Below are 59,478 nucleotides of genomic sequence, written 5' to 3' on the forward strand. Positions count from 1 at the left end.
CTCACATGTTAATAAACAAGAACATATAGGATTTTCATGTTAAAAATTACAATTATTCAACAATATTTGACTTCTCCTCCTGCTTCAATAACAACTTGTTTTTGGTATGTCAGCCATTTTGGATGAAAAGAAAGAGGAACTTCCCAGCATGCAATTTTAATCGGGATGCACCGAATATTCGGCCACCGAATGTCAGAGAACAGGGTTACGTTGATCTTACTCCGCATATTTGTCTGGGTGTTGTGATTTCAAGTGGTGGAGTAATCCTGAAGTGGTGAAAGTCTTTGCAGTTACACCCCCTCGAGAAATGTCAGCTGAACAAGTTTTACAAATCTCAATCTGCGCCTCTTTCTCTGATATTTTGAAATATCTCCAAGCGGCAGACATGTTGGCTGTGAACCAGCCGCGAGCATGGTCGCGCGCCGTGCTTGTCGCCGCGTTTTGATTACGTCATCACAACAACACGTTAGGTTACCAAAGTTATAGGTGCATTTGTTGTTGTTGAAGGCCTGGCTGTTACAGTCTTTATTTACACTACTTTGTTGTAGACCTACTGGCCTAGATGTTTATGCAGTTTTAAAGCACCTTGGCTTTGTTCTGAATGCACTTTGTTGTAGTTATCCTACAGAGAAAAGGAAATGCACTTGACTTGGATTTAATGTACTGTATGCATTCAAAAGTGCTGAATAAATGTTTTATGGACGCATAATAGTGATTATTATTTAAGTTAAGTGTTGCCATAATCAGGTAGCTGAACAACATTGGTAAAAAATGTATACATTATATATATATATATATATATATATTTCTATTAATCATTTTCGGCCTTTCGGCATTCGGCCAACTGTTTCCTATTTTTGGTATCGGTTTCGGCCAAGAATCTCCCATTCGGTGCACCCCTACATTTTAACCAATGACATATCACTGGAAAGACCAGGATGTCCTCTGTACAGTATATCAGGGATTGATAGAGAGTAAAAGGAGATGCATGTTAACAAAATGTCCACTACAGTGGGCATTTTCAATGGGCTGGGTCCCAGGAGGATATTATAATTATTATAATAAAGTACATTTGTCTGATAATACTTACATACTTGTACTTAAATAAGATATGAATGCAGTACTTTAACTTGTAATGGAGTATTTTCACAGTGTGGTGTTTGTACTTTTACTTCAGGATCTACTACCTGCAGCAAGTGCTAATAAAGGGTCTACACTGTTATTAATGCGATAATAAAATGTTACTGAAGAGTGTAAAGTGTTGATTAAGGGTAAAGGGAACTGACCTGCTCTGTGTATCCGAAGCTGAGGCTGTAAAAGCGCGTCCAGTAGTTTCTGGAGTCTCTTGTTCTCCTCTTTGGAAAGAGACAGCTCCTCCTCGAGCTCTGCTATCGTTTTTTCAAACAGAGCAAATATCTCTTCTTCAGCAGCAGCAGTGAGTCGCTGCTTCTTCAACGACAGCAGCATTTGGACTTTACTCATGTTTACTAGATCAAATTTCCTGCAAACTCCGTTAAACATACAGTTTCTCTCTTCATCAAACTCTCAATCTGACTAGTGTTGCTAACGTGTTTCCAGCTAGCATGCTAAGCTAGCTCCTATGTCCGAGGTAAACGCTCCAGAAAAAAGAGCACAGAGTCCATTCAGAGGTTTATCCAGACACACAGATGATGGATCAGTAGTGCTGGAGCTCACACACACTTTATCAGGAACACAGAGAGAAAGAACCTTAGCTACGAGACGCCACCTCGATCCAGATCCGAAAGAGCTGGGAACTTCACTTCTTCTTCTTCTCTTTTTTAATGGCGGATCGCAAACAGCTTTTAGTTGCATACCGCCACCAAGCCCCCGGGAAGTGCGCTGGACTCAGATGAAAATATTCGTGGTGGCCAAACGGCGGTACTACACTTCCGTTTGGTTGCCAGGCCCGGAAACACTTTTCCCCATTTACTTACATGGGGAAAGAGTGGTCTGTAAATCGTTGGATAATTTTTTTTAAACTAAATAAACTACCCAGTATGAACACTTGTATAGCCCTTATTAAAAACATTCGTTCCTCAAGTTGTAAAAATGTGCTAATAACGTTATTCTGAGAGTGATTTCCTTCTGCATTATGAACGCGCATCGAACCCACGGGACCGCGTCGCCCTGCACGTTCATGTTACGTGTTCAGCATGGTCCCGACCAATCAGAGCACACTGTGCCCACAGGGAGGGTGGGGCATAGGGGTGGGGGCTGGAGCTACAACGAGCCGTTAAAAGCAGAGAGTGAAATTCAGTGAATACAATACACGTACTTTACAGAGATGCTGTATGAGAAACCAATGTGAGTTGCGTTTATCTTTACCCATGGATGCACAATAAGAACGGAACCATATCGTCTGCCATCCCACTGCGCTGTAATAATGGATATATTGCACATGTTTGCTGTAATTCATTATTATAGTACTACATTGGCTGTATGATTAAATATTGTACCGTAAATGTTGTATTAAATAAAGTTAATATTACCGACGTTAGATTAACGTCCCTGTAGCTTCTTATTGCACTAAGAAGCTTATTGCACTGTATATATATATATGTATATATATAAAATTATTGCACTGTATATATATATATATATATATATATATATATATATACAGTGCAATAGTTATTTCATGCTAAATGAAGCTCTGTTGCTTGTATATCACTAGATCCTGTTACAGCGTAATATAAGTACATAACAATTTATGTGTACATTAGCATAATTACTAGCTAGCCGCTAGCTGCTAACTGCCGCCTCGTTAATATCAAATCCATCATAATAGAGAGGCGAAGTCCCTCCCCTTCCGGGAGCCTCCATGGGACCCCGGAAGCGGAAAATTATACATTGAAGCCAATGGAGAGAGAAAAGTTATCTTTTGATCCCGTTTGAATTGTGCCATGAATGACACATATGATGTTTGTCAATCTTAAACAATCATTTTCATGTAAAAAAAAGTCACAGTTTCTCGTAAAACTGTTGAAATATAAGACTATGAAAAATACGCAACTAGAAAGACTACAAATCCCAAATGCATTCTGGGTCGCGTAAGTGATGTCATAGGCGATAATGCTCCAAGACTGGTTGCGACTCGCAAAGCAAAGAAGAAGAAGATCTCGCAATTAAAGCAAAGAAGAAGAAGAAGACTGATTTATTCCCTCCAATAAATATAAGTGATTGCTCCAATAAATTCACTTTTACAAGATGCCTGTGTGCTTTGTACCAGGTTGTAATCACAAAAGTGATCATACCACTTGCTCGTTCTATCGCTTCCCGTCTGATGAAAGGACCAAGACCAAACATATCAGGTAATATACATGTTTTGCATGGAACATAGTAAAGTTAGCTACCTAGCTAGTAGCGAGCATGTTAGTTAGCATTACATTACATTACTTAGCCTTGTCATTTGCATTAGCCATAATTACGGTTGTGATTACAACACAGGGAGTTGTGTTCGAAAATTCTACACCCAGCATATTATGCTGGGTGTAGAATTTTTCCAGGAGGAGATTTCCATGCAATGCAGGGTCTTTGGGGATGGGGATGATGATCGCCTCCTCCGTGGTCCACAGTAGCAGAGACTCCGGTCTGTGATGTGCAGCTGTTATATAATATACAATACATTTTTGAAAAACATTTGATCAAAAAAAAGGATTTGGTCAGGATCTAGAGTCAGTGTGTAGTTTATTAATTAATCAATGCTCTCTACATTTGGAAAACACATACCAGTGTACCAGAGGGAGTCACACACAGCTGTGGCTAGATAACCAAACAAATTGACAAGATAACCAAAATCCTTGAATCTACACACAGCAAATAAAGTCAAATGACACAACGAGATGTAAAAAGGAGATCACACATATAGTCGATATAAAACTGGCCGCTTCAATCTGAAGAGCAACTAAAACAAAACACGGGAGTGTATCTTGTTCTTGTGAACACTAATGTTATCCACAGCATACACAGAGACCACGAAGTTCTTAAGGAGAAAACTAGTTGCTAAAACAAAACACGTTAGTGTACCTTGTTAGCTAATGTTAGCTAGCTGACATTAACGTTAAACATTGCACTAATATTACTCACTGAAACCTTGTAAAGCCGGTCCAGCATGCTGGCTAACTCCCCTTTCGTGTATGTACAGCTCTCAACATACCCAGACTTGAAATGATTTTCACCTCGTTTTATACTTTTTCGCCTCATTCTGAAAGAAACAGGTGAAATTTGCTAACGTGACGGCCATCTTTGTGATGGTGACGCGTATTGTGGGAGACCAGAGACCTGTAGTTCACTGAGCGGTTTCACACAAAAAAATGTGTAACTTCACAGTTTTACGACACATTTTAATTTTTTTGACTTGCAAAATGTTCTTTTAATTTGACAAACATCATATGTGTCATTCGTGGCACAATTCAAACGGGATCGAAAGATGACTTTTCTCTCTCCATTGACTTCAATGTATAATTTTCCGCTTCCGGGGTCCCATGGGTCGGAAGTAGATGGGCGGGACTTCGCCTCTCTATGGCATTCTCGTTTTCATCTTGTGTCCACCCATTGGTCGTCTCACTTAGTTCTAGTACTTTGATTGGATGACGTCTAATTCAGCGGGGAGTGTCTTCACTGTAAATTAGCAGCCATCATAACTGACCGGCATTTGAAAAGTTAACATAAACTCCGCTATTACACTTGACAAGACAGTCCGTTATAATTTAATACAACAGATACATGCCAATGTGTTGTCTTGTAACGTTCGTGCATATTAGCATTGGTAACAAGTTGCCGCTAAGCCAGAAAATCACCGGAGCTTTCCGGCCGGTTAAATCCGTAAATACTTGTCATTTAATGCCTATTGCTATGTGCTAACGAAGTTAACATGTATATGCACCATTCGTAATTAAAAGCTGCTGCTCCGCCATTTACAGTCTTAACAGTAGAACTACGGCAACAACATGCATTCCTCCTGCACTTTGCTCGCTGCAAAACACGTTATGCTTTTTTACTTTGCACTTGAACGTGAATGTTCATGAAGTTAATGCTCACAGATGTGGACGGATGGTTAACGGTCATAGACACTTGGCTATTTAATGAAGTACTGTAATAACTTTTTATGTAATTCGTATTTACTATGTGGTAGTGTACTAAAGTTAACATGTATATGAAGGCTACCATAGGGCGAATATTATTGTTATAATGTAATAAGTATCATTCATTTAAAGTCAGACCTCTGAGGTTAATGTTGAGAAAAATAAAAGACCCTTAATTAACATGAATATCAATACAAATAGTTACATAGTCAGTTACATTACTTATTACATTTTGAACAGGGTAATTTTACTAGTCATATGTGTTAGGCGGAGTGCGTAGCGGTGGAGATTTAATAGAACTCAGTAGTAGACAGCTTTCTTTAGCCTAGGCATATTTATTTATATCGTGGTAGGAGAGATGCGGTTGTGCTGCCGCTCTGTATTCGATCCAAACAACATCTGACGGATAAGGTAGAGGCCACGGGTAGTACAAGGACGCACTGCAGACAACATTGCCATTTGCTGGACACAATTAGCAAGGGCGCACATAATGGTACAACATTTAACACCGGCATGAGTAATTAGCAGTCTTGGGCAAGTTACTTTTAAAAAGTAACTAGTAATAGTTATAGTTACTGCTCTCAAAAAGTAACTAGTTACTTTATTAGTTACTGAATTGTAAAAGTAACTAGTAACACGTTACTTTACTTTAAAAATAATAACTCCCCATCATTGTAGCAATCAGTGGCGTGCACAGACATTTATAGGGGCAGGTGCTCAAGAGAAAAAAAAGGGCACCTTCTGAGCCGTCGTGGCGGCCGAAATTGTGCGCTCCAAAATTGTGCGCGAAAATTTGCCGGATAATGGCGGATTTTGTTAGTTTATTTTGTGTTTTTGGTTTCATCAGGCAAATCTGCATCCTCATCTTCCTTGCTGGTAGGCTCAGGCTGCTTTACCCAGGAGAGCAGAGAGCTGCTTCCCCGGGCTGCCTGCTGTAGCTCTCTTTGTTTTTCTTTTCTTATCCTGTCTCTTCTTGGCATTATTCTACAAGTGGTAAATTCAAATGAGCTAAATCAATGTACTGCTCTGCTGTGCATGATAATTAAGGGTTAATCTCCTCGAAACATTTAACAGCAGCATTAATGGAAACCTATAAGGTTACTACTACTTATATTGTACTTTTTGAGGCATTTTTACTTTACTTGAGTATTTCCTATTTTCAATACATTTACTTCTACTCCACTACATCTCAGATAGATCTGCTATTTAAAAAAATGCACAACGAGACTAAATGGATGGATGCAAGAAAATAAGTGAAGTTATAGTTTAGTTTGCAGCCAGGGCATGTACGGGAGTGCCGCGGCGGGGCACGTGTGGGGATGTCTGACAAAATTACAATGCGCATTTGAGGCATTGTTGTATATATTAGAAGCTTTTAATCCAGAATTGATCGATGTTACCATGAGCCACATACAGTACACTGTAAAAAAAAAAAAAAAAAAATGAACTTTCAAAAGGGCACATTGCTGTCCAGAGGGCAAAACGGGTAGGTGCTCAAGCACTACCTAGAGTCTATGTGTGCACGTCTCTGGTAGCAATTATCATTACGAAATGTAGTGGAACAATACAAAACAAAAGATATGTTTAGACATTGGTTGAGACGGTGGGGTCTTTGTGGCGACTAGTTTTATAGCCCCATGTACATTAGTTAGGTGCTTCAGGAGATTGGCATTTCTGTTATTCGATGTGGACAATGCTTTCTGTCCTGCACACAGTTTACATTTTACCGTAAGCTTTTTTGCGTCCTTTATCCCCACAAATTGAAAATAGTGGTTATATTTCCAAGTTGCAAATGCGCTGCTGCTCTCGCTGATACTTGCATCTGCCATTGTGTGTGCGTGTGCTGGTGGTGAGCGTTGCTGTGTGTGTGTGTGTGTGTGTGTGTGTGTGTGGGTGTGTGTGTGTGTGTGTGTGTGTGTGTGTGTGTGTGTGTGTGTGTGTGTGTGTGTGTGTGTTAGCATTAGCAAGTGTTCGTGTGTGTGTGTATTTTCCCCATAAGGCAAGACCCGCCCAACTCTGTCTCTGATTGGCTTACCCTGAAATGTTACCCCGCGTCAATCATCACTCCTCTCTGGTTACTAGCACTTTTCCATGGTACTGTGAGAGGACATCGCTGTATTCGCCTGTTACATCCGCAGGGAGATTCGGTTCAGTTCCATCACATAATGTAACGCAGTAACACACCCATTTAAATCACAGTAACTATAACGGCGTTACTTAACGGGAATAGGTAACTAGTAACGCCATTAGTTGCTGCAAAAAGTAGTTGCGTTACTTTAACGCGTTAGTCCCAACACTGGTAATTAGTCCTAATTTCCTTGGAGGGAGAGGTGCTCAATGACTGAGATGTCCTAATTTTAATTTGTAAAACGTGCAAATAAATAAAAAGGTATTTTTAAACTTGGATATCTCTGACTGCTTATTCCTTGCTTTTGACAAGTTCATAACATCTCTTTACCTGTCATTTCAAGCATGCAGCCAACAGGGGGTGTCACAGAGTATTTGGGGTGGGCGGATCTGGGCTGGCTTTAATTGATCTTAGGGGCTCTTATCTGATTGGATGACAGGCTCCGGTCCCCCAACTGAGACCTTCTCAACCCAGAAGATCCGAAGGGGTTAACCTAAAATGTTCTTCCTGCATGTTCCAAAATTCTGACCAATGGCTGTCCAGGGTTCTCCCTGCATTTTCCAAAATTCTGACCAATGCGAGGCCAGATAGGTTCCATTATAGAGAATCAGAGTTTTGGCGTCCAATGGGTGAGCCGGAGTTCATTCCGAATTCTCAGCAAACTCTCCTCCGGCTGCCATTGTTTTTCAAGGGTCTTTACACTGACTGACTTCCAACTAGCGACACCTTGAGTACAATGTGCATTAATTATTAGCAAATACGCGTGTAAAAACTGTTACAAACGCACTTCTATGTCCGACATTAGACATACTGAGTTCACCGTGGTGTTTGTACGGTACTTTGTGAACCGCTGAGTGTGTTTTCCTTTAGCTAGCGGCTAGTGGCTAGCGGGACGCTACGGAGCACAGTTATCCGCTCTCTGAAGCTTTTAGAGCCGACAGGGTGTGTGTGTGTGTGTGTGTGTGTGTGTGTGTGTGTGTGTGTGTGTGTGTGGGGGGGGGGGGGGGGTGATATTTTATTTTATTCTGTGTTCTTCATTCTATTGAATGTTAAACACCTGGCAAGGTCGGAGATCAGTGGGCGGAACCTCTGAAATGTGGTCGCTGTGTGCTCCGGAGTTTATTGTTGTGAGGACTATCCCCCCATTATGTCCCTCACGTTTCACGTGCCCTTTTCGTAAAATGTTCCACGTGAGAGGAGTCATTGTGAGGGAAATTGGTGTAAAACTGGTCGTTTTATCTGTTGTCAGTCATTAAACAGAGATCGTCTCAACTTTTCGCTAGCTCGGGTCTCGTCCGTTAACAACACAACGCAGAGACCGCTTAACCACACCGGTTACACTGGGACGCTACGGAGCTCAGGTATCCAGGTATCCGACCTGCTCTGATGCATTTAGGGCTGACAGGTGAGAAGGATGTCCCGCTCCGCTGTGTGTTTCCCTGCATGCTGCACAGCGGAGCGGGACATCCCCCTCACCCTGTCAGCCCTAAATGCATCAGAGGGCGGGGGACTCCTGAGCTCCGTAACGTCCCGCTAAAGTGGCACCTTAGACCCTGTGCAGCATCCAGATTTCTAAAGCTCTCAGGTCTATATTTACTGTGATCAGATGCTGCTCTGTTTACATGCACAGATGTCTCCTGTTGGATGAAATCCTGCTAATAACAGAAATGTGAGATGCAAACAGAAGAAGTCATGAAGGCACAGAGCTCAGAGGACGTGTCTCTCCTCCACAAGTTAAAAGCATAACCCACTACTCGAAGTGAAACTAGTGAACTAAATGTTGAAGTGTTGTAAAGAAAGGAAAAGGAGCAGAGTGAAGAGCAGGCTCTGCAGCCGCAGTACCACTGGGGGCCATGGGGGCCCTGTTTCACCCAAAATCATCCTAAATCATATCAAATCATATTAAATCATAGAAAAGAGCTACGATACAATAAGCTACAATAAGGAACGCTTCACGAATTTGCGTGTCATCCTTGCGCAGGGGCCATGCTAATCTTCTCTGTATCGTTCCAATTTTAGTATATGTGCTACCGAAGTAACACAATATAACCAAGAATCTGGGGAGTATTTATACCTCTCTGACCTGGGAGCAACCTCTGCTCTGGTGCCAGGACATGTAAAGGCTCAGAGGAGGAAAACCCTGCTTTCAAAGGCTCTATATTTGCAGAATTACATGTGTTAATGTGTGATTGTGACCCCTCAGGAACTCAAGTGACCCCCCAGGACTTAAAGTGACCCCCCAGGACCGGCAGACCCACTTCAGGTTCTGCTGGGAACCGCTAGGGCATGTGGGTAAAGCATGCAAAGATCTGATACGTCACACGGTGGTCGGCTGGAGACGAGAGGACAAAAGATCTGGCCGCTCCTCCCCCTCTGTGTTAAACTGTGTTTAGTGGCGTTTCCTTTTCCTTTTCAGATCCTGTAAACACACAGAACATGTCTGCGTTGTCTTACTCAGTTTACTACTTGTCAATGTTGCAAGGAACCACTTTGTGCACAGCGTGTTTCAGGGGGGGACACAGACAGTGTTGCACATGGTCCATTAGTACAGCTTTTAGTCGGGGAGGGTTATTATAACTTCCTGTCCCCAGTATTTGGTGCAGAGCGGCACTTCAAGTCACAAATTGAAGGGAAACCTTTACGCAAACACACAAAGGCATGGGACCCCTACCCGGTGTCCCTCTCTTTGTCTCCCCCCTCTTCCCTCTCCCTCTCTGGGTCCTGAGGGGGGGTCAAAGGGCGTCTGGGAGGAATGCCAGAGGGGGAGGAGCGGCCAGATCTTTTGTCCTCTCGTCTCCAGCCGACCACCGTGTGACGTGTCAGATCTTTGCATGCTTTACCCACATGCCCTAGCGGTTCCCAGCAGAACCTGAAGTGGGTCTGCCGGTCCTGGGGGGTCACTTTAAGTCCTGGGGGGTCACTTGAGTTCCTGAGGGGTCACAATCACACATTAACACATGTAATTCTGCAAATATAGAGCCTTTGAAAGCAGGGTTTTCCTCCTCTGAGCCTTTACATGTCCTGGCACCAGAGCAGAGGTTGCTCCCAGGTCAGAGAGGTATAAATACTCCCCAGATCCTTGGTTATATTGTGTTACTTCGGTAGCACATATACTAAAATTGGAACGATACAGAGAAGATTAGCATGGCCCCTGCGCAAGGATGACACGCAAATTCGTGAAGCGTTCCTTATTGTTTCCTTCCCGTAGCTCTTTTCTATGATTTAATATGATTTGATATGATTTAGGATGATTTGGGATGATTTTGGGTGAAACAGCGCCCCCATGGCCCCCAGTGGTACTGCGGCTGCAGAGCCTGCTCTTCACTCTGCTCCTCTTCCTTTCTTTATAACACTTCAACATTTAGTTCACTAGTTTCACTTCGAGTAGTGGGTTATGCTTTTAACTTGTGGAGGAGAGACACGTCCTCTGAGCTCTGTGCCTTCATGACTTCTTCTGTTTGCATCTCACATTTCTGTTATTAGCAGGATTTCATCCAACAGGAGACATCTGTGCATGTAAACAGAGCAGCATCTGATCACAGTAAATACAGATCTGAGAGGTTTAGAAATCTGGATGCTGCACAGGGTCTAAGGTGCCACTTTAGCGGGACGTTACGGAGCTCAGGAGTCCCCCGCCCTCTGATGCATTTAGGGCTGACAGGGTGAGGGGGATGTCCCGCTCCGCTGTGCAGCATGCAGGGAAACAGACAGCGGAGCGGGACATCCTTCTCACCTGTCAGCCCTAAATGCATCAGAGCAGGTCGGATACCTGGATACCTGAGCTCCGTAGCGTCCCATTGTCTAACTTGCTGCTGTTAAATACCGTCAAACTATGTGCAATATATACTTTATATACATCTTTAATAACTGTAATATATACCGGGCTGCTAAATCCTAAGAACTGCTACAGGATTTGATTTGTAGATTTGATTTGTTTTTGATCTGTATTTTATCTTTTTTTATCATATTGTTTATTATATTATAACTTATTACTTTTTTAGCATATTGTTTATTATATTTTAACTTAGTCCTTTTTTAGCATATTGTTGTCTTGTTTGTTTAATATATTTTAACTTAGTACTTTTTTTTGTAAGATATGTAACAGTAAGCTGTCTGTGGCTCTTTCCTGCTGTAACGCTGCAAACTTCCCCTCTGTGGGACTAATAAAGGTATTCTGATTCTGATTCTGAATCTGATTCATGTATTATGTGTATTTTCAATGCAGTGTTTTTATGTGTATTGTTCAAACTATTTAAAATAAAGTTTTCTAAAAAGGCAAAAGGAGATCTCCTTCATTGTCAAAAGCAAGGAATAAGCAGTCAGAGATATTGAAGTTTAAAAATACCTTTGTATTTTTTTTATTTACAAGTTTTACAAATTACAATTAAGAAGACTTTATGTTAAGGATTGCGGCCTTCTTCCTGTTGACCCTCTGTCGGTCACTCAGTATTTCCTTCTCCGTTTTCCCTCCCCTCAACTCAGTGAGCCGCTGCTCCACTGTGCGCTTCTGGGGGTCAGAAACCTGGCAGAAACTCTGCCTCGTCGGGCGGTGCATGCTATGCCCCGTCGCCCGGGTCGTTCTCTGGCTGCATAGCGTGCAGGTCCGGTCACGCCTGGTAGGGAACACACCGGCTGGAGCAGAGGCCATCTTTATCTGCAACCTCCACCCTGTGGTCTTCGGGACGTTGACCTTCAGCCACTGATCCAGGGTCATTCCTGAAGTGGCACGGCAGAAGGTCAAGACTTGGAGGGAGAGGTGCTCAATGACTGAGATGTCCTTTGAGCAGCCAGGACACACGCGTGGGGGATCTACAACACACACACACACACACACGTACACACACACGTACACACACACACACACACACACACAAACACACACACACACACACACACACACACACACACACACACACACACACACACACACACACACACACACACACACACACACACACACACACACACACGTTTAATGAAAGTGCAGTCAACATCAAACAATATAAAATATATAAAATAATGTAATCAGCATCTTCGTGCTCTGATTTTGAGATAGTTTCTTTAACAGAGTGTGTTCTGGTGATTTCTTAACCGTCTCTCTTGTTCCTGTTCTTCTTTTCTGAGCAGCCCGTTCTGCATGAGGAGCAAATAGGAAGACATGGTTTTAAGTTAACAGTACATTATCACCAACTTCATGCACTGAAAGTGAGATGTTTTTCTCAGAGAAATTAGGGACATTTTGTTTTGATCGTAAAAAAATAAATAAAGAAACATAATAACCGTGTTTACTTTTTGAAAGCACTGGGGGCCAGAACGGTTTTCAGAATTGAAACCTTTTGGGAATCCTGTAGGAGACAGGGAGGCCTTCCATTTAGAGATTGCCCTCTCCAAGTCCGTTTGGAGCTGCACATATCAACACCACAGAGATACAGGAGAGGACCAGAGGAGGACCGATGTACTCACCCATAGCTGTAGCCAGACTGTGAAGAAAAGGAGAGCTCCTGCATTTCTCTACCTCTTGCTCAAAGGTGTAAAAGCTTTCATCCAATCCGAGCAAAGACCTGTGGATCACCCCGCCCTCCTGACCCCGAGATGAGCCATCAGGTTTCTAAAGGAAATCATGGCTCCTCAGGAGGCTGTAACGAACGACTCTGACGCCAGCTTTGAGGACGTTTCCAGGACATCTCTAAGGAACGACTCTCACACCCACTGACTGTGGGAAAGCTTCAGTCTCTGGACTCTCACATACTGGGTTCTTCTGTATTCCTGTTACTAATCACTCATTTATGTACTATGTGTATTTTCAATGTAGTGTTTTTACATGTATTGTTCAAACTATTTAAAATAAAGTTTTCTAAAAAAGCAAAAGGACATTCCTGTTTGAAACCTGCTGAACTTCAATTGAAGTGCAACAACAGCAGAGGAAGAGAGTTGGAAACTACAGGAAGTAAATCCAAACAGATATTTAAGTTTGAACTCTTTATTTTCAAAAAGATATTTACATATTTACAGCATCTTATTGTGTCCAGTGTTATTGGATGGAGTCCAGCCACTCCTCGGGGCTCCTCCCTTTCGCCAAAACAGGGCATTAGCTCACTCTTTCCCCGCTTGGCTTCACCAGGAGTCTGTGACCCGTCTCCTTTATCTTTCTGAGCCCACAGGAGGAGCACTTGTTCTGAGGCGGGGCTCTGAGTCTCAGAGTCTCCCCCCTCCGAGCTGCCTCCGCCTGCTCCTTTTGCAGTCTGAGACGGTTGTAGTTTGTGGACTTGGGAGTGTAGGAGGAAGAGGAGGAGGAGGGGGAGGAGGAGGAGGAGGGGGAGGGGCCAGAGGGAGATGAGGAGGTGGCAGGAAAAGCCCAGGATGGTCCAGCAATGGCCTCTTCTGCTTGGGGCTCGTCTTCCTTCATTGGAGGAGGAGGAGGAGGAGGAGGAGGAGGAGGAGGAGGAGGAAGAGGAGGAGGAGGAGGAGGAAGAGGAGCAGATTCCTCGTTAAGCTCAGGAAAAGGGGGATTAAATAAATCCTCCTCCTCCTCGCTGTCATCGAGCTCATCAGGGTCCTCAGGGAGGGGCTGCAGAACCCTTCCCGTTTGGTTGTACAGGTAGCTGATCCCGATGAGCTCACCTGAGGAAGAGAAGAGTAGATCCATTGTTAATATCCCAGCTGTTCTTCACCTTGTGATGGTGTTCTCTGCAGAGGTGAAGCCCCAAACAGGAACCTTCCGGAAGCATCGGCTCTGAGTCTGAAGCATCACCTGTGTACTGCAGCGGCTTCACGTAGCTCTCCACCAGCGTGCTCTGGAAGAAGTGCTGCGTGAGCTGGTGGAGAGTGTGCTGCTCCTGGCCGCTGTAGCAGCTGGTGCCGGCCCCCTCGGCCCCCGCTGCCGCCTTTCCCCGGTCCTCGTTCCACCTCGTGAGCCCCTCCAACAGGAACATCTGGAAGAAGGTCCCCCTCGCAGAGGAGCCTGCAACGTGACACACAACCGTCAGGATTTTACACCCAGGGAGAGAAAGTGTAGAACTCTTAGAGCACGGTGCTTCACCCGGGATGAACCTGTGGAGGTGCAGGTGGAAGGAGTGCAGGGACGTGGAGCCGCGGGCACAGCGGTAGACGGGTAGAGACACGCCCCCCCGGGTCAGCTGTCCCGTCCTGGTGTACAGGGGGACACCAGCAGGATCCTGAAGGGGAGAGGCTCTGATTATTCACTGTTTGGTCTGAACATAAAACATGTTGAATAGTTTCCTGTAAGAGCTGTACCTGGATGCAGGGGATGTGATGCCTCTGTGTCTCCAGGATCTGCTCCATGCGGCTCCGCTCCAGCAGGGGCACGTTCATGGCATCAGTGGCCCCCTTGAACGCCTCCACCGCCTCTCCAAGGAGACGCTCGGTCAACTGCGCCCCACGCGTGCGGCGGCGGCAGTGCCGACCCATCTCCTTGCTGGACGGCTTCCTTCTGGACCCGTCCGCCTGCAGGGCCGTCTCCAGAAGGGACAGGTCCTCCGCGTCCCACTCAAAGATGCAGCTGGAGAGACGCCGCATGAACTCGGGGTAGAGGGGGTGGCTCTCGGAGGTCACACCTGCTGCCAGTCGGTGCATAAAGTGCCAGGTGTCCAGCCTGACAGCCAGGTGTGGCCAGGCGGGGAAGAGAGCAGCTGTCGCGCAGGTTTCTCCCTCCAGCAGCAGTCCCTGTCCACATACAGGACCTGTGGAGGCTCCTGCCCTGCCAGCTGGTACCGCTCCTGCAGGCCCCGCGCCATGTCTCTCAGGCCGTAGCCCTCAGCCTCCGTCAGCACGGACATCAGGACCTGACCCAGCTCGTTCCCCACGCTGCTCATACACAGAGCGGTAACAGCGCCTGCTCCCGCCAGCTTCTTGGTCACCTGCAGCGGAGAGGAGGGTCTCCTCCATCAGTCAGGGTGCAGCCATGAAACCTACAGTGTACACATTACTAAGTAACAATACAATCCTCACCTTCTTGGTGGAGCCCATTTTAAGAATGGAGCCAAAGGTTGAGGTCACCTTCGCCTTCAGCTCCTGGATCCCCGTGAAGGACTCCAGGACGTAGGTGGACAGAAGCCAGCTGCTGCTGGGGACAGGCACCATCTGTGGGGGGGGGGCTGAGGAGGAGGCATCTGCACACCTGCAACCTCCAGCCTCCTGCAGGTGTTTAGGTAGTGGATGCTCCTCCTCATCCACTCTGCCGTGTGCTGCTCCACCAGGAAGGAGCGCAGCCGGCTGGCGCTGTTGCCGAGCGTGCGCCCCTTCATCTGAGCCAGCACCTTCCGGTCACAAGAGAGCCTGCAGCGCACACACAGACGCAGAGGTGAACACCAAACCATCTCAATGCCCTTCAAACACCACTGTTTCCTGCAGCGTGATGTTTACCTGTAGGTCAGCACAGCAGGGAAGAGCAGCTGGTGCTCCAGGTCCAGCTGGCTCCTGATGCTCTCCGACCAGCTGGCACACTTCTTTGTGCAGGAGCTGGGACAGAAAGGTTTATTGGTGTGTCTGCTACTACTGCTACTGACACTTATAATCATAAATAATGTCTATTCAACCAAAGCATCAAGCACACACAGAGTGTTCTTGTAAATGTATCGGTACCTGCATCCCAGGTACTCCGTCCCCATGTAGTACCACCCGTCGTTGTCCAGAACTCTGCGCACGGTCTCGTACAGACCGCCACCTGTCAGCTTGTGTGCGCAGTCTGGACACTTCAGGTGATACTTCCACATTTTGTAAGGAGCCCAGAGGAAGAAGGGCCGCTGGAAGAAAGCATCTGGGGAGGAGGGCCGCTGGGAGTACACCAGCCGGGGGCCGGGGGGGGGTGGTGCAGCAGCTGGAGCTCCGGGGACAGGACGGGCCTCCCTGCCCTGTCAGCCACAAACAGAGCCCTGCTGACCCACTCGTGCTGCTCTGCAGGGAGGCTGCTCCTCCAGGCGGCCGGCAGGAGCAGCTGCAACACACACAGGTCACTGAGCTGCAGCTTCACACCACACACTGAAACCAGATGTTTACAACATTATTACAGACCTGAGGGGGAGGAGCGACTAGTTGTAGAGGAGGAGGAGGTGGCAGAGATCTCTGCTGCTGGGCAGGAGCAGGAGGAGGACCAGGAGCAGGAGCAGGAGCAGGAGGAGGAGCAGATGCTGTGCACAGCAGAAAAACACACTTGACATACCAAATAGATTTTATTATACAAAGCTTAATAATGACACGAAGCACAGACTTACCTAAAGCAGGCTCCCCCTTCAGATGGTCTTTCTCGTCCTCTGAGCAAGCTGCAGACACAATTAGAAAATGTTCACTCATCACACATCATCTGACTGACAGTAACACTCCACTGACATGATACATACACAGGACCACTGGCTTTCTCTTCCTCCGCTCTTTGGGGGGAGATGTAGTGGAGGGGGGCGTGGTGGCTGATGATGATGAGGAGGAGGGGGAGGTGAGCTCTGACGAACCAGCCTGAAAACGGAAGGCCGGTCTGTAATCCATCTTCCTGAGATCACATCAAAAACACGTCAGAAGCTAGCAGTCAAGTACTTCACAAGTACTTCACAAGTACATGTGAAGTACAGCAGTTAGTTAGCACAAAGCCTCTCTTTGGAGAAGGACCTTTGAATTCAGGTGTTAAAGCAGCAAGAGAGAAACACAGATAGTACACAGGATGAAATAAACAGGGATGATAAGAATAACAATTAAATAACAGAATATGAAATAAGAATAAACATGTAGTAACAGTCTGAATAGAAATAAGGAAAATAACATGAGTAAAAGCTGGTTCTGATTGAAAAGATAATGCTAGCCAACACTTTTCCATCAGCTCAACATTAACCTCAGAGGTCTGACTTTAAATGAATGATACTTATTACATTATAATATAATGCATGTTGAACTGGTTTCATTCATTAGTGAGTTTATTGAAGGTAAGTAGTTAAAGCCCTATGTTGTCAGTATGCCTGCACAGCAGCAATGGGCAAACTACATTCAAACACAATTGTCCACATGTTTTCTTTAATAGTTATTAACATTAGATATTTTAATGAGATATGGACCGCTAAACTAAAAGTCACCTGAGTGTCACTTGCAATGACGTGTTGTAATTTTATTTCATGAACCTTTTACATTAAACCCAACAAGTTTCTAAAGGTCTTGTGTTTTTCAGAGCAATAGCCTCCAGATGTCTGCGCACGTGCTTGACTGCAAGACTGTAAATGGCGGAGTGGCAACTTTTAATCACGAATCTGGTGCATATAAATGTTAACTTCATAAACGTTAGTGCATAGTAATAAGCATAAAATGACAAGTATTTACGGATTTAAACGGCCGGAAAACTCCGGTGTGCTTCTGGTTTAGCGGCAACTTGTTACCAATGCTAATATGCGCGAACCTTACAAGACAACACATTGGCATTCATCTGTTATATTACAATATAACGGACTGTCTTGATAAGAGTGATAGCAGAGGGTATCTTACCTTTTCAAAAGCCGGTCAGTTGTGATGCCTGTGATGAATTTACAGATGCTCTTCGCTAAATAACACGTCATCCAATCAGAGGAGACACAATCTAACTGAGACAACCAATGGGTGGGTCAGAGTTAAACGAGGGGGCGGGACTTATAACTTATAACCTAATTTTGTTAGTGCTTTTACAGGTGCTCAAAGTCGCTTTACAGAGAGAGTGAAAAGAAAAGAACAACAAATAAATATAGTTAAAGTCAAATTAAAATCAAGCAATCCAAAAACAATCGCACATTAAAACCCAGATTGCACACAACAACGATTCTCTACCCACAGAGACGCGGAGGCAATCTTCATCTCTACCTCAAACCTCATGGCGGAGTGGCTACTTTTAATCACGAATGGTGCATGATAACTTCATAAACGTTAGCACATAGTAATAACAAGCATTAAATGACAAGTATTTAGTGGTGGTCTAATGGATAGTGAGGTGGGGTGAAGATCGGAAGATCGGAAGGTTGTAAATTCTAATCCCGCCGGGAACACCACCACTAGTGTGCCCTTGAGTAAGGCACATAGCCCTTAGTTACTCCAGGGAGAATGTCCCTGTAATTGGTAATTGTAAATCGCTTTGGATAAAAGCGTCAGCTAAATGAAATGTAATGTAAAGTATTTACGGGTTTAAACGGCCGGAAAACTCCTGTGTGTTTCTGGTTTCGCGGCAACTTTTTACCAATGCAAATAGGCGCAAACGTTAAAAGACAACACATTGGCATTCATCTGTTATATTACATTATAACGGACTGTCTTGATAAGAGTGATAGCAGAGTTTATTTTACCTTTTCAAAAGCCGGCCAGTTATGATGCCTGTTCATTTACAGTTAACACGCTCCCCGCTGATTATCTTTCGATCCCGTTTGACTTGTGCCACGAATTACACCTATGATGTTTGTCAATTTAAAAGATAATTTTGCCAGTCAAAAATAAATAAATGTGTCGTAAAACTGTGAAGTAAGACCTTTTTTTGTGTGAAACGCTCAATAAACTACATCTCTCTTCTCGCACCACACACCAAGACGGCCGTCACGTTGGCACATTTCACTTCTTTCTTTCAGAATGAGGTGAAAAGTATTAAAAGAGGTGAAAATCACTCCAAGTCTGGGCATGCTGAGAGCTGTACACAGGGGAGTTAGTCGGTTCCGTAAGAGCCAGCGATGCGGGACCTGGGATTTGTAGTCTTTAGTTGCGTATTTTTCATAGTCTTATATTTCAACAGTTTTACGACAAACTGTGACTTTTTTGACATGGAAATTAATTTTTAAGATTGACAAACATCATATGTGTAATTCGTGGCACAATTCAAACGGGATCGAAAGATAATCTCTCTCCCTCCATTGTCCCATGGGGCGGAAGTAGATGGGCGTGACTTCGCCACTCTATAGAAATGAACGGGAGGGGCGGGACTCTAAGTGAGACTGTTTTTGCCCCTCAGACCCTTGCCCCTGGGGATCTTCTGGGTTGAGAAGGTCTCAGTTTGGGGGCCGGAGCGGAGCCTGTCATCCAATCAGATCAGAGCCCCTTAGATCAATTACATTACATTGCATTTAGCTGACGCTTTTATCCAAAGCGACTTACAATAAGTGCGTTCAACCAACAAAATACAAACTTTGAAGAAAACAGGATCATATCAGGTTTCATAGAGCTAAAACATTGCAAGTGCTATTCAACTGGCTTTAGATAAGCCAGTCCTTTATTAGTATATAAGTGCTTTGTTAGTAATTATATAGCTCGAAGTGGAGTCGAAAGAAAAGATGTGTAAGCTTTCTGCTGTCCTGATTTCAATGGGGAGCTCATTCCACCATTTTGGAGCCAGGATAGCAAACCCACGTGTTTTTGCCAAAGCCAGTGTACCAGTAGTGAGACTGAGCAGGCCCGACTATCCTCGCCCCCTAGGCGCAAATATATTCCCAGCAATCTTGTATTCTGTTTGTGATATTTTCCTCAGCCTGACCCAGTATGACAGAGCAAGTTTCTCTCTTCTAAAGAATGCACAAATGTGTTGAATCGTTAATGTCAGATATGTAGCCTACTAAGTAAATACATTTGATCCTGTTCAAGGTTAGATTCAACTCTATTGTTATTGCACAGATTACATTTACTGAGACAACGAAATGCAGTTTAGCTTCTAACCAGGAGTGCAAAAAACAGTAAAGTGAAAAATAATGTAGGCCTACACAATCTACAGCAGGGGTGTCAAACTCAAGGCCCGGGGGCCAAATCCAGCCCTTGACTTCATTTTATGTGGCCCCAAAAGAGCTTGCAAAGCATATAATATGTTTGTTATACGGTTACATGGCGATTTACATAAGCACGTTGCCCATAAACTACATTTCCCGCAATGCATCTCAGATATGCCTTTTTTCTCAGAATTTGACTTTTTCTTCAAAATGTTACTTTTCTTTCAGAATGTCTCTTTTTTGGGGGGATTTTGGCTTTTTTTCAGAATTTAGATTTTCCTTTTAAATCATTTTGTGACATTCTCACTGAAGAGACTTGCAATTATTTGCCGTAGACTTCTTCTTTCAGACGTAGTTAATTATGAAGTTATTACCCTATCGGATAATAATCCAATGCAGAGGCAATAATGTAATATAATATATTATTTTATATATATTAAATATTTATATATGTATATTTATAAAGTCTTAAAGTTACAACCGGCCCTTTGAGTGCAACCATAATGCTGATGTGAAATTAAGTTTGACACCCCTGATCTACAGAATAAAATATAGAGTGAATTGAATGATAAATAAACAGTGAGGGGTAATTTTACTTAGAAAAGGATCTTTTAAATAGACAAACATCATATGTGTAATTTGTGGCACAATTCAAACGGGATCGAAAGATAACGTTTCTCTCGCCAATGACTTCAATTAATAATTTTTCGGTCCCATGGAGCTCCCCCGGACGCGTCTATCGATATTCCAACCCAGTTTAGATTTAACCACGCCCACTTCCGCATTACGCAAGAATGTAGCTTTAGCGTCATAGACTTCATCTTCGGCAGTTATAGCAGTCGTGATGTAAAGCAGGATATTGAATAGTGGTTTTTTGTCTTTCCAAAGGATTTGTTGACTGAAAGTAAACGATCCAGAGTCCTGAGATTGTATTACTGGTGTTTTATCATCTCAGCTGGTGTAAGAGCAGAATATTGAATATAACCTTGACTATTACTGTGTAGCCTACTTCATTTATCTGACAGCATTATTTAATGATACTATTTTATATATATATATATATACACACATTTATTCATTTATAAATACATATATATATAAACACACACTTATATGTACTCACACATGTATTTATTCATTTATACACACAGATGTATTCATTCATTTATACACACACAGCATTATTTAATGATACTATCTTATATATATATACACAAATGTATTCATTTATAAACATATATATATAAACACACACTTATATGTACTCACACGTGTATTTATTCATTTATACACACAGATGTATTCATTCATTTATACACACACACTCACATATATACACTTTATATTAATTAATTTGTACACACACACATACATATATATATAAACAAAACAACACAATATAATAAAAACAGTTGCAATAATAACATAATATGGTATGATCAATTCTACCCCTTTGTTTTTGCTCCCATATTTTAATTAAAAGATATTTTTCAAAATCAATATTGGTGGGGGCTCTTTTGCAAAGATAATCAATAACACCGCCTGACAGTTGTTGCAGATTATACAGCATACTTGTTACTTACACACATGTGCCATGATCGGAATGATCTCGTCTTGTACCTTTACTCAAGTACAAGATCTTATCACTTCTTACACCTCTGGAAAGCACTTTTATGTAAAGGAATACATTTTTATAAATGTCCCAACATTTCATTTTTATATGGCAAAATGTTAATATGTTATTAATGTTAAAATAGACATTTATAACATATTATAAATGTCTATAAAATATAAAATAAACGTTAACATGTTACATGACAAACAAAAAAACGAAACATTATATATAGGCTATATATACAGATGTTTGCTAATGTATCCCTCTTATATCCATCAGGAATTAATATTAAATGATGAATTAACATTACCTCAGCACTGCATAAGTGTGGTCGTCAGTCATATTGACAAAGAAGCACTATTATATTGTATATAATGCAGCGTTTATAAGGACGGTATTTTGCTTGTCAGATTCAGATTTCGCGGGTGTGCCGTGTCTATGACGCTATCGCGTAGAGCTACGTCGATCCTTGCGTAATGCAGAAGTGGGCGTGGTTAAATCCCGGACAGGGAGGGACTTCGCCTCTCTATTCAGAGGCTGCGTCATTCAGAAATAACTGGGGTAGGCGTTGTGTGACGTCATGACGCAAATTGGTATTACGTAAACCGTTCGGCGCAAAAATTCAAACGCTGAACAGGAAGAAGCTATATTCTCTGAATTCGGGATCAAGAATTAAAACAAGAAGCAAACACCAACATCGGATTTACACACTTAGAGGTACGTTGAGTTGAATTATTAGGTAGAGATGTTGTGCGTCAGCAGGCAAGTTTGCTAACAATAATAGGGAGAACACGTTAGTATGAGCTAATGCTAACCGAAGCTAATGTTGTTATGCTAAAATGCATGTTACGTTTTATCTGGGGTTTGTTTTGCTACGTTAGCAAAGGTAGCTTAGCAAATATGTCGTGTTATAAGAGTTCAGGCTATCTTAAATCACTTTAGCTTACTACAGTTCCCTTTAACAAGCTGCTGCAGTCCCTTTGTTGATGTTTCTTTGTAGCTAATCTAAAAAACAGAACAGAATCAAATGTAATATGGCAACATGTCTACACATCACCAGGTACAGTTTAACTACCGAGGCTTCAGAGTTATACTGCCCTGAAATGATTATCTCACACATAAACCACTGTGTCACCAGCTGGAGACAGAAAAGCAGGACCACATTAACATCTGTGGGATCATGAGGCTCTGAAAACACTGGATAAAAACTACCTACTACCAGAAGGGATAAATACTCCACAAAGAGTGCCTTTGGGCAGCATATTCCTGGAACACTGTACCCACACAACTAAGGAACAATACATCTTTCAACTATTTTACTAAATCTGAAAAACAGTGGTTACTGGACAGTCAAACACAATGTCAGAAACTGGAGTAATGGTTTTAGATAGTTAGATAGATTATTGATCAACATTTGGGAAATTATTTTGTTACAGAAGAAGCATCAGTGTGTTCAGACTACTACTAATACTTAAAAAGTGGAACACAGAATACAAATCCAAAATGGAAAATATGATATCAAATATAAACAGTATATCCTTTCTGGATAATTAAAATGTTCTAAAAAAAAAGGCAAAAATACTGCAGTTAGTAGCAGAAATATATGCTTACTACAGGAGCCTAGACACACTCATCAATGTTTTTCATACTTTATGTTGGCTTTTATCTTTGCTTATGTATGGGATTTTTTGTCTGTTATGGGTTTTTAAAAAGGGGCTTTTAACTGGGCATATGTGCTGCAGTCGTGATTCAATTGTGCTCGTGTTGTAATTCTGCTCTTGTATGTTTTTATTTTAATGCCATAAACCTCCCAGGGACAGCAGATGAATGCGTCCATGGCACATTTACATGATGGAGTCAAGTGCTCATGTTGATTAATGTGCATTGTCCCTTCTTAGATAAATCCATAGAGATACAAATCTAGTACCTGGAACAAAAACACAAAGAAACTCGGTCTAAACTCAAATGTGTTTTATTCATGAATTGCCTCTCCAGTGGAAAACTCTTTATGTGTGTTTCTCAGATGAGATATTAAAGTACTTTCATTCTGCTTCGTACTTTATTTTTAACCAATTGTATAAAGCTTGTACTTGCTTACAGTTGTCATATTATTGTGTATTATAAATGGACAACGTGTACAGCATTTGAACGGAATTAAATGATCCTCGAACCTCAATAAACATCAAACCATGACCCTTCCAAACTGTTTCCCCCAAAGCTGAAACTCGGACCTGCTTCAACGTGTGACCTTTCTGTGTTTCTCAGCTAAGATGAGCGCAGCCTCCAGCCCGGTGTCTCGGATCCGTCCGGGATGGATGTCGTCCGCCCTGAAGAACAAGGGCATGTCTCCGGCGGACTGCAGCACTCCGCTGCTCGCATCCTTCCCCGGCAACGACGACGAGCAGGAGCGACGACAGAGACGAAGGTCAAGGGTCATCGACCTTCAAACGGCCCCCGACTCCTCCTTTAATGACTCTGCCTCTCACAGGTAAGCTGCAGAGGTGGGAAGTAGTGGAGTACAAATACTTCGTTACTGTACTTAAGTACATGTTTCTGGTATCAGTACTTTACTCAGGGTTCGTACGGGTTCTTGAAATCCTTGAAAATGTTTAGGTTGGGAAAGTAATTGAATTTTGTGAATGGTGCTTGAAATTGAGATAAAGTCTGAAATGTAAATGCTTTACTTTTACAATAAATTGCTGTCTGACTGAATAGTTCGCTTTTTAGATTAAAAGAAAAATAATTGCTTCGCTTCTACATAAAACAGCCCGCTCCTGCCTTCCCGCGCTATGTGCGCGACCTGCAAGTGTTTTTTTTAGTGTGAACTGCGCATTCTAATGAGAGTAATATAGATGAGAGTACGCCAGGAGTTTTGTGTTTTAACGAGCGTTGGCTATCCCAAGAAAAATACAAGCCATGGCTAAAACGAGGATTTACACAACAAATAGCCTCCTGCAAAGGTTGCCAGAAAAAAATTCAGTTGTTCTCGATGGGAGAGTCTGCGCTGACAAGCCACGTGAAAGGTAAGCCGCAGTAGAGCATTTTGGATTAGGCTAACGTTGCATGTGACGTTCGTTTAAGCTAGTAACGTTAGTGAACTCAATGTGGGATAATTGCTTATGCAGGTGACAATAATTTCAGAGGAGCGTACCTATGTCAGTATGTGCAACAGTCGCCATCCTGTGGTGTTTCATGTCACACAGAATGATTTTAAAAGCAATGTATTTCTACTGGTAGTATTTTTCGTGCCTAAACTTGCTCTATCGAAATCAGTCGCATTAAACCGAAGACACATTTTGAGTTATATACACTGTTGGAAAGAGGATATTCTTAGCTTTCTAACGGAGGAAACATATTTTCGTTTGTACTGGTCTGGGGGAAGCTCGTGTGTTTGTGTATTTTTGCGTTTGTGTGTATTGTGTTTATTTCCCGGGGAAAACACTCACGAGTTACGCATGCTGACGTAAAGTTACTCCGTTCTCCGCATGTAATTATGCCTTTACAAGCTTCAAAGTTGTATTTATCATCTGAATTTGCCGAAAAAGGTTTAATATTCTGAAAGCTAAGACTTTGTTTATTTGAAATCAGATGAAAACAAACTTTAACGGGACCTGCCGTGTTATCTGAGTACTATACGCCATATATTCATAATTTCAGCCAGAGGGAGGGGGAGCAGCGCTATGGAACAGCAGAGTGGCCAACTTTATTGGAGTAGAAGTGTAGTACACAGTTGCATAACATGAAAGTACAAGTATTTTAAAATTGTACTTAACCCTCTATGGCATACTGTTGCCCTCAGACAACAAACCACTTTTTTCGACCTCACACGACCTCACCTCTAAATATATGAATTTTTTTAAATATACACAATGTGACCTGACATGCTAGTGTCCAATAAAATGAGGGAATTATATGGGTGTGGCATTTGGTCTGGGGGTGGAGCAGTCCTTTCTGCAAGCAAAGCTGCAGGGGACTCAGGGCCACCACTTGGTAAGATACATTTCACTTTTTAACATATTAGAAATGTACACAACTTAAAATGCATGAATACCTAAAGAAGTATATTTGATTGTTTAAATAATTATTATGTATTTATTAATTAGCTAAAACTATGTTTTTTTGTTCGTTGCCTCAGGGCAACACTGTGCCACTTAGACCACTTTTTTCCAGGCAATATCATACAAGTGTGCAAATGTGCTCAGCTGTAAAAGGATGAACCTAATCAATGTTTTTACTTTACCATCTACTGATATTTACAGGAAATGGACCCCAAAACATGTTATGGGCAAAGGGACACGATCAGACTGTTAGGGCTATTCCGTCTGACAGTGAGGACAGTGAAGGTCAAGATAGGGTTAGACAGACAGACAGACCCAAAGACCTTCCCTCAGTTTTATTAGATAGAGAAATACCGTGGGTTTATATGGGGAGTTTGTCCATAATTTATATACATATATCAGTGCTTCTCAAAGTGTGGTCCGCGGACCACTGGTGGTCCGTGAGTATATTGGTAAAATTTCAGATTTGAAATAAATAAATGTACATTCCAAACTCTCGCGGGAATATCTCCACAATGGAGCAAGCTTAAGTCTAACTTTCGATTGCATGATATAGCCCAGCGCAACACCTTCGTCCCACATGTTGCCACTTGTTTGTACCATTTTCAGGCGATTTGTAATCTGTTCTAGAAAAACGATGTGTTTTTGGATATTTGTGGAGTTAGGTGGTCCGCGAGTGTTTTTTTATTGGTTAAGTGGTCCTTGGTATGAAAAAGTTTGAGAAACACTGACATATATAAATATATATATATATCTATATATATATATCTATATATATATATATATATATATATATATATATATATATATATATATCTTTGTATGATGTAGAAAGTATGTGCTCTGAGGCCTCGCTCTCTTCACACTGTGCTCGGTTGGTCACATTGTATCAAAAGAAAACGTTTGTCCTAACCTTGGAGAGCCGTGTGTTTACTGCCAACCTAAAAGGACCTCAAAAACACGATCCGTGTACCCATCATTTCCTGGTCTTCTCTAAAGAAGAGGGACCAATGAAAACGTTTTCATGTTGCCGTTGGTCACCATGGAAACATTCATTAGCTAACAATGACATTATTGTTCTATTAATATAAAGGGAGGTCAGGTACTCTTTAAAACAGCTGCTAGTTATGGGTACTTTTTACTGAAGGACATTTCAAAGCCTCTTTACTTTGACTTGAGTAAAGGATGTGTGTACTTTTGCCATCTCTGTAAGCCGCAGAGATCTAGATATTCCAAAGCATGCTTTTGACTGTCATTGGAGCATGACTGAGTTATAAAAGCGTTTAAAACCCTTCTGCTAATATGTATCTTAGAAGCTTATAGATAATCTCATTTCTGTATTCAGCGCCGCGGGGACTCCTGCTGCCGTGCCCAAGCTGTCGAACGCACAGATCTCAGAGCATTACTCCACCTGCATAAAACTCTCCACTGAGAATGTGAGTACATGTGCACAACGTATATTTATAATGTCTGCATCACAGGGGAATCATTAAGAGTCTCACACATTGTCCAACTGAAGCATATCAATAATTACACTTGTTGTGTTTTACATTTTCCCTGCATCAGGTTATTATTTATTTGTACCCATACTGTAGGTAGACTTGGTTTACAGGTAAAAGACAAGGGATCCATTATGACACACATCCCAAACAACGTAGATAGGGATTCGCCAATCGCCAATTTTGGGGCCGATCGCCGGAATCAGTATCGGCCGATCCGATTGAGTGGGCGGGGCCTATGGGGATCTTCCATTTAAAGTGATGTTTAAAACTCGGTTAATGGGGCTCATTCACTGGCGCTTCCACAAACAACAACCAATATAATTATTACATTCAAATGAAGTTTACATTAACTTTGGATAATAACACGGGAGAAATGAGTCCCTCTCTCTCTCTCCTGACAGCCCGTCAGTATCGTCTCATGCAGCTCACTGATCCAGTAATGAGTGACCCGACAGTGAAGAATAAATATATGTATAACTAGTTTAGCTAGTTCCAGAGGCAGATCAAATAGCTAAGTGTGTTAGTTCTAACTCTTATGGCACATTTCCACTGCAGCGGGGTAGCCCCGTTTAAGCGTCCCTAAGCGTCCTCGCTCAGGCCTCGGGCTGCCTCGCTGGCCGTCCGAGGGGCTTAAACGGGGCTACCCGCTGGAAATGCGCCATAAGTGTGTGTTTCACTCCGCTCACCGGTCCGTCACAGCGGGCGGAGCTGCAGAATTTCTGCTTCACACACGTTGCAAACCGCTATTTTACTGTCTTTTTCGGACACCTTAAAAATACTGGGTGAAGCCATTTTGGCGAGCTTGTTTTGCCGCGCACAGAGAAAAGTGTCATGTATTTTACGTCATGTGACCATCGGCTCTCGCGATAGGCATTTTTAGAGAGCCCCGATCGATCGGCAGAGAGTGAGTATAGGAGCATCCCCAAACGTAGATGTACTGGATATCTATCTTTCTGTAATAGTAGAAAGACTTGAAAGAAACAATTAAATACTTATGCATTTCTTTCTTCTTGTTTTGGCAGAAAATCACCACCAAGAATGCCTTTGGTCTGCACCTGATTGATTACATGGCTGATATTCTCAAACAGAAGGACTCTGAGCTCACAAACTTCAAGGTATGAGTTGTTTTTTTGTGTCCACTCTTATAACAACTCCCTTGTTTCCTGAAGTTGAAAAACATGTATCTGTTTCAGCTAAGACTTTGCATCCCCTGTAGAACAAAGAAATATGTGTTTTGATCATTTTATAAATCAGTAAGCTTTCTTTTTCTTGGAGGAACTGTGATTTAGGACCTAAAACGTTTTTCATTCTCCTTTTTTAAAGGTCTTGAACGCAGTGAAGTAGAGCAGTCATGTGTTAAATGACGCTTTCTTAAAGAGTGTGTCCGACAAACAAATCAATCTTCTTACTTTGATCAAATCTGCAGATTAAAAACCCTACAAAAGTCTGATTATGAGCCGTGTCATTTGAGGTTGCAATGGAAAAATCATTATCAGAATTAATCATGTATAAATACTTATTTTTTATTGCATATATATTCGAATTTAGTTTTAACCTTATATACAATGTGCACATTTTTACAAATTCTTACGTTTTCAAATTTTATTTTATCTACTTATTTTATATCTTGGAACGTTTTAATACATATCTTATTTAATTTTAGTCTTTTATTGCATCTTTTATTAAACGTCTTTTATTTAATGTAATTATTTTATTGCAAATTTCTTTACTAAACTGTTATTCTAAATCACTGTCACAAAAATCCCCTTCCCCTTTATTTGACACCCATTATGTCGTGTGCATTGCCCTAAAGCCCCTGTCACACTGTCCCGAAATTGACACCCGATGGACACACAATTAAGGAAATGTTCAAATTCGGCTCTGATCGTAACAACATCGGGCCATTCCTGAGGGCATCTTAAGCCATCGTATGACCGCCGGTGGAGTTTCTCGGGCTCCGGCAGCAACTTCGGGAGCGGTGGCAAAATCTTTGGCAAGTCAAAGATGGCTCAAGATGCCCTCACGAATGTCCCGATGTTGCTACGATCAGAGCCGAATTTGAACATTTCCTTTATCGTGTGTCCATCTGGTTGTTTTATTGCACAACAAAATCATGTAAACATATTATGTAAATAACCCAATTTGTGTTCTGAAACTAAAAAGGATATAATATATTATTTTGAAGGCGAGGAAGTTGTTGTTGCTATGGAAACAACATGACGGAGAAAACTTAATATCTTCTACATATAAAGACGGAGAAAGTAAAGAACAAAGTCTGAAAATATCAGTACAGTATCATAGTACTTTAACATAATTGTTTGTGTTACTTTTGTTGCAGTTGTATGTCTTAAATGTAATGTAAATGTTGCCTTTGTGTGTGGTTCGGGGCCATCTTCGTGCAAAATTCACAATTCCATATTCGTGACTCCATCGGGTGTCAATTTCGGGACAGTGTGACAGGGGCTTTAAGGAACATGTGTGACATCGTGTTTAAAAACTCAAATGGACCTGTGTGTTCTGTGTGCTTTCCTCCTGCAGGTGGCCGCTGGTACTTTAGATGCCAGCACTAAGATCTATGCTGTGAGGGTAGATGCTGTTCATGCCGATGCCTACAGGGTCCTTGGAGGTCTGGGGGCCGAGACCAAACCTGGGGAAGGTGAGACCCTCTCCAATGTGCACTTTCATACGTTGTCGGATTTAGGGCTGAACGATTCATCGATTTTAAATCGGGATTTCTTTTTTGTTCTTCTTGTGTGTCACGTGCCGCTCACACGGGAACGTTTGCGTTTATGCACAGTATTCGTTTTTAAAAAAGTCTTCCGTTCACACGTATTCGTTTCATTTGACGTGTCTGTTCACACGAGAACGCTGGAAACGCTGTAGTACATATGCCGGGACTGTACGTGGCTCTGTACTTCCACACGAGAACGCTCGAAAGCACTGGACACGCTGTAGTACATATGCCGGGCCTGTAACTGGCGCTGTAACTTCCGCCACAAAATACACCAAAAGCAGCGAAGAAGACCCCGGAGCATGGTTGCCATGGTTGCCCTTCTGTTTATGCCCCGCAGTGGATTTAGCAACATGTAGTATTTCATGTAATTCTCCATGTCCACTTGTTGCTGATGGTTATGGTAGAGGAGCTGTAGATTTTGCACTAACATCTGTAGCATGGTCGAGCTGTAGATGTTGTACTAACATCTGTAGCATGGTCAGTAGCAGTAGCACTAGCAGTAGCTACTGACAATAGCTACTGGCCATGCTACAGCAGTGAGCAGCAGAGGTGGGGAGAGGCGGGGCTATGGCTTCATCTATCGGGAAATGATCGTATAGAGGTGATTACACAGAGCCGTTTGACCCCAGAGCGTTTCGTTTGCAAATCTATCCACCTTGGGACCCGTTATCGTTTGTGGGGTCCGTTTATATCCTTTTGTTACGGCCTCGTGTAAATGAAAGGGCTATGTGCTCCACATGCACCAGCCATTGTTAACCAATCAGAAGTGGCCCATGATAGAAGGTAGGGATGCATATCGTTGACCTTTTTACGATACCGATACCACTGAACGATACCGATACTCAACCGATACATATCGTGATACTTTGAAAATGTATCATCCCACAATTACTCCCATGAAGCGCTTTACGATATAGTTAACATGTCAAATGAATATTCAATTCAATTGTGGGACTTCTTGGACCTTTTAGTACTGAACAAACAATGAAAAATACATAAACAATATGAAGAAAACCGATTATGGAATATCTTTTATAACACCCGCCATCAGGTGTGCCGCGTGAATAGCACATCTTGTCAATGCAAACAGACCGTTATAGCACCGTTATAATTAATGTTAAACCTAAGATTCGACTAGAGAACAAATACATAATGGAATAATGGAGCTTTCCTAGATGGTTTGGTGAAACCATCTGAGTCAGGTTAGTAAGGCTCCATCACATGTTTCTATTACAGGGATAATCTTAAACTGAAGTTTGACTTTAAAGCAACCCAACGGAAATGTTATGTAAGTTTAGTTCTTTCACTCGAAGCTCGGGCTGCGGGGGTGCTAGAGACGGGAGCACGTTGATACGACCTTCCTAGCCGGAGATGTGGCCGCATTTTACAATAAATTTCCGTTGGGTCGCTTAAAAACAAATATCGCAAATCGCAATATGTGTCAGAAACATCGCAATTCGATTATTTCCCCAAATCGTGCAGCCCTAGTCGGATTACATTTGAATAGACTGAATCACACTGGAGATAGCATGCAGGATTTATGACCATTTTCCTACAAATGAGTCCAATATTTGACATTTTTTGTGTAATTTCTTTTCACGCATGAACAGACCAGGGTTCAAAAGATGATGATAACGACGGAGATGGTGACGCGACCACGAAGCAGCCGAAGAAAAAGAGACCCCCGAAGAAGACTGTGGAGCAAAACCTGGCAAACATCAACAGCGCCGAGTCTGAGAGGAAGTGTGAGGTACGGGGGCGTCTTTACAGGAACACATTTAACACCTTTTATAATACGATGATCGTTGGGCAGAATCAACCTAACAGTTCATATTAATATTTACCATTTTCTAATTCTTAAAATCTATTAAATCAACTTTTTTTGTGCTCGAACTCAGGAACTAAACCTTTGTTTCGAGCTGAAAATGTAGTTCCTTTACTAAAGTTAAACATATAATATGTAATAATTCTGCATTAAAATATATTTAAAAAACCCGACTAGACGTATGTTAGATATTCTAAGTTGTGTACTTACATCACCTCCAGATATATATAATTTTAAATAAGAATTACTCCTATTTTTTTTTTCACTTTAGTTTTTATTACATAAAAGCATTACAACAGTTGTGCACGTACATAACAACCAAAACAAAAATAAACAATGCAATACAGCTAAAGATACAAATACAGAGATAATATAAAATAAAAATGCCTTCTGATTACCTGGGGTAGCAACGCAGTGTAGGCGGGGCGATCGGCTTTTTTTTTTTAGAATCAAAGTGTGGGGAACACTGCCAGGTATTTACCGGCAGAGCTCCCCTCTGTATCCTCCGGTATGCCAAAGATCCTGATGTTGTTCTTCTTCCGTTAATTTGTCTTGCATCTGCCGTGTATGATCCGACATTCCCAACAGTGCACCGTTAGCCACTGACTGCCACTCTTCTAACTCAGCTTTGCGTGTCTGGGCTTCGCTAACACACATTTTCTGAGTCAGTAGTTCGTTTTGATTTTCTGTGAGCTTACTATAGAATTCTTTCCGGAGGTTATTAATTTCTTCTTTCGCTTCCTTCTTCAGTTCATCTTTAAATGTGGATAGCTGGTGTCGTAGATCCTGCTTGAGCTCTCGGATATCATTGCTAATAGCTGCCAGCCCGGCACGTAGCATATCTGCGGTGCCCCGTGGCTCCGGTGTCTCTGTTAGCTCTCCCTCGTGTTCGCTAGCTTCGGCGGATTCGTCCATTTCGGGTTGTTCTCTTAATTTGTCCCGCTTTTTGTTAGATTTCCGGCTTTTCTATTGTTTTGCCCACTCATTTCTTACTTTTCGTCGTAGAGTAGTTGACTTTCGTGGGTTTATTCAGGACCGACCTGAGAGAGTTGGTTAACTTGCGTCTTCTCACTCCACCATCATACCGGAAGTCCCCACTCTGGACTCTGTTTGAGTGCAATATATATGTTTTGACCTTGCAGCTGTTTTCATGTGACTTATATTAATACCTCTCTCCCCCCCCCCCCCAGGTGGACCCCATGTTTCAGAGGATGGCTGCCTCGTTCGATGAGAGCAGCACGGCGGGTGTCTTCCTGTCCGTCCTCTTCTGTGAGAACAATCGCTGCGAGCTGCTGTTTCCCTCCAACATGACCCTGCTGCAGTCCACTCCCTCCTACTCTCCCCCCCGACCCCTGACCGTCCCTGCATCCCCCTTCATGGGTAAAGAAAACATTTAAAAGCTTCAAAAAATGTGCAAGGATGATATATTTCTGGACCCTTAAGGCAGCAGCTATCTGGTTCCCTCCACAAAAAGCCAATAGGATGTAAAAAGAAATAATGTCATGGTTTATGATACTTATCTGTTAGTTTAGCAGGATAATCTCCACATACTACGAAACTTTATGATTTCTGAAGTAAAAAGCGAATGTTGGGCTATAAAGGAACTACAGCTCGGTCACATGACTTCACGTCACCACCGCTAAGCTAAAGGTGGCTAATGTTGGGCTATAAAGGAACTACAGCACGGTCACATGACTTCACGTCACCACCGCTAAGCTAAAGGTGGCTAATGTTGGGCTATAAAGGAACTACAGCACGGTTACATGACTTCACGTCACCACCGCTAAGCTAAAGGAGGCTAATGTTGGGCTATAAAGGAACTACAGCACGGTCACATGACTTCACGTCACCACCGCTAAGCTAAAGGTGGCTAATGTTGGGCTATAAAGGAACTACAGCACGGTCACATGACTTCACGTCACCACCGCTAAGCTAAAGGTGGCTAATGTTGGGCTATAAAGGAACTACAGCACGGTTACATGACTTCACGTCACCACCGCTAAGCTAAAGGAGGCTAATGTTGGGCTATAAAGGAACTACAGCACGGTCACATGACTTCACGTCACCACCGCTAAGGTAAAGGAGGCTAATGTTGGGCTATAGAGGAACTACAGCACGGTCACATGACTTCACGTCACCACCGCTAAGCTAAAGGTGGCTAATGATGGGCTATAAAGGAACTACAGCACGGTCACATGACTTCACGTCACCACCACTAAGCTAAAGGTGGCTAATGTTGGGATATAAAGGAACTACAGCACGGTCACATGACTTCAGGTCACCACCGCTAAGCTAAAGGTGGCTAATGTTGGGCTATAAAGGAACTACAGCACGGTCACATGACTTCAGGTCACCACCGCTAAGCTAAAGGAGGCTAATATTGGCCGTGTTGTCGTAGGACAAACATCTCTTGGCCCTTATTTCAAGATAACAACCATAAACACATTCAGAAACCATTGACTTCTAGGAAGTGCTAAAAGGTTGACTATTTTCTGGTTTTTTGGACTCATTCCTGCACCACTCTATGGAACACTGTTTCCATTAAGTCTTATCTGTTCCTCAGTATAACATCATCTCTGTGTGTTTCTCACAGCTGGACTTCAGCGCTCCAAAGAGAAAACTTCCATCTGCCCGTCGCTGCAGGACTTCTCCTTCACCAGCTGGGACCCTGAGCAGGTCAGAGAAACCACCAAACCTTATATTATAAACTCAATTAGAAACATATTTCCAAAGGTATTCGAGCGTCGTTATAATCCAGACCCTGTGAACCTCCCTGCAGACGATGAACCAGCTGCTGGAGAAGATGCAGCAAGGCGACCACGTGTTCGATGTGAACGCTGAGCCGGAGCCCGAGGAGGACGACGCACCCGACTTCGACGCCGACTACGACGATGCCGACTGTGAGGAAAGAGGGAAGGAGTTCAAGGAGGGCTGCGAGGCGTCTGGATCCGGCAGGGGGAGGTAAGGTCTTCTCTGAGAACGCCACCCCTAAACATACTGTCCATAGCTCTTAGTATTTCAGACCCTGGTCGCTGTGGTTGAAACACCTCAAAAGTTTCTTAGCCCCCTGGGAAAGTTACTGGGGTTAAAAAGGGGCTTCGGAGACATCGGGTGTATCAGATAAGTGTATTCATTTATAATAATAATAATAACTGCTTACATTTATATGGCGCCTTTCAGGGGACCCACGGTCGCTTTACAGAAAAACAGGAGTAAAAAAACAGTCAGGCAAACAGCGTGCGTGCGTGCGTGCGTGTGTGTGTGTGTGGTCCTCACGTTGCTGTGTTGTCGCTTCAGGGACGTTATTCCCATCGGAGAGGGAGACATCGCCACCATGTGTCTGCAGCTGTCCTCTCAGCCCAGAGAGTATTCCTACTTCAGCCCCAGAACCATGGCCGCCTGGGCCGGGCCCGGGTACTGGCAGTTCAAACCCAAACACAAGCGTGAGTGGAAATTAATATCAAATATAACCTCCCTTTATATTAATAGAACAATAATGTCATTGTTAGCTAATGAATGTTTCCATGGTGACCAACGGCAACATGACAACGTTTTCATTGGTCCCTCTTCTTTAGAGAAGACCAGGAAATGATGGATACACGGATCGTGTTCAAATCAATAGGCACGCAATGACTCTAAATAATAATGATCACGCCACCAAACACACATTCAGACTAAAGGAACCAGCCTGTTTGGGAAATGAGAGAAGTAGAAAGTACAGGTATTTGAGTTCAACATGTAACAAGTAGAAAGTACAGGTATTTGAGTTCAACATGTAAGAAGTAGAAAGTACAGGTATTTGAGTTCAACATGTAAGAAGTAGAAAGTACAGGTATTTGAGTTCAACATGTAAGAAGTAGAAAGTACAGGTATTTGAGTTCAACATGTAAGAAGTAGAAAGTACAGGTATTTGGGTTCAACATGTAAGAAGTAGAAAGTACAGGTATTTGGGTTCAACATGTAAGAAGTAGAAAGTACAGGTATTTGAGTTCAACATGTAAGAAGTAGAAAGTACAGGTATTTGAGTTCAACATGTAAGAAGTAGAAAGTACAGGTATTTGGGTTCAACATGTAAGAAGTAGAAAGTACAGGTATTTGAGTTCAACATGTAAGAAGTAGAAAGTACAGGTATTTGAGTTCAACATGTAAGAAGTAGAAAGTACAGGTATTTGGGTTCAACATGTAAGAAGTAGAAAGTACAGGTATTTGTGTTCAACATGTGAGAAGTAGAAAGTACAGGTATTTGTGTTCAACATGTAAGAAGTAGAAAGTACAGGTATTTGAGTTCAACATGTAAGAAGTAGAAAGTACAGGTATTTGTGTTCAACATGTAAGAAGTAGAAAGTACAGGTATTAGTGTTCAACATGTAAGAAGTAGAAAGTACAGGTATTTGAGTTCAACATGTAAGAAGTAGAAAGTACAGGTATTAGTGTTCAATATGTAAGAAGTAGAAAGTACAGGTATTTGAGTTCAACATGTAAGAAGTACAAAGTACAGGTATTTGTGTTCAACATGTAAGAAGTAGAAAGTACAGGTATTTGGGTTCAACATGTAAGAAGTAGAAAGTACAGGTATTTGTGTTCAACATGTAAGAAGTAGAAAGTACAGGTATTTGGGTTCAACATGTAAGAAGTAGAAAGTACAGGTATTTGAGTTCAACATGTAAGAAGTAGAAAGTACAGGTATTTGAGTTCAACATGTAAGAAGTAGAAAGTACAGGTATTTGAGTTCAACATGTGAGAAGTAGAAAGTACAGGTATTTGGGTTCAACATGTAAGAAGTAGAAAGTACAGGTATTTGTGTTCAACATGTAAGAAGTAGAAAGTACAGGTATTTGTGTTCAACATGTAAGAAGTAGAAAGTACAGGTATTTGTGTTCAACATGTAAGAAGTAGAAAGTACAGGTATTTGGGTTCAAAATGTAAGAAGTAGAAAGTACAGGTATTTGTGTTCAACATGTAAGAAGTAGAAAGTACAGGTATTTGTGTTCAACATGTAAGAAGTAGAAAGTACAGGTATTTGGGTTCAACATGTAAGAAGTAGAAAGTACAGGTATTTGTGTTCAACATGTGAGAAGTAGAAAGTACAGGTATTTGTGTTCAAAATGTAAGAAGTAGAAAGTACAGGTATTTGGGTTCAACATGTAAGAAGTAGAAAGTACAGGTATTTGAGTTCAACATGTAAGAAGTAGAAAGTACAGGTATTTGTGTTCAACATGTAAGAAGTAGAAAGTACAGGTATTTGGGTTCAACATGTAAGAAGTAGAAAGTACAGGTATTTGTGTTCAACATGTAAGAAGTAGAAAGTACAGGTATTTGTGTTCAAAATGTAAGAAGTAGAAAGTACAGGTATTTGGGTTCAACATGTAAGAAGTAGAAAGTACAGGTATTTGTGTTCAACATGTAAGAAGTAGAAAGTACAGGTATTTGTGTTCAAAATGTAAGAAGTAGAAAGTACAGGTATTTGGGTTCAACATGTAAGAAGTAGAAAGTACAGGTATTTGGGTTCAACATGTAAGAAGTAGAAAGTACAGGTATTTGGGTTCAACATGTAAGAAGTAGAAAGTACAGGTATTTGGGTTCAACATGTAAGAAGTAGAAAGTACAGGTATTTGTGTTCAAAATGTAAGAAGTAGAAAGTACAGGTATTTGTGTTCAAAATGTAAGAAGTAGAAAGTACAGGTATTTGAGTTCAACATGTAAGAAGTAGAAAGTACAGGTATTTGAGTTCAACATGTAAGAAGTAGAAAGTACAGGTATTTGAGTTCTGTTGGAGATTTGGAGGATGTTGAGAACCAACCTCGTCTCCGCGTGTCGTTTGCTAAGCTGGGTGAGTTCGTAGAAAAGGAAGGGATTAAGAAACACCAGAATACAAGTTAAACAATAATCTTGCTTTAATGATATACAGTAACAGCCCAAAATACACATACAAACACAAAGACAAAGGAAGTACTTCCTGCTCCTTCTCTGTCCTACCCTCCTGGTCAGCCTGAAGAAAAAGAGAATGAACCCCGAGAAAACACAGTGTTTCATACTAAAAACACAGGAGGGGGTGTGAGCGGGCTTTTCCCCCGAGGTCATCTTATTGGCAGAGACCAAGACATGGCCTGTCGTACCCAATCAGTGCGACACAGCAGAAGAAACCCCGCTCACATCTTGTAGCCAGCCCCCCACCCCGTTTATGGCCCTTTGTCCCTGGGTCCATCCCCCCACCCCGTTTATGGCCCTTCAGGTTACCACACACAAGTTAAAAGTATGTTTTAAGATATAGTTGTTATAGTTGGCTAAATATACGTAATACATGTTAATTACTTTCATATCAATAATAACGAGGAACCCGTTACCTATGCTCTTAAGCAGTATTAGAGATGCTTTTCAAATAGTCAAACTTCTCACAGGCTTACCTATAGCCCCTCCATTTGTTTGAGCTATTGTTCACATCTTTACTTCAAATAAAAGGTTTCACATTGCATATTTTCAGCTTCCTTTACACATACTGCTATTATTAACACAAAGTAACTAACCACACACCTCTATTGAAAACAAGTCGATTCCCCTGACAATTGACATGCTGAACCTCTTCGGAATGCGCTCCCTCCCCCACCTCTCTCGTCCCTGTCATAAAAACTGCTTCCATTTCATATAGAGTAATAAAAGATGTTTAAGCTAATTTCTCCACAATGTTTGTAGCCATTTAGTACCCACACATGAAAGAATAAGAACAGAGGTATAGTTGACCAGTAATCATGTAGCATTTATATTTACTTCAATGAAAACACATACACATCTGCTACAAGATTGTGTCACGCACCCCCCTTCTTTTACGAGGGAAGCATTCCAGCGTCTGGCACTATTCCCAAATATGGAGATCTCCTGCTCCAATCCTTCTCTAAACACACAGAATTCACCTCAATATATTGGGAGAGGAAAAGATACTTTGTCCCTTCAAATTTAACACACATGAACATATATAAGGTGACACCAAAATGAATATACCAGATTTTACTTTCCTGTCATACCCCGTTACTTTAATCCTTCAAATAATTCAAATAATCCTTCAGTTCAACATGTAAGAAGTAGAAAGTACAGGTATTTGAGTTCAAAATGTAAGAAGTAGAAAGTACAGGTATTTGTGTTCAACATGTAAGAAGTAGAAAGTACAGGTATTTGAGTTCAAAATGTAAGAAGTAGAAAGTACAGGTATTTGTGTTCAACATGTAAGAAGTAGAAAGTACAGGTATTTGAGTTCAAAATGTAAGAAGTAGAAAGTACAGGTATTTGTGTTCAACATGTAAGAAGTAGAAAGTACAGGTATTTGAGTTCAAAATGTAAGAAGTAGAAAGTACAGGTATTTGAGTTCAACATGTAAGAAGTAGAAAGTACAGGTATTTGAGTTCAACATGTAAGAAGTAGAAAGTACAGGTATTAGTGTTCAACATGTAAGAAGTAGAAAGTACAGGTATTTGAGTTCAACATGTAAGAAGTAGAAAGTACAGGTATTTGGGTTCAACATGTAAGAAGTAGAAAGTACAGGTATTTGAGTTCAACATGTAAGAAGTAGAAAGTACAGGTATTTGTGTTCAACATGTAAGAAGTAGAAAGTACAGGTATTTGGGTTCAACATGTAAGAAGTAGAAAGTACAGGTATTTGTGTTCAACATGTAAGAAGTAGAAAGTACAGGTATTTGGGTTCAACATGTAAGAAGTAGAAAGTACAGGTATTTGAGTTCAACATGTAAGAAGTAGAAAGTACAGGTATTTGGGTTCAACATGTGAGAAGTAGAAAGTACAGGTATTTGAGTTCAACATGTAAGAAGTAGAAAGTACAGGTATTTGTGTTCAAAATGTAAGAAGTAGAAAGTACAGGTATTTGTGTTCAACATGTAAGAAGTAGAAAGTACAGGTATTTGATTTCAACATGTAAGAAGTAGAAAGTACAGGTATTTGAGTTCAACATGTAAGAAGTAGAAAGTACAGGTATTTGTGTTCAAAATGTAAGAAGTAGAAAGTACAGGTATTTGAGTTCAACATGTAAGAAGTAGAAAGTACAGGTATTTGTGTTCAACATGTAAGAAGTAGAAAGTACAGGTATTTGAGTTCAACATGTAAGAAGTAGAAAGTACAGGTATTTGAGTTCAACATGTAAGAAGTAGAAAGTACAGGTATTTGTGTTCAAAATGTAAGAAGTAGAAAGTACAGGTATTTGAGTTCAACATGTAAGAAGTAGAAAGTACAGGTATTTGAGTTCAACATGTAAGAAGTAGAAAGTACAGGTATTTGTGTTCAACATGTGAGAAGTAGAAAGTACAGGTATTTGAGTTCAACATGTAAGAAGTAGAAAGTACAGGTATTTGTGTTCAACATGTGAGAAGTAGAAAGTACAGGTATTTGAGTTCAACATGTAAGAAGTAGAAAGTACAGGTATTTGGGTTCAACATGTAAGAAGTAGAAAGTACAGGTATTTGTGTTCAAAATGTAAGAAGTAGAAAGTACAGGTATTTGAGTTCAACATGTAAGAAGTAGAAAGTACAGGTATTTGAGTTCAACATGTAAGAAGTAGAAAGTACAGGTATTTGTGTTCAACATGTAAGAAGTAGAAAGTACAGGTATTTGAGTTCAACATGTAAGAAGTAGAAAGTACAGGTATTTGAGTTCAACATGTGAGAAGTAGAAAGTACAGGTATTTGTGTTCAACATGTGAGAAGTAGAAAGTACAGGTATTTGTGTTCAACATGTGAGAAGTAGAAAGTACAGGTATTTGAGTTCAACATGTGAGAAGTAGAAAGTACAGGTATTTGAGTTCAACATGTGAGAAGTAGAAAGTACAGGTATTTGTGTTCAACATGTAAGAAGTAGAAAGTACAGGTATTTGAGTTCAACATGTGAGAAGTAGAAAGTACAGGTATTTGAGTTCAACATGTGAGAAGTAGAAAGTACAGGTATTAGTGTTCAACATGTAAGAAGTAGAAAGTACAGGTATTTGTGTTCAACATGTAAGAAGTAGAAAGTACAGGTATTTGAGTTCAACATGTGAGAAGTAGAAAGTACAGGTATTTGTGTTCAACATGTGAGAAGTAGAAAGTACAGGTATTTGTGTTCAACATGTGAGAAGTAGAAAGTACAGGTATTTGAGTTCAACATGTGAGAAGTAGAAAGTACAGGTATTTGAGTTCAACATGTGAGAAGTAGAAAGTACAGGTATTTGTGTTCAACATGTAAGAAGTAGAAAGTACAGGTATTAGTGTTCAACATGTAAGAAGTAGAAAGTACAGGTATTAGTGTTCAACATGTAAGAAGTAGAAAGTACAGGTATTTGAGTTCAACATGTAAGAAGTAGAAAGTACAGGTATTTGTGTTCAACATGTAAGAAGTAGAAAGTACAGGTATTTGGGTTCAACATGTAAGAAGTAGAAAGTACAGGTATTAGTGTTCAACATGTAAGAAGTAGAAAGTACAGGTATTAGTGTTCAATATGTAAGAAGTAGAAAGTACAGGTATTTGAGTTCAACATGTAAGAAGTAGAAAGTACAGGTATTTGTGTTCAACATGTAAGAAGTAGAAAGTACAGGTATTTGGGTTCAACATGTAAGAAGTAGAAAGTACAGGTATTTGAGTTCAACATGTAAGAAGTAGAAAGTACAGGTATTTGGGTTCAACATGTAAGAAGTAGAAAGTACAGGTATTTGTGTTCAACATGTAAGAAGTAGAAAGTACAGGTATTTGTGTTCAACATGTAAGAAGTAGAAAGTACAGGTATTTGTGTTCAACATGTAAGAAGTAGAAAGTACAGGTATTTGGGTTCAAAATGTAAGAAGTAGAAAGTACAGGTATTTGTGTTCAACATGTAAGAAGTAGAAAGTACAGGTATTTGTGTTCAACATGTAAGAAGTAGAAAGTACAGGTATTTGTGTTCAACATGTGAGAAGTAGAAAGTACAGGTATTTGTGTTCAAAATGTAAGAAGTAGAAAGTACAGGTATTTGAGTTCAACATGTAAGAAGTAGAAAGTACAGGTATTTGGGTTCAACATGTAAGAAGTAGAAAGTACAGGTATTTGAGTTCAACATGTAAGAAGTAGAAAGTACAGGTATTTGGGTTCAACATGTAAGAAGTAGAAAGTACAGGTATTTGAGTTCAACATGTAAGAAGTAGAAAGTACAGGTATTTGTGTTCAACATGTAAGAAGTAGAAAGTACAGGTATTTGGGTTCAACATGTAAGAAGTAGAAAGTACAGGTATTTGTGTTCAACATGTAAGAAGTAGAAAGTACAGGTATTTGTGTTCAAAATGTAAGAAGTAGAAAGTACAGGTATTTGGGTTCAACATGTAAGAAGTAGAAAGTACAGGTATTTGTGTTCAACATGTAAGAAGTAGAAAGTACAGGTATTTGTGTTCAAAATGTAAGAAGTAGAAAGTCCAGGTATTTGGGTTCAACATGTAAGAAGTAGAAAGTACAGGTATTTGGGTTCAACATGTAAGAAGTAGAAAGTACAGGTATTTGGGTTCAACATGTAAGAAGTAGAAAGTACAGGTATTTGGGTTCAACATGTAAGAAGTAGAAAGTACAGGTATTTGTGTTCAAAATGTAAGAAGTAGAAAGTACAGGTATTTGTGTTCAAAATGTAAGAAGTAGAAAGTACAGGTATTTGAGTTCAACATGTAAGAAGTAGAAAGTACAGGTATTTGAGTTCAACATGTAAGAAGTAGAAAGTACAGGTATTTGAGTTCTGTTGGAGATTTGGAGGATGTTGAGAACCAACCTCGTCTCCGCGTGTCGTTTGCTAAGCTGGGTGAGTTTGTAGAAAAGGAAGGGATTAAGAAACACCAGAATACAAGTTAAACAATAATCTTGCTTTAATGATATACAGTAACAGCCCAAAATACACATACAAACACAAAGACAAAGGAAGTACTTCCTGCTCCTTCTCTGTCCTACCCTCCTGGTCAGCCTGAAGAAAAAGAGAATGAACCCCGAGAAAACACAGTGTTTCATACTAAAACCACAGGAGGGGGTGTGAGCGGGCTTTTCCCCCGAGGTCATCTTATTGGCAGAGACCAAGACATGGCCTGTCGTACCCAATCAGTGCGACACAGCAGAAGAAACCCCGCTCACATCTTGTAGCCAGCCCCCCACCCCGTTTATGGCCCTTTGTCCCTGGGTCCATCCCCCCACCCCGTTTATGGCCCTTCAGGTTACCACACACAAGTTAAAAGTATGTTTTAAGATATAGTTGTTATAGTTGGCTAAATATACGTAATACATGTTAATTACTTTCATATCAATAATAACGAGGAACCCGTTACCTATGCTCTTAAGCAGTAGTAGAGATGCTTTTCAAATAGTCAAACTTCTCACAGGCTTACCTATAGCCCCTCCATTTGTTTGAGCTATTGTTCACATCTTTACTTCAAATAAAAGGTTTCACATTGTATATTTCCAGCTTCCTTTACACATACTGTTATTATTAATACAAAGTAACTAACCACACACATCTATTGAAAACAAGTCGATTCCCCTGACAATTGACATGCTGAACCTCTTCGGAATGTGCTACCCTCCTCCAGCTCTCTCGTCCCTGTCATAAAAACTGCTTCCATTTCATATAGAGTAATAAAAGATGTTTAAGCTAATTTCTCCACAATGTTTGTAGCCATTTAGTACCCACACATGAAAGAATAAGAACAGAGGTATAGTTGACCAGTAATCATGTAGCATTTATATTTACTTCAATGAAAACACATACACATCTGCTACAAGATTGTGTCACGCACCCCCCTTCTTTTACGAGGGAAGCATTCCAGAGCCTTGGTCTTATTCCCAAATAAGGAGGTCCCCTGCTCCCATCCTTCTCTAAACACACAGAATTCACCTCAATATATTGGGGGAGGAAAGGATACTTTGTCCCTTCAAATTTAACACACATGAACATATATAAGGTGACACCAAAATGAATATACCAGATTTTACTTTCCTGTCATACCCCGTTACTTTAATCCTTCAAATAATTCAAATAATCCTTCAGTTCAACATGTAAGAAGTAGAAAGTACAGGTATTTGAGTTCAAAATGTAAGAAGTAGAAAGTACAGGTATTTGTGTTCAACATGTGAGAAGTAGAAAGTACAGGTATTTGTGTTCAACATGTAAGAAGTAGAAAGTACAGGTATTTGAGTTCAAAATGTAAGAAGTAGAAAGTACAGGTATTTGTGTTCAACATGTGAGAAGTAGAAAGTACAGGTATTTGTGTTCAACATGTAAGAAGTAGAAAGTACAGGTATTTGTGTTCAACATGTAAGAAGTAGAAAGTACAGGTATTTGTGTTCAAAATGTAAGAAGTAGAAAGTACAGGTATTTGAGTTCAACATGTAAGAAGTAGAAAGTACAGGTATTTGGGTTCAACATGTAAGAAGTAGAAAGTACAGGTATTTGGGTTCAACATGTAAGAAGTAGAAAGTACAGGTATTTGAGTTCAACATGTAAGAAGTAGAAAGTACAGGTATTTGAGTTCAACATGTAAGAAGTAGAAAGTACAGGTATTTGGGTTCAACATGTAAGAAGTAGAAAGTACAGGTATTTGGGTTCAACATGTAAGAAGTAGAAAGTACAGGTATTTGGGTTCAACATGTAAGAAGTAGAAAGTTCAGGTATTTGAGTTCAACATGTAAGAAGTAGAAAGTACAGGTATTTGAGTTCAACATGTAAGAAGTAGAAAGTACAGGTATTTGGGTTCAACATGTGAGAAGTAGAAAGTACAGGTATTTGGGTTCAACATGTAAGAAGTAGAAAGTACAGGTATTTGTGTTCAACATGTAAGAAGTAGAAAGTACAGGTATTTGAGTTCAACATGTAAGAAGTAGAAACCACCTTTCTGTATTTTTTTTTTTTAAATGTACTTTATCTTTTGCAGTGGACCATATGCCCGACAAGGAGCCGCGTAAAAGGAAACCTAGGAAGCCGTTGGAGATCGACTTCAATGATGACGTCAACTTCGACCCGTTCTTCCGCACCACCAGAGTAAGAGACACAAAATATATATTCACTGTTGCATTGTGGGATTACATTTGAGTGTTGTAGGGAGAGATCTCAGTATGCAGAAACCCCCCTGTGTAATTTGTAGCTGTATTTAGCCTCCTGCCACCATCTAGTTTAGTGTTTCTCAAAGTGTGGTCTGTGAGTATATTGGTCAAATGTCACATTTTAAATAAATAATACATTCAAAGTGTTTTTCAAATAGTTTAAAAGTGACTCGTATAGGTGAACAATGCTAAATAAATGGAACACTGTAAATAATGAACTTGTGTTTATCGTTGAATTCATTTTAAACTTGGGACTGCAACCATAGTTTTACTGTATTTTCTATTTAGAAAATCCACAGCGGAGGTTTGTGTCGTACTAATTAGACCCTCCAGAAAAACGCGGGCTAAAATCCTTGATTATGTGATTAAACATGCGGGTTTTTATGTGATCTTATGCGGTGAAATTGCGGGAAGTTGCTAAATATGCGGGAAAAAAGAATAACAATTTTTTTAAATATTGGGCCGTCTTATTTATTCTCTCACACACACAACCTGCCACTAACGTTAAACCCCTTTACTATTCAATTAAACACATTCAATGTTTATATATTTTAAAAGCAATTGGGCTATTTTAATCTCACACACACACACACACACACACACACACACACACACACACACACACACACACACAAACCCCCCCCCACACACACACACACACACTTCTCCGCCTCATTCTGTTTTCATTTACTCGTTCGTTATCTGACCAGCTTCAATCTTGTAGTCTACTCACCTCGTTTCTTGTAGCCCTCTAAAGGGTTTTGGAGGTTGATGCCTCGGTGAACGTGAGTTGTTTGGCTTTCTTGTCCACAGCAGCAGAAAGCATTTTCGAATGTTTGAATGAATCAAAGTGGGTCTTCACCGTCGATGTTCTCTTATGCTCCAACACACAGTTGCACGGGGTGCAGAATAGTTTCCCCCCACTTTTTGCCCGGTCTTTAGTAGAAATGTTCGTCGGTAAATGGATTAGATGTTTTCATCTTGGTGTTTTCTCTATCGTGTGAGCTCCACACGTTCACTCTATACAGTGTTGTTTACATTCTGTGATGCGCGAGCTGATGACGTCACGTCAAGACGAGTTAACTTTTTTTCCCCCTCAACTTTGTGTGGAAAAATGCGGGGATTATGCGGCCTTTTGATAAATATGCGGCTTTTTAAAAATCTGCGCCATTTTGGTGATGATGCGGTAAATTCTGTGATCGCAGAATCCCGTTTTTCTGGAGGGTCTACCTAAAAGCGGTGCATTTTGCATATCTCTCAGTAGCCAAAGATCTTCGGACATAAATGTCTCTATTTCACATGAGGTGTAAAACCTGATCATTTTAAATTGCATATGAACAAAATACTTGTAGAATCTGTAGGTGTTTGTGTTGTTGATTTAATGTGTGAACGAGGCGATGCAGAGAAGGTTAGGCTGTAATTTGTTATAAACTGTTGGAGTGGTAAGCAGTAGGGATGCCAGTGATTATTCGAATATTCGTTACAGTCTCCGTAATCGAATAGTATTTTTAAAAATCGATTTTATTTATATATATTTTTTATTATGATTTATGTTTTTTTTTTTTCTGGCTTAGCTTCAACCAAAATATAGACAAATACTAATAATAGTAATAACAGTATTAATAATTGTAAATGGCCATTGGTCACACCACCAGTTTGTTTTACTGTAAACTTGGAGAAAGCCTGCGTGCAGAGCAGACTGCTGCTGCAGCACGCTAAACACCGACCCCGCCCCCACCCCCACCCCCCCCCTCACACGTGCGACTAAAGATGAACAAAACAGCAGGTAGAAAGAGTTCAAGGAGCTGCATCATGTTGATGTTGGTTTATTTTTCGTTTATTTTGTTTGTACTGTTAAACATGTTCCAGTAAAGAAAACAACGGAATTCCTTTTGTCTGAGTTTTTCTTTCTGTCCCGCGGGGGGGCGGTCGAATAATCGATTATTATTCGCCAGGGCTGCCGAATAATCGATTTTGATCATGGTCAGTTTCTGGCAACCCTAGTAAGCAGGCCTATTGTTTTTGGATATTTGGGGAGTTCGGTGGTCCGTGTGTTTTTTTATTATTGGTCTCGTGGTCCTTGGTATGAAAAAGTTTGAGAAACACTGCTCTCGTTTCATATGATACCAGTATCTCCACTCTATCTTTAAAGCTGATCCTGCTACAGCTTCTTCCCGACGAGGATTCCTAGATCATAGGGACGTTTTTTAAATGTTATCCAATCTCACATGTCCTCCTTCCTCTCTTCTCAGGCGGCCACCACCATCAGTAAGTCTGCCCTCAGTGTGAGCAACAAGAAGACCACTCTGCCCGCAGACTTCCAGTTTCCCCCAGAGCGCCTGTCCCAGCTCAACCTCAAGCCCTCCAGCTCGGTGAGTGAAAGGTCAAAGGTCGACACGCAATAAAACACACACACATCCCCTTCAGAAATACAGTCAACTGTTGGCTGAAGCTTGACGTTATTCATCGATTAAGTCCAAGTAAATATCTGCAAAAATGTTGCATAATTCTAATGGTAACAGAAAGTTTATACATGCTACAGTTTACATGTAATGAGCCCTGAGTATCTGTAACTGGATAGATGGATGGATAGATGGATAGATGGATAGATGGATGGATGGATGGATAGATGGATGGATAGATGGATGGATAGATGGATAGATGGATGGATAGATGGATAGATGGATGGATAGATGGATAGATGGATAGATGGATGGATAGATGGATGGATAGATGGATGGATAGATGGATGGATAAATGGATAGATGGATGGATGGATAGATGGATGGATAAATGGATGGATGGATGGATGGATAGATGGATGGATAAATGGATAGATGTATAGATAGATGGATGGATAGATGGATGGATGGATAGATGGATAGATGGATGGATGTATAGATGGATGGATGTATAGATAGATGGATAGATGGATGGATAGATAGATAGATGGATGGATGTATAGATGGATGGATGTATAGATGGATGGATAGATAGATGGATGGATAGATGGATGGATGGATAGATAGATAGATAGATGGATGGATAGATGGATGGATGGATAGATAGATAGATAGATAGATAGATGGATGGATGGATGGATAGATAGATACTTTAATGATCAGACTTTATAATACAATACTTAAAATACTTTAAAAAGTCGAAAAGAGAATTAAGAATTAAAAATATGATATATGAAATATCAACAACAAAAAATACAATATTCTGGATAATTAAAATAAAAAGTCAAAAATACAACAGGATCTAAATATACTTCAGGTCTCATGTTTTTGTATTTTGATATCTAGTTTTTGTCTCTATAGTTAATATGTATATATAATATATAATGTCTCTATAGTTGGCTCAGGAGGGCCAGAAGAGGCTGTCAGGAGAGCTGGGAGAAGGAATCGGAGATTACGACTACGACAACGCCAACGACACGGCCAACTTCTGTCCAGGTCTCCAGGTCTGAACGGCTTCTTATATCCAAAAACCTAACTTTACCTCTCTGATTTTTTTCTCAAAAATATTCAGAATTTATTCTCAAAAATATTAGGAATTTTTCTCTCTCAACATTTTCGGAATTTTTCTTAAAATATTCTAACTTTTCCCTTAAAATGTTCAACATTCTTTTCTGAAAATGTAACAACTTTTTCCTCCAATTATTTGAACTTTATTTCACAAAATATTCAAACTTTTTCCTTAAAATGTCCCCAAAAACATTCTGAAAATGTAACAACGTCCAAAATCTAACTTTGCCTCTGCAACAGGTCTAAGTGTGTGTGTCCGTGTGTGTCCGTGTGTGTCCGTGTGTGTCCGTGTGTGTCCGTCTTCCTCTGCAGGGTGGAGACAGTGATGATGACGCTGAAGGGTTTGCAGACGACCCTTCAGCAGAAAGCTTGCCCCCCCCCTCTCAGGGGGACATCACCACCTACGGGGAGCAGGATTTGGTGCCGGAGCCGTATCGGGTCAGTGCCAGGCTTTAATGCTCAAAAGATGTTTTAATAATATCTTTACGACACAAAAATCTAATTATACTTCAGTGGAATTATCTCAGAGAACGGATCAGATAAGATGGAGCTTTATTTATCCCCTTGGGGAAATTCAGATGTTTATAGCAGCAACAGTGTCAGAGTTAAAAACAGGATTCACACAATGTAAAGATAAAAGTAGAATACAAATTACAATAATAATAATACAGCACAGAAAAAGTCACTATTGAAACAAGATGTCACAGTAAATAGTTGAGCATTTGTTTGAACATGTTACGTATATTTACATTAGTGTGCAGATGTGAGTGCAATCATAGCATTTACAATTACACTGCAATATTAGGCAGGCTACACATAGAACATTTCTTTATACACACTTTCTCCTATTTGTAGCCAATAAACACATGCCTGTTTAAAAATAAAAATATGATCCCTTAAACTCGTGTGCATTTAGTTCAAATAGGTGTTATCTTTATATTGTATAACGTAATACCGTCCCCAATATTTTAGGACATCTTTGAAATCCTTTTAAAGTTTGTGATGAATTTTATAGAGAACAACAATATCTTGTAAGTTAAAAAAAAACACACAATACATGAGTAACACTTGCGGGCGAAAATTACGGCCCCGCCCACTTTTGGGGGAAAATAACGCTGTCATTTGAACGGCGGTCAATGCAGATTCAGAAGTTTTTGCCAATCCGATCAGAAATGTAAGAAAAACGTGGATTTGTGGATCTTCAAACCGCCCGATTACGATGGCCGATCGGCAAACAATTACATTCAATCGTTGGAAATCGACGATCGGGCTCGATATATGGTTAAATATAGCAGTAGGCGATCGATGTCCATAGATGAGAGTAACATCTACGTCACTTTACGGCCCCGCCCACTTTCTGGGGAAATCAACCAACGCTGTCATTTGAACGGCGATCGAGCCTGAAGCCTCAGAGCACTTCTGTTACTGTCCTTTCTTCTTAGAGGAAGTACAGAAACACTGAACTCTGGATTTGTTTTAATGTGTGAGGAGCAATCAACGACACAGCAGCTTGTTCGTCGATTTCAAATGATTTAATGTAATTGTTTGCCTGTCTGGCCATCGTAATCGACTCTTTGAAGATCCAAAAATCCACGTTTTTCTTACATTTCTGATCGGATTGGCAAAAACTTCAGAATTTCTGAATTGACCGCCGTTCAAATGACAGCGTTGTTTTGCCCCTAAAGTGGGCGGGGCCATGCTTTTCGCCCGGAAGTGACGTAGGTGTTACTCTCATCTATGGGTCATGTAAAGTTTTTTTTTTTTTGCTACACTTGCCTTGAAAAAGCTCTCATAATATAATAATAATATATTAAAAATAATGAAATCGTCCTTTTATAGCAAAAATTACCTTGATCTGTAAAATCTAGGAAAATAATTAAATGTAATGTTGTTGAAACCCCATAAAAAAAGTATTGTGATATACATGTCCCCGCCCTTAAAATCACAATGTACACTTCACATATTCAGTTTAATATTTAATATTCCATCTGTCACATATTATGTATATATAATAACTTGCTTTATATTTTCTTGTAAATTCAACATGTATATTTTCTACTTTCTTGTTTATTTCTAGTCTTTTTTTTGTGCATTGTCTTTATGCTGCTGCAACACAAACATTTCCAAATTGGGATCAATACGGTGCTTCTGGTCTCTTATCTTACTCGTAGTTAAATGTTTGCTTTCTGTATTTCAGGTCAACAAGATAGAGATCAATTACGCTAAAACGGCGAAGAAGATGGACATGAAGAGACTGAAGAGCGGCATGTGGAGCCTCCTGACCGAGAGCCCCGACAAGCAGGTGAAAAACACTAAGGTTTACTTTGCGTCTTCAGGTGTAGACATTCAAATGTTTTGATCAAAGTATTCTAACTTCTTTCTTCGAAATATTCCAACTTTTTTCACAAAGTAGTCAAACTTTTTCCTTAACATTTCTGGACATTTTTAGATTTTTTTTCAGAGAATTTAAACTTTTTCCTCAAATTATTTAAACATACAACATTAAAACTTTTCTCACAAAATATTAAAACTTTTTTTCACACATTTTCAAACTTTTTTTCTCAAAATGTTTCCTCAAAATATTTAAACTATTTACATTCAAAGTATTTAAACTTCTTTAACAAAATATTTTTTTAAAAATTCACAAAGTATTTAAAAAAACACATTTTCAAACTTTTTCCTCTAAATATTCAAACTTTTTCCTCAAAATATTCAAACTTTTTTCAAAGTATTTAAACTTGTTCCTCAAAATATTCAAACTATTTACATTCAAAGTATTTAAACTTCTTTCACAAAATATATATAAATTTTAAAAAACACATTTTCAAACTTTTTCCTCTAAATATTCAAACTTTTTTCACAAAATATTTAAACTTCTTTCTCAAAATATTCAAACTTTTTTTCACAAAGTATTTAAACTTCTTTCTCAAAATATTCAAACTTTTTCCTCAAAATATTCAAACTTTTTTCAAAGTATTCAAACTTTTTCCCCAAAATATTCAAACTATTTACATTCAAAGTATTTAAACTTCTTTCACAAAATATATATAAATTTAAAAAAACACATTTTCAAACTTCTTTCTCAAAATATTGAAACTTTTTCCTCAAAATATTCAAACTTTTTCCCCAAAATATTCAAACTATTTACATTCAAAGTATTTAAACTTCTTTCACAAAATATATATAAATTTAAAAAAACACATTTTCAAACTTTTTCCTCTAAATATTCAAACTTTTTCCTCTAAATATTCAAACTTTTTTCACAAAATATTCCCAAAGTATTCAGCCTTTTTTTCACTAAATATTCAAACTTTTTTTCACACGTTTTCAAACTTTTTTCTCAAAATATTCAAACTTTTTTTCACAAAGTATTTAAACTTCTTTCTCAAAATATTCAAACTATTTACATTCAAAGTATTTAAACTTCTTTCACAAAATATATATAAATTTAAAAAAACACATTTTCAAACTTTTTCCTCTAAATATTCAAACTTTTTTTCACAAAATATTTAAACTTTTTTTCACAAAATATTTAAACTTCTTTCTCAAAATATTCAAACTTTTTTTCACAAAGTATTTAAACTTCTTTCTCAAAATATTCAAACTTTTTCCTCAAAATATTCAAACTTTTTTCAAAGTATTCAAACTTTTTCCCCAAAATATTCAAACTATTTACATTCAAAGTATTTAAACTTCTTTCACAAAATATATATAAATTAAAAAAAACACATTTTCAAACTTCTTTCTCAAAATATTGAAACTTTTTCCTCAAAATATTCAAACTTTTTCCCCAAAATATTCAAACTATTTACATTCAAAGTATTTAAACTTCTTTCACAAAATATATATAAATTTAAAAAAACACATTTTCAAACTTTTTCCTCTAAATATTCAAACTTTTTTTCACAAAATATTTAAACTTTTTTTCAGAGTATTTAAACTTTTTTCTCAAAACATTCAAACGTTTTCCTCAAAATATTCACACTTTCCCCTTAAAATGTCAGATTTGTTCCCCTGAAAAAGGGATTATTGATCCATCACTTCTTGTGCTAGACTTGAGAGATTGACCTGTGTGTTTCTGTTTGTAATGCAGTGTGTTTTATTGATGTTCCCTGCAGGAGACGGATGCTGTGGAGAAAACAGAAGTGTTTGGAGAGAAAGCTTTCAGTCAGACCACACAGATCCTGCTGCAGAGGTACGAACACGAGCAACAGATTAACAGATTTTAATATTTTGAGATCAGGGTTTCTACTTGGTTATAGAAGACCAGAGATGGGAAGTAAAAGTACTGCACTTTAGTACAATTTAGAGGTACTTTACTTGAGTATCCCCATTTTATGCTACTCTTAGTACTTCTACTCCACTACAGTTCAGAGGTAAATGGTGTACTTTAACTGCACTACATTTATTGAATACCTTTACTTACTTTACAGATTTGGATTAATGATGTGAAATAGAATCAACAAATGTAATTAACATCAACGGATCTGTATATAATGTAAGTATCATAAGTGTGTCTAAGTAGCAAAAAACACACAAATGGAGCACTAATCTTAAAGAATCTTTTTATTTGTTTTATTAATAAAAACAGAAAAGACGTGTGTGCTAACAGAGGCTCGTGCCCATTGACTCAAAACAACATAAAGAAAATGAATACAAATAACATATTTGTATTGTGTAACACAAGATTTGTGTACAGAATGTTCTTGGTGTTTCTATTTTGGGGTTTAATTACATTGTTTTGTTTTTGTTGTTTTTCAAAAATGTGTTTCATGACAGCTGCACGTAGTAAAAAAGCACTGTAAGAACTGGCAGTAAATATGAAGAAAACTTCCGTCATGATTATTCAGAAGCGCCCGCTGAATAGGTGTTATTTGATATTTTATTATCTTTTTTCACAAAATATCAGCTTTGTATTCCATTCAGTGCAAAAATACTAAACACAAAAGGTATTGTGTTGTCCATTATTTATACTCAGTAAATTGCACAAAGCAAAACGTTAATATTAACACAAATAGTGAAATCCCTTTCATGCATAGAGGTCACTACAGGGGACAGCTATTCAAAAGGTGTTTTCTTCTATATGCATTATTTGCTTAGTTGCACCATCAGCCACTACATAGGACCCTATTGCATCCTCCCATACACTGCCCCTCAGTGGAAAGTCAGTGTAAGTGCATGATACATGTCTCTAAACCAAGATGGACGACAGAAAGCCACATGGACCAAGTCACCCATCTATATCTTGCCAATCCTTTTATGGAAAGCGTCCCCTGCAGGTATAAAAAATGTGGTGACATCAAGTAACAACTAAGGAATCATATCATTCATAAATTGTCCAAGTATTGATTTTCTGTTGGGAGGAAATCATGATTAACCACCTGTCCACTACAGTGGACGTCATGCATCACTGGATATATTTCATACTGTTACTGCTGCTGCTGTTCTTGAAAATACTTCATTTGCAATATCTTTTTGGGTCGTAAATCAATATACTTATGTTATTATAATGTCATTTTAAGATTTTGTATATCTTTATATTTTATAGTGCTCAAAAGCAGACCGTGATAGAAAGGCCTACAAGATAGTGGAGGAAATACCATCTGACTCGAGTGAAGATGATGTTTGTGGCAGTGATGACGAAATACTGCCAGAAAAAGGAGCTAATGAAACTGACAGCGCTGCTGAGGGAGTTGAGGAAGTGCCACCTACCAGAGCAAGCATCTGGAAAATAGGAGACAACCAGTTTGAGGGAGACTTGCCTCCTTTTTTAGGACAGTGGAAAGCAGGGAACAGAAGCAGTAGAGTTCTTTATGCATCTATTTCCCGAAGAGCTGATCAATGATATGTTTAATACAAACTTGTATGCCCTCCAAAAAGGAAAACGAAAATCTGGCTGTGACCTCAAACGAAATGAAAACATTCCTAGGAATGAATATGGTCATGTCATACATCAGATACCCAAGATCAAGAATGTACTGGTCATCAGAGAAAGGGCTTCGTTTTAATCAAGTACAAGATCTGAGTACTTCTACTTTTAATCAAGTACAAGATCTGAGTACTTCTACTTTTAATCAAGTACAAGATCTGAGTACTTCTACTTTTAATCAAGTACAAGATCTGAGTACTTCTACTTTTAATCAAGTACACAATCTGAGTACTTCTCCCATCTCTATAGAAGACTCCATTTTGTATTTTGAGCACGACAAAAGTCCTGCAGGTTTTGCTCATCTGTCATTTGTTTTTAAACCCAAGAAAACACTGTAAAAAATATCTGTTAATCTTCAGATTGTTCTTATTGTCCTCGAAGGCACCATGTTTGTACTCTATGATGAATATTCAGTAAAAGGCATGATGCTTCTCTCTTTGTCCAGACTGCCGAACACCATGGCTCAGAACCTCTCGGTGCCGCTGGCCTTCGTCGCTCTGCTCCACCTCGCCAACGAAAAGGTGACATTTTGTTTTATAGATTCAGAATTTAATCAGAATTTTACTTTATTTGTTTGTTTGTTTGTGTGTGTGTGTTTGTTCACTACCTTGGGTCTCTTGAAAGGCGCTACACAAATGTAATCTATTATTATCAGAATCAGAAACAGGTTTATCACCAGGTAGGTAACACGTACGAGGAATTTGACTTGGTGTCGTGGTGCGTACATAAAAGTAAACATGAATTAAAAACACAGATTGAAAACAATTTTAACAAAACTATAATAACACAAACAAATATAGCAGTATTTACATTGAATGTGGTTGAAGTAGAATTGATATAAAATATGTGTAATGAAAACCCAGACTCATCATTAATGTAATGCATAAAGTCTATGATGTGGCTGAGGGACAGTTTGGGTCCCACTTATTATGCAATATGCAGTTTTTAGCTTCTTAATATAATAAAATGTTCTGTTTGATATCATATTTAAGGGAATGCCTTTTTGGTGTTTGGACTGAAAACAAGAAATGCGAGAGTAAATAATGTGCATGTAATTGGAGTTGTTGCCCTAATGCTATAATATACAGGAGAGTATTCGGCTATTAATTTTCTTTTAAAGGTCCCATGTCATGGCCATTTCCACTGATCATAATTCCATTGTTGAGGTCTACTAGAATAGATTTATATTGTGCAATTTTCCAAACTCACATTGGTTTCGCATACAACATTTCTGTAAACTATGTGTAGTAGTATTGACTTTCTCCACTAAACGGCTCGTTGCAGCCCCCCCCCCCCGTGAGCCCAGTGTGCTCCGATCGGTCGGGACGTTGTGAATCGCGCTGAGCTCCGTGGAGGTGTGGTTTCCTTGTTTAGGGAAACACAGCCAAACTCACCCTGAGCACACACAAAGTCACAGCCGAAGTAAAAACAATAAGTGTGTCTTGATATTGAGTAAGAGAAAGTTTGATAAACGCTGTGAGAATGGGTCTGCAGAGAGAATGGGTCTGCAGTGAGAATGGGTCTGCAGTGAGAATGGGTCTGCAGAGAGAATGGGTCTGCAGAGAGAATGGGTCTGAGGAGAGAATGGGTCTGCAGAGAGGATGGGTCTGCAGAGAGAATTTCCCCCCGATCCCAACTGTCTGTTATCAGCCTGCAGCCAGGGAGGGGAGATCAGCAGAGCTGCCTGCACTGAGTGTGTGTGTGTGAAGAAGTCCGTGGATTGGTCAATTTGGACCAATCAGCGGGGGCTTAACGTAACGGCTCCACGGATTGGCCCATTTGCGGCCATTCCTACGACACAGCACCCAGGAAGTAAACAATGGACAATGACGTTTCTCCAACGAGGCGTTTTGGGGAGGTCTTTTCTGTGTTAGAGTTTTACTCGCTACAGAGTGTACTTTGAGGGTTTTGACTCTGCAGACCGTTTACATGCATGAAAACCTTCATAACACACAGGGGGACGGGTAATAACCGGAAAACCATGACATGGGACCTTTAAAGACATAACGGGGCATTTCTTGTACAAAAAACGGGGAAATGGTTCCAAACATGCTTACTAAAACATTGTACAAGGAGACATTTTAGGATTAGACGTGTGGCCATGTATTGAAGAATGTAAACTACTAATTTCCTTTATTGTAGTTTAAAATGTGGAATATTCTTTCTCTTTTTCACAGAATTTGGAGCTGGTGAAGGTGGATGACATGTCGGATATCATCATCAGACAAGGCCGCTGAGGAGAAATGAGTTATGGGAATAATATGTTACCTCTTCCTTCTCTCCTTTACTCTTTACCGTGTTCTATCTCTGTGGTTTTCGCTTTTTTTAGATTTTATAATGTTTGTCTTCGTCCTCCAGCAAATAAAGTGTGAAATAAAGAAATCTTTCTCGTCCTTTGAAGAGAATTTCCCTTTTCCTTTTTTATTCTTTACTCTTCATCTTAATCCTGCCTGTATATTGTTTAAACTTCTCAACCACAGCACAACATGTATATTTTCAAAAGAATAAAACCCTTTTTCTAAAAAAAATGCGTACTTCATGTTTAAATGCTTTAAAATTTGAGGATTATATATAATTTGTATCTGTTCTTTGTGCCTACAAAGAAAATACTTCAGGTCACCACGCTAAGCTAAAGGTGGCTAATGTTGGGCTATAAAGGAACTACAGCACGGTCACATGACTTCACGTCACCACCGCTAAGCTAAAGGTGGCTAATGTTTGGCTATAAAGGAACTACAGCACGGTCACATGACTTCACGTCACTACCGCTAAGCTAAAGGTGGCTAATGTTGGGCTATAAAGGAACTACAGCACGGTCACATGACTTCACCACCGCTAAGCTAAAGGTGGCTAATGTTGGGCTATAAAGGAACTACAGCACGGTCACATGACTTCACGTCACCACCGCTAAGCTAAAGGTGGCTAATGTTTGGCTATAAAGGAACTACAGCACGGTCACATGACTTCACGTCACCACCGCTAAGCTAAAGGTGGCTAATGTTGGGCTATAGAGGAACTACAGCAAGGTCACATGACTTCACGTCACCACCGCTAAGCTAAAGGTGGCTAATGTTGGGCTATAAAGGAACTACAGCACGGTCACATGACTTCAGGTCACCACCGCTAAACTAAAGGTGGCTAATGTTGGGCTATAAAGGAACTACAGCACGGTCACATGACTTCACGTCACCACCGCTAAGCTAAACATTTTGTCATGATAATAAAATCAACCGTTTAACATGTCTCTCAAATGGCTCCTTTAATCAATGCCGTATTATTTCAGACGTTGTTTAACCTTGATAGATAAAGTGTTTTCTTACATTTTCAAATACTTGTTGTTGTTGTAGCAGACTCATAGAGGGTTATTTTTAGCTGCTTGTGATTCCCAGCAGTCGTCTGACTCAGTATCAGTGTCGCTCTGCCCTGCTGATGGAGGAGAAACCGGTCGGTGCAGCTGTGACGGAGCAGATCTGCAGGGAGGAGCAAAATTAAACACTTATCTAACCTTTAGCTAGAGATACAGTCATTTCGGGGTGAAAGAAGTAGATTTAAATCAAGTTGGCAATACAAAGAAGAACAAATACTCTGTTGCAGTAAAAGTCTTGCATTCAAAATGTTACTCAAGTAAAGGTACAAACGTTTTGGCTTCAAAAGAAAGTACTAAAAGTAGCCTACTCATTATGCAGATGAGTAAAAGTAGAAGTACTCAGATCTTGTACTTGAGTAAAAGTAGAAGTACTCAGATCTTGTACTTGAGTAAAAGTAGAAGTACTCAGATCTTGTACTTGAGTAAAAGTAGAAGTACTCAGATCTTGTACTTGAGTAAAAGTAGAAGTACTCAGATCTTGTACTTGAGTAATAATAATAATAATAAATGGGTTTCATTCATAAAGCACTTCATATTTGACTTCAACTCCCGAAGTGCTACAAGCAGTGAGCATGAACAGTATAAAAACATTACACAACACGGTAGAATGAATAAAAAGCAAATAAAAAAGTAGAAGTACTCAGATCTTGTTCTTGATTAAAAGTAGAAGTACTCAGATCTTGTTCTTGATTAAAAGTAGAAGTACTCAGATCTTGTACTTGAGTAAAAGTAGAAGTACTCAGATGTTGTACTTGAGTAAAAGTGGAAGTACTCAGGTCTTGTACTTGATTAAAAGTAGAAGTACTCAGATCTTGTACTTGAGTAAAAGTAGAAGTACTCAGATCCTGTAATTGAGTAAAAGTGGAAGTACTCAGGTCTTGTACTTGAGTAAAAGTAGAAGTACTCAGATCTTGTACTTGAGTAAAAAGTAGAAGTACTCAGATGTTGTACTTGAGTAAAAGTAGAAGTACTCAGATCTTGTACTTGAGTTAAAGTAGAAGTACTCAGATCTTGTACTTGAGTAAAAGTAGAAGTACTCAGATCTTGTACTTGAGTAAAAGTAGAAGTACTCAGATCTTGTACTTGAGTAAAAGTAGAAGTACTCAGATCTTGTACTTGAGTAAAAGTAGAAGTACTCAGATCTTGTTCTTGAGTAAAAGTAGAAGTACTCAGGTCTTGTACTTGAGTAAAAGTAGAAGTACTCAGATCTTGTACTTGAGTAGAAGTAAAAGTAGAAGTACTCAGATCTTGTTCTTGAGTAAAAGTAGAAGTACTCAGATCTTGTTCTTGAGTAAAAGTAGAAGTACTCAGATCTTGTACTTGAGTAAAAGTAGAAGTACCAGAGTGTAGGAATACTCTGCTACAGTAAAAGTCCTGCATTCAAAATGTTCCTCAAGTAAAAGTAGAAAAGTATTATCATCAAAATATAGTGAAAGTAGCGACAGTAAAAGTAGTCGTTGTGCAGATTGGTCCATTTCAGAATAATATATATGATATGTTTTATAATGATTGATCATGAAAGTGTTCTCAAAGCTGGTAAAGGTGCAGCTAGTTTGAATGACTTTGTATACTGCAGGGTAGCTTGTGGATTTACTCCAGGTGGAACTAAAGTCTGATTTAACACTTGATCATATTTCACATCATTCATCCACATCTGAGAAGTAACTAAAGGGATTAAATACATGTAGTGGAGTAGAAGTACACCATGTGCTGGAATCACTGAACTGGTTATCGGTGTCTCAAAATTGATCTTAAAGTGCTTTTAATGATTTACACGGCTTTACATAACCTGTCCCCTACACACATCAAATACAGCCTTTCATTTTATTACAAAGACACTCAGATGCTCCAATGCATTTGTTTTAGAAGAAGCTGAAAGTATTACATAATAAACCTGGGGAGGCTGCTTT

General features: G+C 40.0%; 3 protein-coding genes across 5 annotated transcripts; 1 reads left to right on the forward strand and 2 right to left on the reverse strand.

Moving 5' to 3' along the window:
* Window positions 1-13,246: 13,246 nt before the first annotated feature.
* LOC307045189 (uncharacterized protein) lies at window positions 13,247-15,714 on the reverse strand. Of its 2 annotated transcripts, XM_079690723.1 has the most exons (6): window positions 15,616-15,714; window positions 15,202-15,528; window positions 14,488-15,110; window positions 14,273-14,408; window positions 13,985-14,194; window positions 13,247-13,854 (listed from the first exon to the last, which is right to left on the reverse strand). In XM_079690723.1, the coding sequence occupies exons 3-6, from the start codon at window positions 14,824-14,826 to the stop codon at window positions 13,322-13,324; spliced, it is 1,218 nt and encodes a 405-aa protein (XP_079546849.1). In that variant the 5' UTR covers window positions 14,827-15,110; window positions 15,202-15,528; window positions 15,616-15,714; the 3' UTR covers window positions 13,247-13,321. The 2 variants fall into 2 exon arrangements, with proteins under 2 accessions (XP_079546849.1, XP_079546848.1); XM_079690722.1 differs by having other exon boundaries at window positions 13,985-14,408.
* Window positions 15,715-15,840: 126 nt separating this feature from the next.
* LOC307044820 (uncharacterized protein) lies at window positions 15,841-17,787 on the reverse strand. Its single transcript, XM_079690211.1, has 5 exons — window positions 17,713-17,787; window positions 16,590-16,735; window positions 16,464-16,511; window positions 16,264-16,379; window positions 15,841-16,186 (listed from the first exon to the last, which is right to left on the reverse strand). The coding sequence occupies exons 1-5, from the start codon at window positions 17,781-17,783 to the stop codon at window positions 15,947-15,949; spliced, it is 621 nt and encodes a 206-aa protein (XP_079546337.1). The 5' UTR covers window positions 17,784-17,787; the 3' UTR covers window positions 15,841-15,946.
* Window positions 17,788-22,113: 4,326 nt separating this feature from the next.
* On the forward strand, window positions 22,114-56,733 carry ncaph (non-SMC condensin I complex, subunit H). Of its 2 annotated transcripts, XM_079690027.1 has the most exons (18): window positions 22,114-22,266; window positions 23,815-24,037; window positions 26,953-27,043; window positions 28,132-28,224; window positions 29,648-29,765; window positions 31,454-31,593; window positions 32,859-33,048; window positions 34,262-34,344; window positions 34,448-34,629; window positions 34,966-35,111; window positions 44,574-44,680; window positions 46,995-47,114; window positions 48,101-48,208; window positions 48,585-48,710; window positions 50,470-50,574; window positions 52,391-52,467; window positions 54,647-54,722; window positions 56,379-56,732. In XM_079690027.1, exons 2-18 carry the CDS (start codon window positions 23,820-23,822, stop codon window positions 56,436-56,438), a joined length of 2,040 nt encoding a protein of 679 aa, XP_079546153.1. In that variant the 5' UTR covers window positions 22,114-22,266; window positions 23,815-23,819; the 3' UTR covers window positions 56,439-56,732. The 2 variants fall into 2 exon arrangements, with proteins under 2 accessions (XP_079546153.1, XP_079546154.1); XM_079690028.1 differs by lacking the exons at window positions 22,114-22,266; window positions 23,815-24,037 and adding an exon at window positions 24,380-24,572 and having other exon boundaries at window positions 56,379-56,733.
* The last annotated feature ends 2,745 nt before the right edge of the window (window positions 56,734-59,478 follow it).

The sequence above is a fragment of the Notothenia rossii genome (assembly GCF_949606895.1).
Source record: "Notothenia rossii genome assembly, chromosome: 6".
Classification (NCBI taxonomy): domain Eukaryota; kingdom Metazoa; phylum Chordata; class Actinopteri; order Perciformes; family Nototheniidae; genus Notothenia; species Notothenia rossii.

Excerpts from the sequence above, each read along its gene's own strand:
- ncaph (XM_079690027.1), top strand. The coding sequence starts at position 23,820 with ATGAGCGCAGCCTCCAGCCCGGTGTCTCGGATCCGTCCGGGATGGATG. Across the intron at positions 24,038-26,952 it reads AATGACTCTGCCTCTCACAG|CGCCGCGGGGACTCCTGCTG; the intron begins GTAAGCTGCAGA and ends TTCTGTATTCAG. Across the intron at positions 48,209-48,584 it reads ACTTCTGTCCAGGTCTCCAG|GGTGGAGACAGTGATGATGA; the intron begins GTCTGAACGGCT and ends CTTCCTCTGCAG.
- LOC307044820 (XM_079690211.1), bottom strand. The coding sequence starts at position 17,783 with ATGACGTGTTATTTAGCGAAGAGCATCTGTAAATTCATCACAGGCATC. Across the intron at positions 16,512-16,589 it reads GAGAAAGCCAGTGGTCCTGT|CTTGCTCAGAGGACGAGAAA; the intron begins GTATGTATCATG and ends TTGTGTCTGCAG. Across the intron at positions 16,187-16,263 it reads TAGTCGCTCCTCCCCCTCAG|CTGCTCCTGCCGGCCGCCTG; the intron begins GTCTGTAATAAT and ends TGTGTGTTGCAG.
- LOC307045189 (XM_079690722.1), bottom strand. The coding sequence starts at position 14,826 with ATGCACCGACTGGCAGCAGGTGTGACCTCCGAGAGCCACCCCCTCTAC. Across the intron at positions 14,409-14,487 it reads ATCACATCCCCTGCATCCAG|GATCCTGCTGGTGTCCCCCT; the intron begins GTACAGCTCTTA and ends TCTCCCCTTCAG. Across the intron at positions 13,855-13,984 it reads GAAGCCGCTGCAGTACACAG|GTGAGCTCATCGGGATCAGC; the intron begins GTGATGCTTCAG and ends TCTCTTCCTCAG.